The sequence below is a fragment of the Ranitomeya variabilis genome, chromosome 3 (assembly GCF_051348905.1).
Source record: "Ranitomeya variabilis isolate aRanVar5 chromosome 3, aRanVar5.hap1, whole genome shotgun sequence".
NCBI classification, from domain to species: domain Eukaryota; kingdom Metazoa; phylum Chordata; class Amphibia; order Anura; family Dendrobatidae; genus Ranitomeya; species Ranitomeya variabilis.
In genome coordinates this window covers 379,705,036-379,777,124 of record NC_135234.1, presented here as the reverse complement: position 1 = coordinate 379,777,124, position 72,089 = coordinate 379,705,036, and the positions used below count along the sequence as shown (strand labels likewise).

At 43.9% G+C, this 72,089-nt stretch overlaps 2 protein-coding genes across 5 annotated transcripts; both read right to left on the bottom strand.

Annotated features, from left to right (window-relative positions):
• Positions 1 to 19,597: 19,597 nt before the first annotated feature.
• Positions 19,598 to 61,601, bottom strand: KHDRBS1 (KH RNA binding domain containing, signal transduction associated 1). Of its 4 annotated transcripts, none has more exons than XR_013223880.1 (11): positions 61,338 to 61,534; positions 48,580 to 48,707; positions 47,617 to 47,733; positions 47,324 to 47,470; positions 45,262 to 45,401; positions 40,687 to 40,882; positions 40,465 to 40,532; positions 38,908 to 38,966; positions 38,467 to 38,638; positions 31,325 to 31,359; positions 19,598 to 19,917 (listed from the first exon to the last, which is right to left on the bottom strand). XR_013223880.1 is itself a non-coding variant. In XM_077296024.1 (9 exons), the coding sequence occupies exons 1-9, from the start codon at positions 61,429 to 61,431 to the stop codon at positions 38,538 to 38,540; spliced, it is 1,026 nt and encodes a 341-aa protein (XP_077152139.1). In that variant the 5' UTR covers positions 61,432 to 61,601; the 3' UTR covers positions 38,028 to 38,537. The 4 variants fall into 4 exon arrangements, 2 of the variants coding, with proteins under 2 accessions (XP_077152139.1, XP_077152137.1); XR_013223881.1 differs by having other exon boundaries at positions 45,262 to 45,377; positions 61,338 to 61,533; XM_077296024.1 differs by lacking the exons at positions 19,598 to 19,917; positions 31,325 to 31,359 and having other exon boundaries at positions 38,028 to 38,638; positions 45,262 to 45,377; positions 61,338 to 61,601.
• LOC143816067 (uncharacterized) lies at positions 24,354 to 27,334 on the bottom strand. The gene is made up of 2 exons (XM_077296021.1): positions 26,882 to 27,334; positions 24,354 to 26,668 (listed from the first exon to the last, which is right to left on the bottom strand). Exons 1-2 carry the CDS (start codon positions 26,883 to 26,885, stop codon positions 24,459 to 24,461), a joined length of 2,214 nt encoding a protein of 737 aa, XP_077152136.1. The 5' UTR covers positions 26,886 to 27,334; the 3' UTR covers positions 24,354 to 24,458.
• Positions 61,602 to 72,089: the final 10,488 nt, after the last annotated feature.

Genomic DNA, 72,089 nt, shown 5'->3' with positions numbered 1-72,089 from the left:
TCATATGCAGGTATGGAGTTCCTGAAGTCATTGAAAGCGATCGAGGTTCCCATTTTACTGCAGAGATCATGTCAGAGGTAATGGCAGCACTGGGGGTAAGTGAAGCATTGCATACTCCATCCACAGAGCAGTGGAAGAGTGGAGAGACTAAATGGAACTCTTAAGCTTAAAATCCAGAAGGCAATGGCAGAGACTGGTAAACCATGGACAGAATGCCTTCCTCTGGCTTTGTTTTCAGTAAGATATACCCCAAACAGGAAGACAGGACTGTCACCGTATGAGATTCTGTTTGGCAGGAGCCCCAATCTTGAATGTTTCTTTCCACAACAGTTGCAGCCCAAGTACCAGGACTTGACTAGCTATGTGCAGGCCTTACATGGACACCTTGCCAAAGTGCATCTGTCTTCAGTTCTCTTCCAGACCCAGACAAGGTTCCTGGACACCATCCCTTTGTGCCAGGAGATCTGGTGTATGTGAAAAAGTTTGTGCTGCTGCGCCAGACAAGATTTGAAGGACCTCACACAGTGATTCTGGTCACCCCCACTGCAGTAAAACTTGAAGGAAAGAGCACCTGGATCCACGCCTTATATTGTAAAAGAGATCGAATCAGTGTTTAGTCGCAGTAGTGACTGAAGGGAAATGTTGCTGTTGTTTTTGGCTGGGGGCCATCCTTTAGGCCATATACAGCTCCAGGATATTAGCTTCAGACCAACCAAGGCCCCTGTTACCAGTACAGCTAAAACAGGCCCAGGTGAGCGTTTGCAAAATGTAGTTAATGAAGTGATACCCATTCCAGGTCTCAGTTGGCAAGAGGTTTTCTCCATAGAAACACAAACAGCCCCAAGGAAAAAACCTATGGTTAGAATGGGTGAGATACAATGTAAGAGTCCAGAATATCTCTGTAGGATGTATTGCTTGTGCTGCTGCGAATACACACCTATACACACATGCATTGCTTTTTCCTGATGACAACACCACTGCCTGTGTCATGAATCTGTTGAAAGGTTTGAAGCCCACTGATTGCCCAGATTACGTCCCACTAATTCATAAGGAACCCAGACTAAAGGTCCCAGGAGAAGTAACCATATTAGCTGACAATTACACCTGCTATAATTCCCACGACACCACAGGTACACCAGTAGAGATCTCCGAGACAGGTTTCTGCAAAGAGAACAGTCCTCTAGATACTGATTTGCTAATCAAACATACACAATATATGTACGATATTTATTGGTTATGTGGAGACGGTAAGCTCCGTCCTAGGTTGCCTAATGCCTGGACAGGTCAATGCACCCTTGTTAAATTAGCCATGCAGTTCAAGATTTTACCTTGGGATCCAGAGGTACCTGATGAACCTACCAGAAAGAGGAGAAGTCTCGATCAGCTCCACATGAGTTATGAAGAAGATCCACTGATATATATTGATGCCATTGGAGTGCCAAGGGGGGTGCCTGACCAGTTTAAAGCCCAGAACCAGATTTATGCCGGCTTTGCTTCTATAGTACCACAGATGCAGATTAATAAAAATGTTGAATGGATCAATAATATATATATTACAGAGAACAAAGATTTGTTAATTATAGCTGTGATATAGTTGAGGACTTGGGCCCTAACGCTTGTATGACCCGTGCTGCAACCCGACCTAAAAGAATTACACTGAATCCTGTCCAGACAAGATCACATGTAGTGACATAAGAAGCTGACACAGGATTGTGGTTGGTGGATAGTGGGGACATTAACTTTTAGGAGTAGGCTGACAGTAATCCTTTTGGGAAGGAGCTGTAGACCAGCATGTCATGTCACGCCCCCACCACCAGAGAACCAACCACATCAGGTAGGGTAAGACAGATACAGGAGTATTATCCCTGGAGGCCCTCTGACTAGCTAGCTACGCAAAACAATTGGCTGACCCTGAGAACCAACCTTTCTCATTTTACAGACAAATAATGATCATATGACGGACGTATAAGTGCACCTGGGCAGGCCTAGGTAGTTAGTGAGCACAAAAACAGGTGACGTGCTAGGACGCAAATTAAGATTTTCTACAGATGTGACAAAGGAGAGAGTGTAGAGCTATACTTTGGACGGTTACAGCTGAAATGGGAAGACATGGAGTACAGTCCCATAAACCCACTTGATGTTAGAGTATTGGTAAATACATTCATTGACGGTATGACCAAAGACTTACGAGACAAAATATAGACAGCCAGACCTGAATGGCGAAATGTAGATCCGAAAGACCTGAAGGTTTCTAAAGAAGTTGAACAAATTAGGACAATAAGACGACGTGTCATGTATGCTGGAGCAGACACATCTTTCTTCTCCAGTTGGTTAGGTGGGATCAAGGGATTCCTTCAATAAGTTTGTTTAGCACTGATTGCCCTCCTTATAATTGAATCGATAATCCTCTGTTGTGTTATTCCCTTGTATAAAAAGGTTATTGCCAAAGCAACTCCAACTGGCACCTTCCTCAATCAAGAAATAGATCCACCAGAGTACGATGGTACTGATCCAGGGGAGATCCCGAAGTATATTCCTCTCAAGAGAGTAGACAAAACCCCCCATTCTCAGATGATAAGAGATTTAGTTTAGGGACAGTGGGAGAACTCCATGTGAGGTTAGTGAAGGGTTCAGCTGCCTGGAGGCCTCTCGCTAGGGGAGAGTTTCTGAGGTGTCTGGATGAAGAAATCCACCTCCCCTTTTCCCATCACATGGACAGTCTCAAAGGATCTTTCTTTAAGGGAAAAACTTAGTGTTTAGGGGGGATTGTCAAGGTGAAAATATACTTTCTTATATACCTTTTGTACTTTTATATATCTTATACTGTGAAACAATAAGTTTTCCCTTGCTAATGCAAATGTAACTGTATTAAAGATGGCTGCCAGTGTTCATTCTTCACTTTAGGTTAGAGTTTGAAGGGTTAAGTTTCATTTCTTTTGAAATCGAAACTTAAGGAATGTGAAGAAAAGGAGGATCCACCAGAAGATGTCAGAACAAATCAGAAAGACTGAATGCTAGCTTAAACCCCGCCTAATGCACGCCTTCCCCTAACACTCAATATAGTATTGTGTATTCTAAAATAAAGTTCAGTTGCTGTGACCGTTACACACATGTGTGTGGATGCACGAGCATGCACTGAGATTGAACCAGCTACCTGTCTGACTCATTCTTACCCGGTACCACATGCTTATAGTTTAATTTGGAATGACTGGTGAATGAGGGTATATTGTCGTTACGACCTCGACAGTAGTAATGATCATGAGTTTTTCCTTGAATCAAAAGTTCTGAAAAGAAGATTCGCGGCTAAAGGATATCCCAGAAGATTGCTCAATGATGCCTTTAATAGAAATAGGGCATTGACCCAAGCAGATTGTATTGAAAAAATCCATTCTACATCTTGAAAGAACGGGATGATGTGGCAAAAAATTTGAGTCTTGTAACAACTTTTAGTCAGTCGCGGCAGACGCTCCAAAGGTTGATGAAAAAGTATTGGTTCATCCTGAGGAATGACCCAGTTTTGTCAAAAAGCCTACCCACTAAACCAAGGATTATTTATAGGCGTAGCCGAAATCTTAGAAATTTAGTAGCTCTTAGCAGCATATTGCAAGTCTCTGAGGAAAAAGGGGATAATCTTGAAAGCAAGCTAGGTTGTTTTCGGTGTAATGCTCCTAAATGTCTATGCTGCCCTATTATTGTTAATGGGGCCAGAACTTTTTTATCTCGCACTATGGGAGAAACTTTTCAAATTAAATGTAATGTTTCATGTCATTCGTCCTATGTTGTGTACTTGATGGAATGTACTTGCGGGCTACGTATTGCAGGCCGCACGTACATTCCATCAAGTACACAACATAGGACGAATACAGACCATGCAGGCCAGACTTATTAAACAGACACAACATTAGGACAAGTTAACTTCTTCACAGTCTTTCTAAACATTTTCTATTGGAACATTCAAAAAAACCCTAGGGACATGAGGCTGACCATTATTGACCATATATCCGTGTCCTGTGCAAATAGATACAGGAGACTTATTAATAAGCATTAATAAGGAGAATTACTGGATCTTCAAACTTGGTATTGTCCCCTGAGGGCCTCAATTTATCATTGGAAAAGGTGATGTTCTCCTATTGTTTTTATTTATCCCTTGTTTATATATTTATTTAGAGAATCTTTTTATTTTTACATTTATTTTATTTTCATTATTGTTTTTCCTTTTAATGAGGATATTATTGTCATTTCACTTTTTAATCATGTTTTTGATCTTCAGGTTGAGGTGGGGTTAATGGATTTCAGATCACTTCCTGTTCAGTTGTTATATACACTCACCGGCCACTTTATTAGGTACACCATGCTAGTAACGGGTTGGACCCCCTTTTGCCTTCAGAACTGCCTCAATTCTTCGTGGCATAGATTCAACAAGGTGCTGGAAGCATTCCTCAGAGATTTTGGTCCATATTGACATGATGGCATCACACAGTTGCCGCAGATTTGTCGGCTGCACATCCCAAAGATGCTCCATACAAGGCAGGATGGATCCATGCTTTCATGTTGTTTACGCCAAATTCTGACCCTACCATCCGAATGTCGCAGCAGAAATTGAGACTCATCAGACCAAGCAACGTTTTTCCAATCTTCTACTGTCCAATTTCGATGAGCTTGTACAAATTGTAGCCTCAGTTTCCTGTTATTAGCTGAAAGGAGTGGTACCCGGTGTGGTCTTCTGCTGCTGTAGCCCATCTGCCTCAAAGTTCGACGCACTGTGCGTTCAGAGATGCTCTTAGGCCTACCTTGGTTGTAACGGGTGGCGATTTGAGTCACTGTTGCCTTTCTATCAGCTCGAACCAGTCTGCCCATTCTCCTCTGACCTCTGGCATCAACAAGGCATTTCCGCCCACAGAACTGCCGCTCACTGGATTTTTTTTCTTTTTCGGACCATTCTCTGTAAACCCTAGAGATGGTTGTGCGTGAAAATCCCAGTAGATCAGCAGTTTCTGAAATACTCAGACCAGCCCTTCTGGCACCAACAACCATGCCACGTTCAAAGGCACTGAAATCACCTTTCTTCCCCATACTGATGCTCGGTTTGAACTGCAGGAGATTGTCTTGACCATGTCTACATGCCTAAATGCACTGAGTTGCCGCCATGTGATTGGCTGATTAGAAATTAAGTGTTAACAAGAAGTTGGACAGGTGTACCTAATAAAGTGGCCGGTGAGTGTATATGCTACATGCTTGTAATGTTCTTCCATAACCTGATGAAGGCGGCATTCAGCCCCCGAAACGCAGCATTTTCATAAAGGTTTGTACATTTTATAACCTTCTGTCCTTATCTATATGCCCAGTGCTCTGCCTAACCGCATATTCTTTCCTTCAAAAAAAAAAAAAAGAGAAAGATACACTAAGCTAGCCATGCCAAGGCATTGAGTACCTGCTCTGTATTTGAACAATCCCTTTGTGCTGAAAGACTCTCTTTAAGAAATTGGGCAATATCTGATGATACATTCGTTAGGGTACCGTCACACATTGAAATTTACATCGCTGCGACGGCACGATTCGTGACGTCGCAGCGTCGTATGAATATCGCTCCAGCGTCGTAGACTGCGGTCACACGTTGCAATCACGGCGCTGGAGCGATGCCGAAGTCCCCGGGTAACCAGGGTAAACATCGGGTAACTAAGCGCAGGGCCGCGCTTAGTAACCTGATGTTTACCCTGGTTACCAGCGTAAAAGTAAAAAAACAAACAGTACATACTCACTCGTCGGTGTCCTTCAGGTCCCTTGCCGTCTGCTTCCTGCTCTGAGTGCAGCCGTACAGTGAGAGCAGATCGCAGCACCGCTGCGCTCTGCTCTCACTTTCCGGCCGGCACTCAGAGCAGGAAGCAGACGGCAAGGGACCTGAAGGACACCGACGGGTGAGTATGCACGGTTTGTTTTTTTACGTTTACGCTTGTAACCAGGGTAAACATCGGGTTACTAAGTGCGGCCCTGCGCTTAGTTACCCGATGTTTACCCTGGTTACAAGCGAAGACATCGCTGGATCGCTGTCACACACAACGATCCAGCGATGTCAGCGGGTGATCAAGCGACGAAAGAAAGTTCCAAACGATCTGCTACGACGTACGATTCTCAGCAGGGTGTCTGATCGCAGTAGCGTGTCAGACACAGCGATATCGTAACGATATCGCTAGAACGTCACGAATCGTAACGTCGTAGCGATGGAAATTTCAATGTGTGACGGTACCCTTAGTCACATTCGAGATTGGATCTCTGCATTAGGCCTCATTTACACATCAGTATTTGCAGCAATGTTTGTATACCAAAGCCAGGAGTGGAATTTAGAGATTAACTAAGATTGACACTTGTTCTGTGATATGGAGACACTCCTGGTTTTGGCATATAAATACTGATGACATACTGATCAAAAATACTGATGTGTGAATTAGGCCTTAAAGGGAGTTTTAACACCACAAAATTACTGTTTAAACTAAATACAGGCTCTCGGGTGCACACTGGGGTGGCCAAATCCTTCAGTGCATCTTTACACCTTTTTTTTTCCATCCTCCTTTAGCTCCTGTGAAGCCAGACCTGGCCATCAATGAGGAATGGGGCAGAAAGAGATGCAAAACAAGCAAACACACTATTTATATGTGCATATAGCTAATAAATAATAATTTTATTTATATAGCACCAACATATTCCGCAGCCCTTTACAACCCGAGCGAGGACATGTATAGACAAAGACATTTCAAAGAAACACAAAGTTGAATGGTTACGGCGGGAGAGGGAGTAGGTGTTTCTCTTTCAAAGACAAGTCCAGCAACACCTTAAGGCTGGAGTCACACACAATGAATAAAAAATCTGTCCGATTTTGTCTGCCGAGAATCGCATAAATGTTCTCCGTATGGTGATCCGTATGTCATCCGTGTGCAATGCCAGGATGCGTTTTTTTTCTCAAAAAAGTATCCGTGTGTCATCTGTATGGTGAGATTTTCTCACACACTTGCAAAATGAGCAAATAATGGCTGAGCCAATTTCCTGTCACCTGCCCAATGCCTGAGAATTTCTCGCAATTCACACGCATGGTCCATGTGCTGTGTGATTTTTTTCTCGCACCCATAGACTTGCATTGGCGTTTCTCAGCAGAGATACGCGGACAATCACAGCATGCTGCGATTTCACTCGCAAGTATAATACGGACGAGAAAAAAACGGATGATGGGAGCTGCCCCATAGATTAACATTGGTCCGAGTGCTATGCGATTTTTTTATCGCTTAGCACTCGTCTGTATTACTCTGTAGTGTGACTCCGGCCTAACCTAAACAGTCCATTCTTCTGTAATGGAGAAATCAGAGTTTGAATTGATATGCAAATGAAGATATACATTTGAAGCCCATGTCATTTCAGCTCTATTCCCCACCCAGTGCTGCCTCCTCCTGCTTGATTGAGGGCTCCTTTTCCTGAAGTCACACAGAAAGACAAGCAAGAGGTGGCTTTAAAATGACTGTGAGCACAGAATGACCGTGTTAAATTTTAATTATTAACTGAATTATTCTTATTCTCAATTCTGTACTGAGCACATTGCCTCTCGCTGACATTACAAAAGTTATTCCTGTATATATAGCTCAGAGTAAGTTAACACCATATAGAGAGAACACATGCTCTGTGGGACATATATAAAATCACGTCTCTTAGGAGGTGGAGGGGGCTGTCACCTCCTGCCTGCTTCTCCATCATCCTCCATGGACTTCAGACTACTCACAGAAGGAATGAACAACTGGTAGCCATGATGAATTCTACTCCATGACAGACAGACGCTTTTAACCATCTCGGGTAAAATGAGGAACAAATGGACAATCTGTTCGTAACTATTTCACCTATTTTATGTTTTGCTGCAATGTGGTTTTTCTGTGGACAATCCAATAAACCACTACATTTTTAATGAAAATATCATTACATTTTTTCTTTAAGAGCAACGCATCTGGTAAAGAGTCCTGATTAAATAAATGTGGAAAATAAGCATATTTAACAGACCGTTCAAAGCAAGTACAGGTGCTCGGTGCATCATGGCGGGGCCCAGCATTTAACTACACCTTCCCACCTGCTTGTTTTCCCTTTATCTAAACCCCCCTGTTCTTTGATTGACAGCTCTGGCTTCATAGACCCAGAGAAGGGAGGATATAGATGGAATACAAGCAGGTGGTGGTAATATGTATATACAGTTGTGGCCAAAAGTATTGACACCCCTGCAATTCTGTCAGATAATACTCCGTTTCTTCCTGAAAATGATTGCAATCACAAATTCTTTGGTATTATTATCTTCATTTAATTTGTCTTAAATGAAAAAAACACAAAAGAGAATGAAGCAAAAAGCAAAACATTGATCATTTCACTCAAAACTCCAAAAATGGGCCAGACAAAAGTATTGGCACCCTCAGCCTAATACTTGGTTGCACAACCTTTAGCCAAAATAACTGCGACCAACCGCTTCTGGTAACCATCAAAGAGTGTCTTACAATGCTCTGCTGGAATTTTAGACCATTCTTCTTTGGCAAACTTCTCCAGGTCCCTGATATTTGAAGGGTGCCTTCTCCAAACTGCCATTTTTAGATCTCTCCACAGGTGTTCTATGGGATTCAGGTCTGGACTCATTGCTGGCCACCTTAGAAGTCTCCAGTGCTTTCTCTCAAACCATTTTCTAGTGCTTTTTGAAGTGTGTTTTGGGTCATTGTCCTGCTGGAAGACCCATGACCTCTGAGGGAGACCCAGCTTTCTCACACTGGGCCCTACATTATGCTACAAAATTTGTTGGTAGTCTTCAGACTTCATAATGCCATGCACACGGTCAAGCAGTCCAGTGCCAGAGGCAGCAAAGCAACCCCAAAACATCAGGGAACCTCCACCATGTTTGACTGTAGGGACCGTGTTCTTTTCTTTGAATGCCTCTTTTTTACTCCTGTAAACTCTATGTTGATGCCTTTGCCCAAAAAGCTCTACTTTTGTCTCATCTGACCAGAGAACATTCTTCCAAAACGTTTTAGGCTTTTTCAGGTAAGTTTTTGCAAACTCCAGCCTGGCTTTTTTATGTCTCAGGGTAAGAAGTGGGGTGTCTTCATGGGTCTCCTACCATACAGTCCCTTTTCATTCAGACGCCGACGGATTGTACGGGCTGACACTGTTGTACCCTCGGACTGCAGGGCAGCTTGAACTTGTTTGGATGTTAGTCGAGGTTCTTTATCCAACATCCGCACAATCTTGCGTTGAAATCTCTTGTCAATTTTTCTTTTCCGTCCACATCTAGGGAGGTTAGCCACAGTGCCATGGGCTTTAAACTTCTTAATGACACTGCGCACGGTAGACACCGGAACATTCAGGTCTTTGGAGATGGACTTGTAGCCTTGAGATTGCTCATGCTTCCACACAATTTGGTTTCTCAAGTCCTCAGACAGTTCTTTGGTCTTCTTTCTTTTCTCCATGCTCAATGTGGTACACACAAGGACACAGGTTAAGTCAACTTTAATCCATGTCATCTGGCTGCAAGTGTGATTTAGTTATTGCCAACACCTGTTAGGTGCCACAGGTAAGTTACAGGTGCTGTTAATTACACAAATTAGAGAAGCATCACATGATTTTTCGAACAGTGCCAATACTTTTGTCCACCCCCTTTTTTATGTTTGGCGTGGAATTATATCCAATTTGGCTTTAGGACAATTCTTTTTGTGTTTTTTCATTTAAGACAAATTAAATGAAGATAATAATAACAAAGAATTTGTGTTTGCAATCATTTTCAGGAAGAAACTGAGTATTATCTGACAGAATTGCAGAGGTGTCAATACTTTTGGCCACAACTGTAAGTGTTTGGCCCCGCTGTGATGCAGCAAGCACCTGTACCTGGTTTGAACAATCATTCTGTGTTGACAGAGACTCTAATTATTTCGCCACATCAAGCATGTGCCGAATGCCTGTACTGGGTTTGAACAGAATTTTGTGCTGATAGACTCCCTTCAATAAACCATTTTTGGGAGTTAACAGAAATCCAGCATTTTTTGTTTATACGTAATTTGATTGGTTTTATGATAAAATTGTGAGTGTAGGTCGCGGAGTGTGGAGCAGGGTCAGGAGCTAAGCCTACTCCATTCATGGCAGGTGCTGGCTCAATTAAATAGTTGGCATCTGTGTCTAACAGCTGCAACTGAAGCGGCTAAGCTCTGGTCATAGCTGTCAACCATTAAACACCGAGGTTAATCTCTGAAAGTGGCATACAAGTGGAACAGGCGTCAGTTCTCGTGTGTCTGGGCTTCCAACAGTTCATTTAAAAAAAAAGTTACTGTGAGACAAATTTTTTGTATGCCCCCGTAATTGCCATCTTGGTATTTCTATGAAGCTCAGCCATAAAGCTAGATAGTCGTAACCAAAAGTTTTGAGACTGCAACCAAATTTTGTTTTCAGAGTTTGCTGCTTCAGTGATTTTAGATGTTTCTACATTTACTGAATAATAATAAACATTTTGTAAGTTTTTAAACTTTTATTCACAAATATGTCAAGTTTATACAAAATACTATTTACTGTGTTGTGCCTTACTTAGGGAAAACTTTGGGCATACCTACCTAAAATAAAAAAAATCAGTCAGAGGCGATCAAAACATCATATCTGCCCCAAAATGATATCAATAAAAATATCTGTTCGTTAAACACACACAAAAGTGTCTTTACATATTTCCATCGACAGAAAATTAGAACAGCTATGGGTCTCAGACAATAACAAAATAAACAAAAACACTTTGTTTTGTTTGTTAAAAACTTCTGAATTTTCTTTCACCTCTTCAGTAAAAAAAAGAAAACTATACCAGTTTGGTATCACCATAATCCTACTGATCTGGAGAATCATGTTTCCATAACATTTTTATCAGTCAATGAACACCATAAAACAGATCCCAAAATTCAATTATAGATTATTTTTTTCATAATTTCATCTCACTTTTCAGTACATTGTATGGTAGCATAAAAGATATACCATATTTTTTGGACTATAAGACGCACCTTTTTCCTCCAAAATTTTGGCGAAAAATGGAGGGTGCATTTTATAGTCCAGATGTATCTGCTGTGGATGGGGTGGGTGGGGAAGCAGCAGTGGCGGAAGAGCGGGTTACAGTAGCCAGGAGACTGCAGATAAGGCTGGAGTCACACTAAACGTATATTAAAAAAAAAATTGGTCCAATTCTCACTGAGAAGAGTTAAGGTACCGTCACACTAAACGATATCGCTAGCGATCCGTGACGTTGCAGCGTCCTGGCTAGCGATATCGTTGTGTTTGACACGCAGCAGCGATCAGGATCCTGCTGTGATATCGTTGGTTGTTGGTTAAAGTTCAGAACTTTATTTGGTCGTCAGATCGCCGTGTATTGTTGTGTTTGACAGCAAAAGCAACGATACCAGCGATGTTTTACAATGGTAACCAGGGTAAATATCGGGTTACTAAGCGCAGGGCCGCGCTTAGTAACCCGATGTTTACCCTGGTTACCAGTGTAAAATGTAAAAAAACAAACAGTACATACTCACCCTCTGATGTCTGTCACACGTCCCTCGCCGTCCGCTTTCTGCACTGACTGAGCTCCGGCCGGCCGCAAAGTGAAACCACAGCACAGCGGTGACGTCACCGCTCTGCTGTTAGGGCCGGCACTCAGTCAGTGCAGGAAGCGGACGGTGGGGGACGCGAAGGTGAGTATGTAGTGTTTGTTTTTTTACATTTTACACTGGTAACCAGGGTAAACATCGGGTTACTAAGCGCGGCCCTGCGCTTAGCAACCCGATGTTTACCCTGGTTACCCGGGGACCTCGGCATCGTTGGTCGCTGGAGAGCTGTCTGTGTGACAGCTCTCCAGCGACCAAACAGCGACACTGCAGCGATCGGCATTGTCTGTATCACTGCAGCGTCGCTTAGTGTGACGGTACCTTTACACAAGTGCAATTCAAATGTTATGCGATTTTTTTCACACCAAGCATCTGATTTACAACCGAATGCAGGGAGATTGCTATCCAATTGCAATGCAATTTCAACATGAGCTTTTACATAGAGCAATTCTGACACTTACACATTGTTTTCTAAGGAAATAATCTTCTAAACACATATATTAGATAGAATAAAAGTCAGCAATTCAGCAGCCGGGTACAGTAAATACAGCAGGAACTGACAGGATAAAATAGATGGCTGGGGGCTGATGTTTATACCCTGGCAAGGGGGTAATACCCATGGAGCTTCCCAGGCTATTAATACCAGCTCACAGCTGTATACTTAAGACTTTACTGGCTAATAAAATGGGGGACCAACCAGCAAAGGTTATGCAGACAGCTCAGTGCTATTATTATACATTTATATAGTGCCATTTATTCCATGGCGCTTCACATGTGAAAGGGGCAAATATAGACAAGCACAATAAACATGAGCAAAACAAGGCGCACACACATGTACAGAAGGAGAGAGGACCCTGCCCACAAAGCCTCACAGTCTACAGGGGATGGGAGAGGATACACTAGGAGAGGGTAGAGCTGGTCGTGTGGCAGTTCAGCAGACTAAGGATCACTGCAGGTTGTAGACTTGTTGGAAGAGGTGGGTCTTCAGGTTCTTTTTGAAGGTTTCTGTGGTAGGCGAGAGTCTGATGTGTTGGGGTAGAGAGTTCCAGAGTATGGGGGAAGCACGGGAAAAGTCTTGTATGTGGTTGTGGGAAGAAGAGATAAGAGGGGAGTAGAGAAAGATCTTGAGAGGACCGAAGGTTGCGTGTGGGTTTATTCCCGGGAGACTATGTAACAGATGTATGGAGGAGATAAGTTGTGGATCGCTTTGTATGTCATAGCTGGGGTTTTGAACTGGAGAATCTGGACAATAGGAAGCCAGTGAAGGGCTTGGCAGAGAGGAGAGGCTGGGGAATAACGTGGAGACCGGTAGATTAGTCAGGCAGCAGAGCGTAGGATGGATTGGAGTGGTGCCAGAGAGTAGGAGGTTGCAGTAATCAATGCAGGATAAGGGCGTGCACTAGCGTTTTTGTGGTTTCATGGTCAAGGAATGCACGGATCCGGAAAATATTTTTGCATTTGAGTCGGCAGGAGGAGGCAAGGGCTTGGATATGAGGCTTGAAAGAGAGGGCAGAGTCGAGGATCAGCCTGAGGCACAGGGCATGCGGGACTGGGGAAAGTGAGCAGCCACTGACATTGATGGATAGGTCTTGTGGAGGGGCAGAGTGAGATGGGGGAAAGATGATGAATTCGGTTTTGTCCATGTTCAGTTTTAGAAAGCGAGCAGATTTTGGTCAGTAAGGACATGTCAGGTCCAGATAGGTAGATCTGCGTGTCATCAGCGTAGAGGTGATACTGCAAACCGTGGGATTCTATGAGCTGTCCCAGGCCTAATGTGTAAATAATGAAGAGCAGGGGCTCTAGGACTGAGCCTTGGAGAACACCAACAGACGGGGCGAGGTGAGGAGGTGGTGTGGGAGAGGAAGCCACTGAATGTTCGGTCTGTTCGATACGACGAGATCCAGGATAGGGACAAGTCTGTGATGCCAAGAGATGACAGAATCTGTAGCAGGAGGGATCGGTCGACAGTGTCAAAGGCAGAAGACAGGTCCAGGAGGAGGACAGAGTAGTGTCGCTTGCGCTTGGCGGTTAGTAGGTCGTTGGTGACTTTAGATAGGGCAGTTGAGTAATGCGGTCAGAAGCCAGAATGAAACCGGTCATAGAGGGAGCAGGAGGACAGTTCAAGATGGACATGCTGTTGCAGTAGTTTTGAGGCATAAGGGAGAAGAGATATTGGGCGATAGCTAGACAGAGGATGGGTCGAGGGAGGGCTTTTTGAGGATGGGTGTGATCGAGGCATGCTTGAAGGATGAGGGGAAGACACCATTTGTGAGTGAGAGGTTGAAAAGGTGTGTTAGGGCTGGGATGAAGACTGTGGCGAGGTTAGGGATTAGGTGGGACGGGAGCGGGTCACGCGTGCAAGTGGTGAGATGTGATCTTGAGAGAAGGGCGGAGAGCTGATCTTCTGTCATGGTGGAGAAGCTGGTTTTGGAGGAACAGGGAAAATCACCTATGAAAGCAATGCATGCTGGCGGCCAAACACAGGAGGTGGAGGAGAGGACACCCAACGAGTATCGCTGGTACCGGGACAGCTTCATCAGGGGATGCGAGTGTGAGGCTGCCAATATCATGTATAAATACCTGTTGCTGTCCCGGTAACAGCAATATGCGTTGGGTGTCCTCTCCTCCACCTCCTGTTTGGCCGCCAGCATGCATTGCTTTCATAGGTGATTTGTTCTGTCTCCAGCAGCACCGTTACTGACCTGACAGGTTGGACCTTGCACCTACACCTTACATTCATCTTTCTAAAGTGTTTTACCATATCCCTTTTGTATACTGTTTGATGTTCATTTGACTGAAGGTTTTTGTTTACACTCTTTTGCCTTGGTGCTTTGTACCATCCACTTGATCAGTGTTCGGTCTGGCATATCAGTATCTGCATACTATTATATGTCTTTATGTACATATTTCTTCTGGTCACCATTAACTTTTCTAGTTTGCATAACTATGTATTGCTATTGTTTACACAGGAACGAGATTGGTGTGGAGTGTTGCATTGGTTTTAACTGTTTTTAATATTGTGGCTATAAAGGTTTCCTGTTTTATATTAGAGTATCTTGGGTGGTGTGCCTACTGTAGTGACTTTTTTCTTCCCTTTTGCATTGTATTAGGACAGGCAGTTTTACAGACATGAGGCCTTGTGTGCTCCTGCCTTTTGTCCGGGTCTAAATAGGCCACTGGACCTGATCGACCCAGCGATTATTGTTTGACCTCTGGATGCCATGACTATCATTGGCTTCACAATCATAGCATGGAGGTACTTTTTCTCCAATCCCATCTGAATGCAGCAGTCGCTGTTAACCAGAGCATCTACATGGTCCAACAGCCATGATTTGGGCAATCACTGACCTAACTGATGAGCTGTTGCCACAGCAGCCAAGCTTAGATCTCTGGGTGATCATGCCACAGATCTAGTGCCCACTAATCACTACTGAAGCTCTGGAGAGGGACAGATGCAAATGCAAAGTAGGGTAATACAGTCTGGTAAAGGATGGGTATAAGCAATGGAAACCCTCAACTAAAGGTGTCTGCAGGAAGAACACCTATAAAAGGCGTGGAAAGGCTGTGCTGTCCCATGGCTGGAGGAAATGGTTCTTCCAGATGTATAATGGCAAAATGGAAGCTACAGATTAATAGGGAGGAGGGGGTATAAAGTTTGTGAATATATAACTTGTCTTGTATTAAATACAAAATTAATCATATTTTAAGTATCACTCGCTCAGATAAGGGTGTATATTGGACCACTGCTGCATAAGCGTTACAGTAGCATCCCTAGCAGACAAGAGAAATCACTGTATCCCCTCAGGCTTATAACCATTACAATGCCAGTGAGTGTTGAGCTCAGACACCCATTCTATTATGGCCTCAAATGTCTAGTTTTGGTTATAATCAACCAAAATTCTAATTAACCACCCTTTCTCTACAAGTCATTACATTTATATTACCCTTACTATTAATTTTTTGCTACAACAAAGACCTGACTTTTTACTTATAACGGACATTGGCCAGGAACCCATTGATTTACCTTGATTTATATACTTACAACTTGGCATAACAGGCAGGACTTTAGTGGGTCACAGCGGTTTAATTTATACAGCAGCGATCCAATATACCCTTGGTGGATGATTCTTTAATTTTCTTAATATATACTTACCTTGTAATGTCTACACATCCTGTTCCGTCCAGATGTGTCTGGATCCCAGAATTCCAAGCGGCGGAAGCTCTCCAACCGCCATATTGGGACACCCAAATGATGGGTGTCTCAATATGGAAACTACTGGTAGTACCAGCCTCTTGCGCAGTACCACCAGCAGAACACAGTCGCGAACACACCGCCGCTAGGATCAGCCGAATGATTCACTGACCGCTGCCATCTTTGTACAGGAAGAGTGCATGCGCAGTTTTAATGTGCCCGCCGCTATCTGTCTGCACAAAGATGCCGGCGGTCTGATTTACTGCGCCTGTATGAATTCCGTGTCTACAGGCAGAGGAAGCCTGTTACATTAAAGGGGTTATCCCACAAATGAAAGTTCATTTTAAAAATGGTCTGCCTGACCGTGTACGGAGCACACCACATCTCCTGGGCAGGGGAGGAAGCAAAAGACAATACTGACATTACAGCAGGGGATCAGAAAGGATTCATTTTGTCAGGTTTAAAAATCAGGCAGTGAAATATTTTACAATACTTTACCTCACAAAATGTATGATCTGCGATCTCCTGCTGTAATGTCAGTATTACACAGGTCAAAGAAGAGATGACATGAGAGGAGAAGACAGCGGATGGGGAAGAGAGAAAGTGCACAGGGGGGAGAACAGCACAGGAAGGAGAAAGACAGCAGACAAGGGGGATAGTACATGGGGTAGGCAGGTCAAAGAAGAGAGCACAGACGGGAGAAGTCAGCACATGGGGGGAGAGATGCTCAACGCTGCAAAGCCTGCCCCCATAGTGACATTACCGCTATCGCATAAGGCCTCCATCTAGTAGATTTATAATCATTTTATTCAAGTTATATTTTATTTACGAACTTAATTCATCCCCTCCCACCTCTTAATCTATAGTCTTATAGTGGTGTACACTAATGTGAATAAATGTCCGATGACCTTTGACAAACATTGCAAAAATGGAAGCTGGCACGTTTTGGCGGGATGTGCTGTGGGAATTATGAATAAGTTTTGGATTTCTAAGGCTCTTACCAATGAATAAAATTAACAGTTTAGAATCCCAAGGCTTTTCATTCCCACACAGCATCCCACCCAAATGTGCCAGTTTCCATTTTTGCCATTGCACGATCACTACGACATACTGGTACTTTTTTCTAAAGGTAATACTGCAAGTATAAGGCCGGCGTCACACATGCGTGTTTTACGGACGTAAGAGCGCAGAAACTATGTGCGTAAAACTCGCATTACATACGGCACAATGATTCTCAATGGGTCTCGTCCTATCAGCCGTATATTACGGACCCGTAATATACGGCGTTCTACGGCCATACAAAAATCGCAGCATGCTGCGTTTGTCAGCGTAATGCGCAAAAAAAAAAATCGCCTATGAAAGTCTATGGGGTGAGAAAAATACGGATTCCACACGGACCAGCAGTGACTTGCGAGAAATACGCAGCGGTGTTAGTGAAAAGTCAGTAATTCAATTGCCGGCTTTTCATTTCTCCTGCCTAAACCCGACAGGATATGAGACATGGTTTACATACAGTAAACCATCTCATATCCCCATTTTTTTTTTGCATATTCCACACTACTACTAATGTTAGTAGTGTGTGTATGCAAAATTTGGGCGCTGTAGCTGCTAAAATAAAGGGTTAAATGGCGGAATAAATTGGCGTGGGCTCCCGTGCAATTTTCTCCGCCAGAGTGGTAAAGCCAGTGACTGAGGGCAGATAATAGCCAGGAGAGGGTCCATGGTTATTGGGCCCCCCCGTGGCTAAAAACATCTGCACCCCAGAGAAGGCACATCTGGAAGATGCACCTATTCTGGCACTTGGCCACTCTTCCCACTCCCGTGTAGCGGTGGGATATGGGGTAATGAAGGGTTAATGCCACCTTGCTATTGTAAGGTGACATTAAGCCAGATTAATAATGGAGAGGCGTCAATTATGACACCTATCCATTATTAATCCAATTGTCTGAAAGGGTTAAAAAACACATGAACAAAAAGTATTTTAATGAAAGAAACAAACAGGTTGTTTTAGTATTTTATTGCTCTCTCAATCCATCAGGAACACCCTCGCTTGGCAAAATAATAAACACACAAGATACATACCTTCTGATGTCCTATCACGTCCCACGAGGTAATCCATCTGAAGGGGTTAACTAATATTACAGGCAGGAGCTGCGATAAACCACTCGCTCGTGCCTGTAATCCCCGGGTGCTGAAAGGAAAGCAGTGATCTATACTTACATTGAGTCGCGGTGATGCACCCTCTGATGGATGTCCTCATGAACTGCAGCCTGGGAACTTTTTCCCACGCTCCAGGTCATATGAGGACATCCAGTAGAGGGCGCATCACCGTGACTCAATGTAAGTATAGATCACTGCTTTCCTTTCAGCACCCGGGGATTACAGGCACGAGCGAGTGGTTTATCGCAGCTCCTGCCTGTAATATTAGTTAACCCCTTCAGATGGATTACCTCGTGGGACGTGATAGGACATCAGAAGGTATGTATCTTGTGTTTATTATTTTGCCAAGCGAGGGTGTTCCTGATGGATTGAGAGAGCAATAAAATACTAAAACAACCTGTTTGTTTCTTTCATTAAAATACTTTTTGTTCATGTGTGTTTAACCCTTTCAGACAATTGGATTAATAATGGATAGGTGTCATAATTGACGCCTCTCCATTATTAATCTGGCTTAATGTCACCTTACAATAGCAAGGTGGCATTAACCCTTCATTACCCCATATCCCACCGCTACACGGGAGTGGGAAGAGAGTGGCCAAGTGCCAGAATAGGTGCATCTTCCAGATGTGCCTTTTCTGGGGTGGCTGGGGGCAGATGTTTTTAGCCACGGGGGGGCCAATAACCATGGACCCTCTCCTGGCTATTAATATCTGCCCTCAGTCACTGGCTTTACCACTCTGGTGGAGAAAATTGCGCGGGAGCCCACACCAATTTTTTCCACCATGTAACCCTTTATTTTAGCAGCTACAGCGCTGAAATTTTGCACATACACACTACTAACATTAGTAGTGTGGAATATGCCAAAAAAAAAAAGGATATGAAATGTTTACTGTATGAAAACCATGTCTCATATCATGTCGGGTTTAGGCAGGCGAAATGAGAAGCCGGCAATTGAATTACCGGCTTTTCACAGATATCGCGCTGAATGAAATATAAATACAGAATATACACACAGTATATATGTTTTCCCGAACATTTGAGCACATAAATCCATTAGATGTCGGTTTTGCAAGCCTGCGAGAAAATATCGCAGTACGGATGCCATACGGATTACATACGGAGGATGCCATGCGCGAAATACGCTGACACACCTAAGCAACGCATTAACTACGGAAGTCGATTACGGAGACATTTTGGCGTATTGAACGCGTAGTACGGACGTATAATACGTGGCGTATTGTCTTACGCCAAGTGTGACGCCGGCCTAAGACGTAGCAGTATATTCAATGATTGACCATGGTTAACAAATCCCTTGAACACTTTCAATCCTTTTTAATAGAAAGGTGTCTTAGACAAATGAGGTGTATGCTACCAGGACACAAGCAATCCTAAAATATGTATCATTTTCCTAAAGCCTACCAAGGCTTCACAGTGCCTACTGAAGTCAGTGGGCAGACAATATAATGCAGACATACTGGGTCTTTGGGAGCGAGTTGATCTTACCTGAATATTTGCATAAAACCAACAGAACTCCCCCCACCACCATTTGCGGGCCACGTTTTTTTTTTCAATATTCGGTTTACATTTCCGATACATAAATGACTTCAGACAAAGCGCTGATGTATATTTTTATTTCAGCATTCTAGATTGTTGACATACAAAATATAAAAAAAAGCTTTGAAAGCCATATTTCTGTAGATTCATGCAATATGAAACATTAAGCACAGTATGACATGGCTATAGTTTGACAACATAAAAAAGGAGAGGAATTAGAAAGTGGCCATGAAGTGATATTCGTATTAAATCTGCACAATCATTTTAGAAGCCATCTGTGTTTAGTGAATGTCTCTTAAAAATTATGCAAGTTGCAGGTTTCCTCAAGGCTCCAAAGACAAAAGGAGGGAAATACTTCTGTTGGTGTCCACCTTGTCGCACCTAAAGAGAAAGCAAACTTCTATCAGCAGAGGCTATGGAGTGACAATACAATATGGCAAATCACTTACAATTCTTCAGCATAATACAGTGCACAGCATCGTTCCCACTTGCACATTAATTCTGTGAGTGCATCACACTCACACCAATGTTATTCAGAGTCAGTTCTCATCTGGGATTTTTTTTCCTCAGCAGAAATCGTACTGAGAAGAAATATTGCAACATTCTGCAAGTGGCTGTACATCAGACGAGACGCACCAATGCAAGTCAATGGGTGCGAACACAAAAAAACAGGACGGAACATGCAGGGCCGTGGAATTGGAGTTGGGAGCTGGTGTCAAATTGAGGAATCGGAAGTTTGGCTTACCAACTCCACAGCCCTGGGAACATGTACCATCAATAAGCTATTCGATTTTTATGGATACATTACGATTCTGTAGCATAGAACACTGTAAATGTAGAATAATAAATGCGAGAAAAAAAAACAAAACACGTTATATGGATGTCATGTGAAAAAGATTGCATTGTACTCGTCCTATTTTTCTGGATCAACATCAGAGCGATGTTGTATACGCTAGTAGGAGCGAGGCCCAAGTAATCTCCGCAGTCTCTATGGCAACAATTACTAGTTATCTGTATTCCCAGTAATGCATAAAGACTATCATTTTGTATGGAAATTTACAGCAAATGTTTCTAGGGTCATGCATACATATACCCCGTCTTTATCTGATAGATTGTATTCATCGACAGCAATTCCCTGCCACTGACCAGATCCAAACTCTAGGCGCTAATTCTCTTTATTTTACATTTATAAAAATTGACTCTTATCCGCCATAGATGCCCAAACACGCAGTTTGTCCAAGTCAGTAACTTATGAACATATTCCATAGACTGCCCCATGCTATATACTGTATATACTTGAGTATAAGCCGACCCGAGTATAAGCCGACCCCCCTAATTTTGCCACAAAAAAACTGGGAAAACTTAATGACTCGAGTATAAGCCTAGGGTGGAAAATGCAGCAGCTAGCAGCAAATTTCAAAAATAAAAATTGATACCAAAAAAAGTTAAATTAATTGAGATCTCAGTAGGTTACGTGTTTTTGAATATCCATATTGAATCAGGAACCCCATATAATGCTCCATAAAGTTTATGATGGGCCCCATAAGATGCTCTATTAAAATATGCCCCATATAATGCTGCACAAAAGGTTTATGATAGCCCCTTAAGATGCTCCATAGAATATTATGCCACATATAATGCTGCACAAAGGTTGATGGCCCCATAAGATGCTCCATAGATTAAGCCCCATAAATTGCTGCACAAAAGTTGATGGCCCCATAAGATGCTCCATAGAAACGTTTGCCCCATAGCTGGCTGCTGCAATAAAAAAAAAAATAAAAAAAAAAATCACAAACTCACCTCTTGTCCTGAGCAGGCCCCCGGCACTTGCAATATTCACCTGTCGGCGTTCCACCGCTGGGCGCCGCTTTGTCTTCCGCAGTGACTGTTCAGGCAGAGGGCGGCGCACACTAATCACGTCATCGCACCCTCTGACCTGAACGTCACAGGCAGAGGATGCAGAAGAGAGTGGCGCCCAGCAGTGGAAAGCGGACAGGTGAATATCGTGCAGTACTCACCTTCCAATCCCCATTATACTTACCTGCTCCTGGCGCAGTCCCTGGCAGCTTCTCACTTTGTCCATATTCATTACTTCAGTGGTCACGTGGTACCGCTCATTAAACACAGGAAGAAGCTGTGGGCGCCGGAGAAGCAGGAACAGGAGCAGGTAAGTGATTTGACAGCTTCCACTCCCCCCTCCCTGGGACAAAGACTTGAGTATAAGCCGAGAGGGGCACTTTCAGCCCAAAAAAAGGGCGGAAAATCTCGGCTTATACTTGAGTATATACGGTAGTTTGACATCTGCAAAAAATAGAAACACCATCCAGTCGTCTATATCATTAGTACACAAGTTGAACAGCAGTGCACCAAACACTGAACCTTGGGATACACCACAGCCATTCAGAGGAGCAGTCAACCACCACAACTCTGGGCACAGTCTGAACAAGTTTTTGATCTAATCACTAACCTTATTTTTAATCTACGAACCTTTTCGTGTTGTCCACTACACTTCCAATTACTTCTCAATCCCTAGGTTTTCCTTTAGTAAAAACAACATGTATACTCCCCCTTTGGTGCCATTCCAGCAGTGTCTGCACTGGCTCTCCCAGGGCTCGGGTGCCATTTTTACACGATCCCTACAGTCAATCAGCCTTGGCTTCACGTTCCGGTCCTTCAACCGTGTGTATTAATAACCTACTCCCGCCTTCTCCAGGACCCATCACTGTTCTGCCCCTTAGTGACATCACCGCTCTTTGAACTCTGCTGTTACACTGCGCTCTGTATGACCCAGAAGTAGCTATTACAATATAAGCTCATGGAGGGTCAGAGCAAGGCTCTGGTGTACATTGTAAAAGACTTGCAGCTCACGAATAGAGCACTGAAGGAGCCAAGTTCTAGAACCAGCTTCTTAGGGAAATTTGTCTGGCCCAACTTTATATATTAAGAAAAATGTTGATTCTTGGGATTGAGACATCAGATCTCAGATATCAAGGTATTAATTTATTCTACCTTTTATGACCTACATGCCCATATAGACTACTTAGGATGGTTGATCATACTGACAAATGATCTTACAACTGTATGGTTTAGTCCTTTAATGACAAAAGTAGTATTCCAGGGACTACCTTTACGACCCTTATTTTCACCTTGCAGCCCATATGGCTTTCAAAGTATTTTTAAGAATCCTCCACCTACAAATTATTCTGTCATTGGTTCTCACGTGTACCCAACCATTCAGTTGCGGGGTCTAGGCAACAAGTTGTTCTACTATAGAATCTCCTATCACCACCAACTGGCTACGAGCTGGCCTGTTCTCCCTGCTGCATGCAGTGTCCAATAAGGTTGCCATTTCTGAGACTGAGCCCATTGCAGCCTAATCACCCAATTTGGCTATTTTGCTTGAAAGTACAGAAACAGGTGAGCTATCCATTTCTTAGCATACTAACCCAGCTTATTGGGTGCGCATACTGACCCCCACTTCACCCTCCTTGCCCAGCATGAACCATACTTTATCAAGATTGTCAATTGCCCAGTGTTGCAGTTTCCTTCTCTCAATGTCCAATACTAGCTTCCATTGACACATCTGCCACAGTAGTATTCACCCTGGAAGTCATGCTCCAGTTTTGTATACAAAGGGTAGCAAGTGCACTAATTTAAAACTTCAATCCTGCTATCTATTGTGTCCAAAAAAAAAAAAAAAAATACCGTATTTTCCTCTTTGTAAGACGCACTTTTTCCCCCAAATTTGTGGGGGAAATGGGGGTGCGTCTTACAAAGCAGATATACCGCTTACCGTTACAGGCTGGGATGAGGGGGTGTCCGCTGCCACCCACCACCGCTGCTGCTGCCTCCCGCCACTGCTGTTGTCCGCTGCTGCCCCGGGTGATGCTGGAAACTCCGGTGCTGCGGGGGGCTCTGGCGACATTTTGTGAAAGACCAGAGCCCCCCATCCCCCATGCGTTCCTTCCTGTATGACTGACTCCGGGAAAAATGGCCGCCGGAATTTCGGGAGATGAGATTTCAGCGCCGAGATCTCATCTCTCGAGATTCCGGCGGCCATTTTCCCGGAGTCAGTCATACAGGAACACATGGACGAACTGCCGGGGGGCCTCTGGCCTTTCACAATATGTCGGCAGAGCCCCCGCAGCCCAGGAGACAGCCCCGCAGCCCGCCTCATCCCAGCCTGCAGCACAGGAGCCCCCCTGCAGACCACCTCATCCCAGCCTGCAGCACAGGAGCCCCCCTGCAGACCACCTCATCCCAGCCTGCTGCACAGGAGCTCCCCCTGCAGACACCCTCATCCCAGCCTGCTGCACAGGAGCCCCCCTGCAGACACCCTCATCCCAGCCTGCAGCAATGATCCACTCCTGCCTCCAGCAACGACCCTGGTCCACTGCAGCCACAACCCCTGGTAAGTAATAAGACGCATGGATTAGAAGACGCCCCACCAATTTATTAAAAAAGTCTTCCTATTTTTCTCCTCAAAATTTGGGGTGCGTCTTATAAAGCGAAATATAAATAAAAAAAAAAAATACCGGTTTTTACGTACCGGTAATAGGATTTTACAGAGTCCACGACAGCACCCACAACGAGAGAGGGGATCCGCCCACCTTCCGGACAGGAACCTACAGGTTAAAAAGGGGCGGTCCCCCTCGCCCTCCAGTTTGTGTTCCAGAGTACAAGGGATACCGCCAATGAATCAGTACATGAAAACATTATCTTAAACACTACTAAATGCCACCACCTCTATAGAGTGATCTCTAAAGCACACCCTCAAACAGAGTGCAGGAATAAGTAACTAATTACAGGGGGGGGAATGTATGGGTGCTGTCGTGGACTCTGTAAAATCCTATTACCGGTACGTAAAAACCGGTTTTCCTATCGCCACGACAGCACCCACAACGAGAGACTTTCAAAGACTATTAACTGGGAGGGACTACAGCACTAAGCACTGAACGGCCAAATTGTAAGCTAGCGTTAGCTGATAGATCAAGGCGATAGTGTTTATAAAAGGTTGAAGGTGATGACCACGTTGCCGCCTTACATATCATTTCAATAGGGACATCTGCCTTCTCCGCCCAGGATGTAGCCATGGCCCGAGTGGAGTGCGCCCTGATGCCTTCTGGTGGTGTTACTCCCTTGGCTGAATAGGCAAGCCATATAGCTTCTCTAATCCATCTGGCGATAGAGCTCTTCGTGACACCAGAACCCTTTTTCTGATTCTGGAAAGAAATAAACAGAGCCCTACTCTGTCTCCAGCTTTGTGTCCTATCCAGATATTCTAATATTGCCCTCTTAACATCTAGGGAATGATATTTCCTCTCCTCTTCTGAAGCTGGATTTTCATAGAAAGATGGTAAATAAATCTCCTGAGTTCTATGAAATTTAGTTGCTACCTTCGGCAAGTATGCAGGATCAGGCTTTAAGACAATCTTATCCTGGAGAATCATTAGGTAAGGAGGATCTACAGATAGAGCATGTATATCACTGACTCTCCTGGCTGATGTTAATGCTAAGAGTAGTGCTGTTTTCAAAGTTAGGTTCTTTATTGAAATAGAGTCTAGAGGCTCGAAGGGAGGTTCGGTCAATGCGTCAAGCACTAAATTTAGATCCCAAGGGGGAATTCTTACAATATGGATTGGGTTAGAACGCTGACATGCCCTAATAAATCTAGCAACCCATCTATTACCAGCTATATCACTGTTATATAGAGCTCCCAAGGCTGAAACATGAACTCTTAGAGTGTTCACTGCTAAACCTAATTCCCAGCCCTTCTGGAGAAACTCTAAAATAGCTGAAATTGGAGCCTTATCTCCTAACGGTTGCTGATGAAACATAAGAAATTTTTTCCATATCTTTGTATAGATTTTTGTAGTGACCTCCTTCCTGCTTTTTAATAAGGTAGCTATTAAGGCACTAGAGAACCCCCTCTCCCTTAGAAGCTCCCTCTCAAGTTCCAAGCCGTTAAGTGAAGAGTCTCCAAATTTGGATGACGAAATGGACCCTGAGAAAGGAGTTCCGGAACCACTGGCAACACCCAGGGATCGGTCACCGACATTGTTTTTAGGAGAGAAAACCAAGGCCTCCTGGGCCAGAAGGGAGCAATTAAAATTACTCTGGCTCCTTCCTCCCGGATCTTCCTGAGAACTATCGGAAGTAGACACATAGGGGGAAAGGCATACGCCAGCTGGAAGTCCCAACGGACGCGAAGGGAATCCAGTATGAATGGTTGGTCTGCCATCTGTAGTGATGCAAACCTCCTGATTTTTCTGTTCTCTCTGGTAGCAAATAGATCTATTGTTGGTAGACCCCACAGATTGACTATGTGACCGAATATGTGTTGGTCTAAGGCCCATTCTCCCTGACGAAGGGAATGGCGACTGAGGTAGTCCGCCTGTATATTGAACTCTCCTCTTATATGAACTGCCGACAGGGATCGTAGATGATTCTCGGCCAGACTCAATATCTGAGCTGTAGTAATCATCAGGGATCGTGATCTTGTCCCTCCCTGATGATTGATGTAGGACACCACAGTCATATTGTCTGTCTGTATTTGTACATGCGAGTTCCTCAGGGATGGTAGGAAGCAAAGAAGAGCTTGCCTGACTGCAGTAAGCTCTCTTAGGTTTGAGGATCTCTGGGATTCTTGAGTCGACCACCGTCCTTGGGTCAGACTGTCTCCCGTATGGGCTCCCCAACCGAATGGACTGGCATCCGTCGTAACTACGTTGTCCGGAGTGATCTTCCAGAGAACTCCTTCTGACAAATGCGCCAGGTTGAGCCACCATGTCAGATCGTGAAGAGTGGCGGTTGATAGACTGAACTTTTTGCTTAGCGCACCGTGAAGATCTCTTTCTGCTTGAAGAACTTCGTATTGGAGCATCCGGGTATGAGCTTGAGCCCATCTTACTGCTGATATACATGCCGTCAAAGATCCCAGCAGAGACATTGCGTGTCTTAAACTTAAGTTTGGAGCTTTCTTTACGGCCGTGACCCTTTGGATGATCTTCAGCTTCTTGTCTTCTGGTAGGAAGGATGTCTGATTTTCCGAGTTTAGAAGAACTCCTAGGAACACCTGATGTCTTGTGGGTTCCAGTTTTGATTTTTCCCAGTTGACTATCCATCCGAGTGCCTGCAGGGACGATATTATGGCATTTACCCTAGACGTACACTGAGCAATTGAATTTCCAACTATTAAAAAATCGTCTAAATAGGGCACCACAAGGGTTTCTTTTTCCCTAATATGGGCCATTACTTCAGAAACCATCTTAGTAAAAATTCTAGGGGCCATGGACAGGCCAAAGGGCATTGCTAAATATTGGAAGTGTTTAAGCTGATGGTTTACCCATACTGCCATCCTGAGAAATTGCTGGTGATTTCTGTGAACTGGAAGATGGTAGTACGCATCTTTTAGGTCCAAAACCGCCATGTAGCACCTAGGAAACAAAAGCTTAGCTGTAGATTTGATGGATTCCATCTTAAAGGCGCGGTATTGAAGATATTCGTTTAATTTACGCAAATTTATGATAGTCCTAAAGGACCCATCAGGTTTAGAGATTAGGAACAGGGGAGAATAAAAACCCGTCTTTTCCTGATGCTTTGGTACTTCTTCAATAACCCGCTTTGCGAGCAATTGTTGAATCTCTAACTCCAAGGCCTGTTGTTGGGCCTGAGTATCCAGTGATGTAATAATAAAATGATTTGGGGGAGTTCTCAAAAATTCTAATTTTAATCCTGACTCGACTACCCCCATTATCCAGGCACTAGATGTTATCTTTCTCCATTCCGCTGTGAAGAACTTTAGTCTTCCTCCTACTGGTAGACTTGTTCTATCTGTAATTACGTCTACGTCTCGAAAAGGATGGAGGATTTTTATAGTATCCACCTTTTTTCTTGTGTTCCGACGTCTCCCAGTCCCGATTATATCCCTGTTGGTCTGACTGGAATTTCCTGAAGGGTATGCGTCTCCTGAAGGCATTCCTAAAAGTGGGATTAAATATTTTAGGAAATCCCTTTTTCCTGTCTTCTGCCTTTGCAAGGATGTCATCCAGCACTGGGCCGAATAGGTACTCACCCCTACATGGAATGGAGCATAATTTGGCTTTTGCCTGAGCATCACCTTTCCAGGTCTTTAGCCAAAGGGCCCGTCGAGCTGCATTTGAGAGCCCCGCCGATCTTGCAGCCAATTTTAGAGAGTCAATCGATGCGTCTGCTAGATAAGCTGCTCCTTCTCTGACCTGAGACAGGGAGCTTAACAATTTATCTCTGGGTACTTTAGCCTTAAGCTGTTCTTCCATCTGAGTAACCCAGACCATAACCGATCTTGCCATACAGGTGCCTGCTATCGCAGGCTTAAAGGCTCCAGATGATGCTTCCCACACCTTTTTAAGAAGCATGTCCGCCTTCCTGTCTGAAGGATCTTTAAGGAGACCCACATCCTCCAATGGTAGTGACGCTGTTTTTGAGGTAGAGGCAACTGCCGCATCTACTTTTGGGATTTTCAACCACTGGGATAAGGTGTCATCCTCAAAGGGGTACCTTCTTTTTGCGGCCGAAGGTAAAAACCCCTTATCTAGTTTGTCCCATTCCCGTCTGACCAGATCCTTGACAGTATCAACCACTGGGAAAGCTTTGCGACTTTTCTGGCTCAGACCAGCGAACATAATTTCCTGGGTTGTTTTCGGCTCCTTACTGTCTGCCATACCCATAGTTGTACGGACAGCTTTAATCAAAGTCTCCATATTTTCGATAGAAAAGCAAGGCCTTCCTTCCTCATCTGAGGAGGATGGCAATGGACTCTCTGAGCATTCGCCCTCTTGTAACGAAGGGGTGGAGTCAGACTCTATTTCTCCACTGTCTTTTTCACGTCGTCTAGATTTAAGGGATGATTTAATTTCTTCCCTAATAACTTCTCTCAAATCTGATACGCGGAGGGGGGCCTCTTCCTCTAGCGTCTGGCATATACACTTCTGACATAACTTCTTTACATAAGCGTCAGGTAGTGGCTCTGTGCATAATGCGCACTGTTTATGTTTTGTCTTTGAGACCTTTTTGCCCTATAACAAAACATAATATAGAAGACAGCAGTATCAGCAAATGGTTTCAGATATTAACTCACCACGGCTGAAGAACTTTAGAGTACCGGTCTCTGAGGGGGTGAGGTGTGACGTGACGTGCCAGGGTCCTGCTGCCCGCGTGTCACTTCTCCACCATGAGATCTGCTGCTGCTCCTTTCTCCTGATTGTCGGTGTTCGGCGTCTCCTGTGGAAGACATGTTGCCGCACACACTCACCAAGCGCTGCTTCTTTTTAAAAGTCCCGCGCTCCTCCTCCCGGCCTCCTCCGGAAGTCCTCAAATCACTTCCGGGTTATAAGCGCCGACCTGCTCCCGCAGCGTCGCGCGCGTGTGGACGATCCAGGGCGGCGTGCCTTCCCCCAGAAACGCCACGGTCCGGCCCTGCCGTCCCTGCCAGACGAGGGGGGAAGCTGAAAACAGGACTTCCCCCGACGCTGCTTCCGGGCCCCCGACTCTGCCGTTCCCTTCGGACACCGCACAGAGGCTTGGCGGACCCGGGTAAGCGATAACCTGTAGGCTCCCGCCGTCCGGACAGGAACCCAAACTGGAGGGCGAGGGGGACCGCCCCTTTTTAACCTGTAGGTTCCTGTCCGGAAGGTGGGCGGATCCCCTCTCTCGTTGTGGGTGCTGTCGTGGCGATAGGAAAATATATATATATATATATATATATATATATATATATATACATACATATACACACATATATGCACACATACATATACAGCATCGTGATTGCTCGCTAATCCCACACCCTGCACAGTAGCTCCGCCCCCACCCCATCACCATACAATCCCACCCCCCACCTTATCACCGCACATAATCCCGCCCCCCACCACATTACCACATATATTCTCTCCCCCCCACCACATTATGACACACAATCCCGTCCCCACACATTAAATTGTACCTGGTAGAAGTCAAGGAAAGATCTTTGAAAATGACGAAAATGACTATACACTTAATTGTGTTTACAGAGAAATTTTTACTTAATTTATGTTTCGTTATGAAATTTATTTAGATGATGGAATGAATAAAAAACGCACATCTTACTGAATCCAGTTTGTTTTTGATTTTACACTGAATAAAATGTATTTTTAGTATTATTCAGATTTTTAATGATTGTTATTAACTTCATTTTAAATTAAATTACCACCTGCGTAAGCGCTATTAAATGTTGTCATTATTTACTTTAATCACCAGCAGCGTTAGATAGCAATGAGCGTGTCGAGCATTAGCTGGCTGGAAACATCTAGTGTGTGTATGTGTGTAATATATATTTTACACATATATACATATTTAATATTGAACACATACATACACTTTTTCTGGGTACTAACAAGCCTTGAACTCCCTTTTCCAACTCCTGTTTAACTCCTTTGTCTAAGCCTTGTTCAGTAGCTTGTGAACAAATCCTTTGATTTAATTCAAGCAACCGAGAACAATAAACTTATTTAAGCCAGAAGGAGAAAAGAAAAAACCCACATTGAATGAACCTGTGCAGTGTAGTTTTTTTCCATGTGTTTATATTCACCTGTTGAAGCCGCTGGTCAGTTGGGGGGTGGGGTGAGGTGCCAGTTGTAATCAAACTGAGGTTACCAACAAATCAATATATTGTGGCGCAAACCAAGTGGGTCCGCAGATATATTGCTGTGAATTGCAGATGCAGATAGAAGTAGAGCAGGACAGCAAATTAATTAGACAGAGCCAGGTTAAGCTCCGGCCGGCAGCTTTTCCCTGTATGTCTGTGAAAGTCACTTCCCTGAGGAAGAAGGCAGCTCTGCCTTTGAGACATGGTGGTCAGTTTCCTGGCTCTTGTGCTGCCCAGTAGTTAGTGTGATGTCACATGCTCAGGGAGCTTGCTGGTTTTACTTTCACCATCACAGACATCCAGTGAAAAGCTGCCTGCCTGAGCTTAACCTGGCTCTGTCCGATTAAAGGGAACCTATCACCCCGTTTTTTAAAGATTAGATAAAAATAGTGTGAAATAGGGGCAGAGCTGGGCTTTACATTAGTGCCTTTTTGGTGCCTTTACACCCCCGTTAGGCTGCCGAAATACCTTTGTGAAGTGGCCGTTTTGTCCTGTCACTCAAGTTGGTCAGGTCGGATGGGCGTGGTCACAGCGCTGTTTCTCCCCCAGAATCCTGCTCATCATTACGTTGGTGGCGTAGTGGTGTGCGCATGTCCAAAGAGAAGATCCACTGCCCAGGAGATTCAAAACAGCGCGGTCTTCGCTATTCGCCATTTACCGGTGGGCGCGGCCATCTTTCCTGTGGCCGCGCGTGCGCAGATGGAGCTCTCTGCTGCCCGGAGCTTCAGGAAAATGGCCGCGGGATTCCTGTTCAAATTGAACAGGAAGAGGAAGCGAGAGCAGCCACAGCCTGGACTACTTCATGTTCAATTCGTATGAATGTGGGGATTGGATAGTGACACCCTGGGACCACAAGTGCTGACACCACTGGAATGGTACCAGCACAGGAGGGAGTATAAGCTTTATTTTATTGGTGGCCAAATATTTTGATCAAGAATGGGTTGTCCTAGTAGTGGACAACACCCTTTAAATTACTGTCTCATACCCCCGAAACCCTGTATCTCTAAAATTTTAAGGAATAAAATATTTCCTACATCACATTTAATCAATATTAGTTTTGCATGAAATACTTTGCTATATTGCCTCAGTCTGAGCTCTCAAAAACAGAGTTTCAGATATACTTACTGGTAAACTGAACCTTTCACATTTTCAACCACGATCTGTAAAGCAAGATAGAGAAGTCAGATTTGCCAGCTTTAAAGGACAATTCATGTAAATCAACAAAACAAAAAAAAACACCTCCCCCCAAAAAAAATTAAAGTCCCACAACACACAAGCAACAACTATAGGAGCAAGGGGGGTGAGTTTTGGTGGCATTTTTTTTAAATAACTGAGCAGATTATTAAAAAGGTAGCAGATTTAAAGGCTATTGGCATTAAAGGCAACTTGGAAACCTTTTTAGGTCAACTTCTATTAAATGTAAAAAAAAATAGCTACAGTTTTTGATTTACATGGCTTTTAAAGCTTTTTGATATTTTTGTACATAAAGTTCAATCTGCTTTCAGTTTATATGGGTATTAACACGAAATATTTACAACCTGTACACTTTAACCAGCAGCGCCATAGTCAAGAGTTTGATACAATCGCCTTCTTAGGCAGTTTCCCAGTTACAATGCACAGGACGTTTGTTTTGATACATTCACGTGCGGAGAGCAGTATTAGGGAATTCTGTTACCTGGTTTGCGAAGCATGATTTACACATCCTGAGTCTCTTGCAGGATTTTTCTTTTCTTTAAAAAGGTTAAGGAACCTTGGCATTTGTACGATGTCCACAGCCCATGGGAACTGTCCAGTCTTTTTTCCGTTAGACTACAAATACAAGTTTATTTTGTCTCTCTATCATTTTGTGTGTATGTACAAGGCTTGCACCATGCACCCAAACATCAACCCTGCCATAGGAATTAGCACTCCTTGGAAGGATAGAACGGACCTCAAAAAACGGGAAAACCATTTATATGTAAAACCTTCAAAAATAAGTTCATTACAACTAAGTATTGTTTTGTATATTTTCATTACAACTAAGTATTGTTTTGTATATTTTACTAAAAGCTGATTAATGGAAAGTGACATTCCTTAAAGGGGACCAGTCACTAAATCTAAGAGGTATTCCAGTAGCCATAAGTTATGGACCCACCATGGGAATTCATTCTAATTGAAAATACAGCACCTTTCTACATCCATGGCAACAAGGATACAAAGAGCTGAGTACAGAGATTGACTCACTGATATAGTCAACTGCTCTTGCCAGGGCTTGCAGCAAGGGTCAGCATTGACAAACGGGGGAGTCCAGGCAGTGGGACCACACTCAGCCAAAATGTATCACCTTTCCAGTGCATAGGCAAGTTATGGAGACCACAATACCCCTTCAAGAGCAGCATTTTACAAGTGTCTCTGGGGCCAGATATCAACACTATGTAGTTTTTATATCAAGAGTAAGAATACAAAAAGAAAAAAAATTATGGCCTTTTTCTACTCAAGAGTTACAGTACTGTATAAGGCATGTGGTTTAGCAGTCGAACACAGCGCTTTTCATATGGAAAAATGCCATTTTCTGGTGATATCTGGTACCACAGACCATGTACCGCTACATATAGTATGCAGCCAACAACTAGAACAGTTATGGATAGTGACATCCATTTTAAGTCTGGTATTTTTACATTTTAACTGTCCACCAGCAACAATTAGTCAAATTTTATAGTTTCAAGACTAAATGGCAAAAAAACTTATAATATAGGATTTTAATTTTTATGTGCAAAGTATGAGAAGTCATGGGTCTCTTTCTAGATAAGGGGAGCCTGTTTGACAGCAGTATCCATCTTTTTAGGTTTAAACATTATTACCACCGGGATCCAGTCTTTTTTAAGTCACTAAAACTAAGAACAAGGTCAGTTTATTGTAACGCAATACATATTTCCACAGAATCATTTAGTCTCTAAGAAGATCTAAAAGAGGAGATTAAGAACCATGTGTTATAGAAAGCACAATAAAGGTTTTTTGCAAAACTACTAAAGCCATATGCCCGATTAGGTTATATATTCAATGTTGTATCCAGATCTCACATGCACCAGCAGCTTTGTTTGTGGTCAGTCATGCACAGCACTTTGCCCATCTTATGTACATTAACAAAAAGGGTTTCAAGTTTAATACATTGTCTACCGAGGCCATCAGGTGGAAAAGAATTGTAAAAATAAACAGCTTTTTCTTGAGCCGCAGAGGACAGACTTTCAGTTACGCACATTTTTAATTGTACATATCACCCGCAGTTATTTATAAAAGGGCATAGACTGAAAGCAACATTATTCAAAGGTCTCAAATTCCATTTAAACCTCAATTGACCCCATAAAAAGGGAATAACCTCAGCTTTGTCAGGTTTCCCCATCTGAAGGCAGCATGAGGACACTTACATCAGTATCTATGAGCCAAAACCAGGAGTGGAACAATCAGAGGGATAAAGTATAATACAGAAGTGGTGACTTGTTTCTATCACCCACTCCTGGTTTAGGACCAAATACTGAGCATGCGACTGTGGCCTTACAACGAATTTCCTTCATCTCACAATTATATTAGAAAATTGATATCTTAAAAGGGAAGGTTTTTGGTATCTAATCTTTGAACAGCATTACATAGGGGCAGAGACCCTGATTCCAGTGGTGTGTCTGTTATAGGGCAGCTTAGTGTAGTTTTTATATAAATTCCTTTTTTATCAGGAGATATCCCCATCACAAGAGGATAACCTGGCCTGCTGTCAAAGTCAGACTTACTGTGCAGAAGCAGAAAACTGACAATTAGTGGTGTGGGCGAGGTTATACAGAGCTCAGCATTCTGGAACTGGAAGATATGCCCCAGAGAAAACCGTATTTAATCAAAACTGCAGTATCCAGTAATGTGATACATTGCTTGAATCGGAGTCTTCCCCTACAGCATGCTGTTTTTGGATTGGGTTGCAAAAATCTGGTGACAAATTCCCTTTAAAATGGTTCTTAATCTAAGGCCTCGTTCAGACATCCATGTTGGACGTTTTTTTCCCAGGGGTCCAACACCTACTCATTAGAATCTATGGTGCTATTCACATTTCTGCCTTTTCATTGACATGTCAATGTTTTCCAGTATCAGATGAAAAAAGGTCTATGGGACCATGAAAACCACATACTGGACACAGATGGTTTTAAAAGGAACAGTCAGCACAGAATGACTGTTCACACCAAGTACCGCAGCTTGGTGCACATAGATGTGGCCAATAATTTAACTATACCGACCCACCATCTCCAACCCCTTCCTCTGAGAGACAGCTCTGGCATGTGGGAAGAGGTATTTAAACAATTGGCCCCACCATGAAGCACAGTGCACCTACCTTTCGTTTGAAGACTCATTCTGTGCTGAAAGACATTTTAAAGCAATCCCATTCATCTTTTTTTTAACTGTATGTGCATGTTATGTAGTGCGAGAATTCTACTCATATACCACTGCTCTACTCCGCTTCTCCGTGAAGTCACCACAATTCAGACTAGCCAGCTCGCCATGCATGAGCCAGAAGTCTTTTACAATGGAAGTTTATGGAGCAGAGTTATGATGCTCCATAGACTTTCATAATGTAAGTCTTGTGGCTTTTATAATTTAAGTTTCTGAAAAAGGAGTGATCACAGAAGAGGAGCAGAACGGCATAGGATAGCAGCAGTCGGGAGTATATTAATAAACCTAGTACCGTATATACTCGAGTATAAGCCGAGATTTTCAGCCCAAATTTTTGGGCTGAAAGTGCCCCCTCGGCTGATACTCGAGTCATGATCGGTGGTGGGGTCGGCGGGTGAGCACTGTTATATACTCACCTGCTTCCGGGGCTCCTGGCGCTCCCCCTGCACGTCCCACTGTCTTCGGTGCCGCAGCCTCTTCCCCTGAGCGGTCACGTGGGACCGCTCATTAGAGAAATGAATAGGCTGCTCCACCTCCCATAGGGGCGGAGCCGCCTATTCATTTCTCTAATGAAGCGGTGCCGGTGACCGCTGACAGAGAAAGAGGCTGCGGCACCGAAGACAGGCAGGGGGAAGGAGCGGGACGCCGGGAGCAGGTAAGTATCGCATATTCACCTGTCCTCGTTCCACACGCCGGGCGCTGTCTCCATCTTCCCGGCGTCTCTCTCTCCACACTGACTGTTCAGGCAGAGGGCGCGATGACGCATATAGTGTGCGCGCCGCCCTCTGCCTGATCAGTCAGTGCGGAGAGACGCCGGGAAGATGGCGCCGAGGAGCTGCAAGAGAGGTGAGTATGTGTTTGTTTTTTTTTATTGCAGCAGCAGCTATGGGGCAATAATGGACGGTGCAGAGCACTATATGGCACAGCTATGGGGCAATGGTGCAGAGCATTATATGGCACAGCTATGGGGCAACAGCGCAGAGCACTATATGGCACAGCTATGGGGCAACAGCGCAGAGCATTATATGGCACAGCTATGGGGCAACAGCGCAGAGCACTATATGGCACAGCTATGGGGCAACAGCGCAGAGCACTATATGGCACAGCTATGGGGCAACGGTGCAGAGCACTATATGGCACAGCTATGGGGCAACGGTGCAGAGCACTATATGGCACAGCTATGGGGCAACGGTGCAGAGCACTATATGGCACAGCTATGGGGCAATGGTGCAGAGCACTATATGGCACAGCTATGGGGCAATGGTGCAGAGCACTATATGGCAGAGCTATGGGGCAACGGTGCAGAGCATTATATATGGCACAGCTATGGGGCAACGGTGCAGAGCATTATATATATGGCACAGCTATGGGGCAATGGTGCAGAGCACTATATGGCAGAGCTATGGGGCAACGGTGCAGAGCATTATATATGGCACAGCTATGGGGCAATGGTGCAGAGCACTATATGGCAGAGCTATGGGGCAACGGTGCAGAGCACTATATGGCACAGCTATGGGGCAATGGTGCAGAGCACTATATGGCACAGCTATGGGGCAACGGTGCAGAGCATTATATATATATGGCACAGCTATGGGGCAACGGTGCAGAGCACTATATGGCACAGCTATGGGGCAACGGTGCAGAGCACTATATGGCAGAGCTATGGGGCAATGGTGCAGAGCACTATATGGCACAGCTATGGGGCAACGGTGCAGAGCACTATATGGCACAGCTATGGGGCAACAGCGCAGAGCACTATATGGCACAGCTATGGGGCAACAGCGCAGAGCATTATATGGCACAGCTATGGGGCAACAGCGCAGAGCACTATATGGCACAGCTATGGGGCAACAGCGCAGAGCACTATATGGCACAGCTATGGGGCAACGGTGCAGAGCACTATATGGCACAGCTATGGGGCAACGGTGCAGAGCACTATATGGCACAGCTATGGGGCAACGGTGCAGAGCACTATATGGCACAGCTATGGGGCAACGGTGCAGAGCACTATATGGCACAGCTATGGGGCAATGGTGCAGAGCACTATATGGCAGAGCTATGGGGCAACGGTGCAGAGCATTATATATGGCACAGCTATGGGGCAACGGTGCAGAGCATTATATATATGGCACAGCTATGGGGCAATGGTGCAGAGCACTATATGGCAGAGCTATGGGGCAACGGTGCAGAGCACTATATGGCAGAGCTATGGGGCAATGGTGCAGAGCACTATATGGCACAGCTATGGGGCAACGGTGCAGAGCATTATATATATATATGGCACAGCTATGGGGCAACGGTGCAGAGCATTATATATATGGCACAGCTTTATGTGGAGCATCTATGGGGCCATAATGAACGGTGAAGAGCATTATATATGGCACAGCTTTATGTGGAGCATCTATGGGGCCATAATGAATGGTATGGAGTATATTTCTAATTTTGAAATTCACCGGTACCTGCCGCATTTTCCACCCTAGGCTTATACTCGAGTCAATAAGTTTTCCCAGTTTTTTGTGGCAAAATTAGGGGGGTCGGCTTATACTCGGGTCGGCTTATACTCGAGTATATACGGTATATAACATGCACATATACACAAAAAAAAAAAAAAATGGGAATGCTTCTTCAAACAAATGCGTGAATAAGGTCTAAAGCGTATTTGACATTGCTGCACCAGGATAATTCTGTTCAAAAGTTTGTATGCCCGAAACGCTACTCCAGTCAATTGCTAGAGTATAATTTCTGGCACAGCACTCCAAATTCATTAGTGTGCACCTCTTATTGAGTTTGGCAAGACTAGCATAGCACGAGTGTGTGATACACCACTCATGATGAATCAGCCCAAGGATGTCCATTTAAGCCATGGCAGCAAGGCTCAATCCAAGTTTAGTTATAAACAATCTATAAAACACTTCATTTTAGTTCTTTACAGTCCCATCTGAGAAAAATCCATAAAAAGTCATTAGATTTTGCGGGGGATCAGGACTGTTAAATGCCACTTGGCTGAAGGTAATTTAAAAGTAATTTATTCCTCCAAAAATGGTATTAAATTTACTGTGACTAAAGGTAAAATTTCTCTTTTATACATAAAGGTAAGTGCTACAGCATGAATCTGACTATTCATTGAAAACAGGTAATGGGTCTTCCTACACAAAGTTGTTTTTTTAATGAAATTTTTTTTTTTTTATTTAGTGTAAACAGATGACCAATAATTCTCATATTAGTCCCTGAGAAGTTTTGGAATTAGGGAAGTTGCACCAGCTTCATAAAGAAAAAACAAACAATGGTTAAAACACTGAAGCGTTCATAAGGCTAGACAACGTTGGTCAAAGCCATGATCCACGGTTTATTTATTTTTTTCAAAATCAATATTTTACACCCTATTTGAGTAAAAGTGAATTAAGACAAAACTAACAAGTGGATTTGTCCATAAGGTTTAATAACATAAAAGTGGAGTATAATTACAAAGTCAACTGCTTGGATTTTTTTTTTTTTTAAACAGCAAACAATATTACAGCTAGGTACGGTTTAGCTAAAATAAAAAAAGGGAATATTGAAATGCAGCTTAGTTCAGGACAGAATCTACAGCTAACACTAAACTTGTTAGAAACCTTCATTTTCAAAACACTTACACTATTTAACTCCTGTTACATGAAAAGCATTTACGTTTTAAAGGTTTTTTTTTTTTTTATTCTTTTGTGTTTTTGTTAACAATGAAAATAAAATGGGTCTAAGTATCCTTAAATGGATATTTGGTTTTCACCAATTTTAAAAGCAGATCTATGAAAGGGAGATCAGGTTAGATTAAGGATCTATGAAGGGGAGAGGAAAGGAGTCACAGAGCACAGAGAATTTACTTGTGTTGTGGGATAAGGAACAGGAAGTCCTTGGACACAAGATATCAGCAATAAATGGATGATTAGCAGCCTTAGAAGCGTCGGTATGGGTGGTCTCTGTAGGCACTGCCTTTTGCGGCATGAGAAGATGGGACTTTCAGAGAGGGTCGAGAACCATTCCAATTATCTTGTCCTACAATAAATAGATTTGGCATAATTTTACGAAAACGTTACAGAAACACATTTCAATTTAATTTTTACACCTGGAGACAAGAAAAAAATAAAACCTCCTCCCCAGAAGTCAGCTGACTTGAGTCCTTAAAAAAGTTATCCCATTTCTCTGGACAAAACTACAATCAACATGGAAAAACCAAGCGACAATAAAGGTTTGTATTTTTGCGTTTTTTTATTATTTACCTTTTTAATAGAAGATTCATCTTTGAAACAAGGGACCAGACTTACCATAGGATTCATAAGACTCCAGGCTCTCTCCGTGCCCATAGTCATAATACTCTGTATCCCTAAATAGAAAGACAAGATATTTGATATATTAAGGGATTGATGCACTTTCCAACTCTACAGAGAGGGGGGGGAACGCAACACCTAGATTTATAAAATCACTTTTATCAGCCGATTACTAGAAGACTACTTGACTTTTGCCATGTAATCTTATCACACACACACACTGTGGCAGCTTTCTGCCTACGCACAGTGCACACAAAGCTGCCAATCAGTGGTGTGGGAGGGGTTATACAGAGGAAAAACAGCTTTAAATCAAAATTGCAGAAACAAGTGATACACTGCGATGGCATTAGGGTCTCTGCTCCTACATCATGCTGTTCTGAGACAGTGGGTAGCAAAAACCCAGTGGCATTGTTTCTCAATCTCAGATATGGTGTTGCACATGTTTTAGCTTTTTTTTACTGGTACAACATATATTTATTATACTAATCACATGTCGGCTTGTTCATGGACTGTCTGTGCAATACTCATGGAGCTACGTCCTTTTTCCCCCCCCAGTTAACACTGATGAAATAGGGTGAATACAAGTCCTCGGGCCCGAGAAAAACCCATACAGCACACAGAGTTTAAAGCGAACCTGTCACCCCCAAAATCGATGGCGAGGTAAGCTCACCGGCATCAGGGGCTTATCTACAGCATTATGTAATGCTGTAGATAAGCCGCCGATGTTACCTGAAAGAAGAAAAAGACGTTAGATTATACTCACCCAGGGGCGGTCCCGCTCCGATAGGCATCTCCGGTCCGCTCCGGCGCCTCCTATCTTCATTCCATGACGTCCTCTTCTGGTCTTCGCGCCGCTACTCCGGAGCAGGCGTACTTTGTCTGCCCTGTTGAGGGCAGAGCAAAGTACTGCAGTGCGCAGGCGCCGGTAAGGTCAGAGAGGCCTGACGCCTGCGCACTGCAGTACTTTGCTCTGCCCTCAACACGACAAAGTACGCCTGCGCCGGAGCCGGGGCGTAAAGACCCGAAGAGGACGTCATGGAATGAAGATGGGAGGCGCCGGAGCGGACCCGAGACACCCATTTGACCACGGACCAGCAGCACGACCGCCCAGGTGAGTATATTATAACCTCATTTTTCCTCTTTCAGGTAACATCGGGGGCTTATCTACAGCATTACAGAATGCTGTAGATAAGCCCCTGATGCCGGTGAGCTTACCTCACCATCGATTTTGGGGGTGACCGGTTCCCTTTAAAAGGAACTCTGCACAGAACAACTATTCAAACCAAGTACCACTGCTTGGTGCACGAAAGGTGTACCTAAATGACTGGTCACACCGTCTTACCCTCTCCACCCCCTCTGACAGCTCTGGCTTCATGGAGAAGGGTGAAGATAGATTTAAGACAAGCAGGTGGGAAGGAGTAGTAGAAGAATTTTCGTTAAACATACCAAAATTTTACTTAATCTTCATTTTAAACAGGTCTTGTAATAAGGAATGATAACATTTAATACATAAATATGATCAAAGTGTCATTGGCTTGTAATAAACTTAATTACCCTGGGCTTTGACTGTAGTAACTGTCATAAGCATCATAGCTTTGCTCTGCATAAAGATCATCGTAGCCCTGCAAAAGAAGGTAGCAGATATAAGATGGTACGAAGACTAGTACGTGGTACAAAGTTCCATGTTTTCCCCCCTCTACAAAATGGTTTTAAAAGAAGCCACTGTTACATAATGCATAAATGCCACAATTGGTGCCAGTTCAGTCATCTACTTACATAATCATCATAAGATTCAGCTACAGGTGGTGGCAGAGAAATCCTCTGAATTGAGGCAGCTCGAGCCCTAGCAGAAGATGCTCCCCTGGTTGCAGCTGAAGGTGCTACACTTCGGCTGACACTGGCACCACGTGCAATGGCTCCTCTACCTGGAACCCCTCGTGGAACGAGAGGACGTATTGCACCAGCTCTGCCCCTAAAATGATATAAAAAAAACCCAAACATTTAATTAAAACAAAATCAAATTCATTACAAATGCTTCCTGTTTTGGAGGCTACATGTTTAGTGGACATGCCCAAGGATGATATAGCTTTGCTTTTATGCACGGTTTTAACAAAGCAATTTCTCTATCCCTATCACTTTGGTTAATCCTCAGATTTTGTATGAGTTTTAGCTGTTTTCAGTGCGAAAGTCTTTGCTGGTCATAACCAGTGAATCCATTATTTTACTAGAAGGTCTGTAACAAAGTAATACATTCCTGCCCAAGCAAGCTTACGGACGACCAAAATGTTAAAGTTAGGTGTCCCTGTGGAAATAACTTTGGAATGATTCCACATATCACAAGGTTTCAGACATTGTACTAAATGTTTGTGATGAATTTAGGTTGATATATTTTGGCACTAATGAAAATTAAAAAGTCACAGGTTACAAATGGTTTTAAAAGGGCATAAATAAAAATCAGGCATACAACACAAAATAGTTAAAAAGGCTTGTACAGTCTTAGTACAAGTCTACTTGTAGTAATCCTCACATGGTGCACAGTGGCAGATTCTCTGATACCAGGAGAGGATGGGACGTGAGTGCAATTGCAAACAGTCACGTGAAGACTTGACTATGTATTTAGAGAGGCCAGACATACTTGCAGTCACATGACTGCTCGCTGCCGGGCGAATCCCCGCAGCATGGTGTTGCCTGATGTGAGGAGTCACAACATATGTAAGTATTTGGGCACCCCTGGTCAAAATTACTGTGAACAGAAGCCAGTTGAAGATTAAATGATCTCTAAAAGGCATGAAGGTAAAAGGATGGGTGTGTGCACCATCGTTACAAAGAGGCCAGGTGATGCAAATTTCCCAGCTTTATAAAAACCCAGTCTTCTGTGATATTAAAAACAGCAGCCATGGATTCTTATATTCTTATAAGCAGCTGCCTAACATTCAAAATGAAAATGGTGGATGCTCACAAAGCAGGAGAAGCATAAGAAGATAAAGCATTTTCAAGTTCAAAATGTTAAGACATGGCAGTTAACAGGAACAGCGGAGGCAAAGAAGGTCTCGAAGACCAAGCAAAATTTCAATGAGAGCTGCTCGTAGGATTGCTAGAGGGGCAAATCAGAACCCCTACTTGAATGCAAAGGACATTCAGAAAGATTTTGCAGACTGCAATTGTGGTACATTGTTCTACTGTAGAGACATCTGCAGAAATATGGCCTTCATGGAAGAACGTCATAAGAAAACCTCTCCTGTGTCCTCACCATAAAACTCAAGCTTCAGAAGTATGGAAACAAGCCCTGTGAACTGATGAGGTTAAAATAGAGCTCTTTGGCCACAACGATCAAAGGTTGTAGAGCAGCCAATGGCTATAAGAATATTTCACAGGTAGAGGAAAGAATGGATTCAATTAAATTTTAACAAATTCTTGATGCAAACACCATTTGTAAAAATTCTGACGTTATAAAGAGGATGGCTTCTACAAATGGATAATGATCCTAAACATGTCAAAATTCACAATAGACTACTTAAAAAAAATGCAAGCTGAAGGTTTTACAAAGCCCTCAGTCTCCTGATCTGAACATGATGTGAACATCATTGAAATTATGTTGATAGACCTCAAAGTAGAGCATGAAAGACATCCCACGAATCTCACTGAACTGGAAGAGTTTTTCAAGGAAGAATGGATGAAAATCCCTCACAAAAAAACAAACAAAAAAAAACAAGCATTCAAATACGCTTGGCTGGCTACAAAAATAATTTGCAAGCTGATATTTGAAATAGGGGCTGATACTAGGTTCTAACCATGAAGGGGGCTTAAACTATTTACCTGCTTTTTTTGTAATTTTTAAAATGTAAAAAGATAAAGAATATATATATATATATATATATATATATATATATATATATATATATATATATATATATATATATATATACATACATACATACATATATATTTCTAGCTTAACCCCTTCACCCCCAGAGCTTTTTCCGTTTTTCGCTCCCCACCTTCCCAGAGCCATAACTTTTTTATTTTTCCGTCAATTTGGCCATGTGAGGGCTTATTTTTTGCGTGCCGAGACGGCGTTTTTAATGATACCATTTCGGTGCAGATATGTTCTTTTGATCGCCCGTTATTGCATTTTAATGCAATGTCGCGGCGACCAAAAAAAACCCCATAATTCTGGTGTTTCGATTTTTCTCGTTACGCCGTTCAGCAATCAGGTTAATGCTTTTCTTTTTATTGATAGATCGGGCGATTCTGAACGCGGCAATACCAAATATATGTAGATTTGATTTTTTTTTTTTTTTATTGATTTATTTTGATTGGGTCGAAAGGGGGGTGATTTAAACTTTTATTTTTTTCACATTTTTGTAAACTTTTTTTCTTCACTTTTGCCATGCTTCGGTAGCCTCCATGGGAGGCTAGAAGCAGGCACAACGCGATCGGCTCTGCTATATAGCAGCGATCATAAGATCGCTGCTACACAGCAGAATTGCAGGTGTGCTGTGAGCGCCGACCACAGGGGGCGCTCACAGCAGGCCGGCATCAGTAAACATAGAGGTCTCAAGGACCTCTATGGTTACCCTCCTGATGCATCGCCGACCCCCGATCATGTGACGGGGGTCGGCACAGACGTCATTTCTGGATGCGGTAGTTAAATGCCGCTGTCTGCGTTTGACAGCGGCATTTATATAGTTAAGAGGTGCGGGCAGATCGTGATTCTGCCCGCGCCTATTGCGGGCACATGTCAGCTGTTCAAAACAGCTGACATGTCCCGGCTTTGATGCGGGCTCACCGCGGAGCCCTGCATCAAAGCAGGGGAGCCGACATCGGACGGAATAGTACGTCCGATGTCGGTAAGGGGTTAAAGTACAAAGGAAGTGCGTCAACTTTAACGTTAAGCCTTTTAGTGATCATTTAATCTTCAACTTGCTTAACTCTTCACAAGTGCCAAAACAGCAGAATCCCCCAAAAGTAGCCCCATTTTAAAACTAAAGCCCTTAAAGGGAATTTACCACCAGCATGAGGTAGGAGTAGGGACAATGGTTCCAGAAAGGCTTACTGGGCTCATTACTGCAGTTTTATCTGCTGCAGATCTATCCGTTCTTTCCAAACAAAGAATTGACAGCTTTGCATGTACTGTGCATTGGCAGAAAGTTGCCAGTTGTGGAGGCATGTTCTACAGCGCTTACGAAGGTGGATTTCTACATAGCAGCAGGTTTACTAATACGCTAGTGCCTTCAAAATAAATACATTTGGGCCCAGCCTGAAGGACTATACTTTCCTCAGAACATGGGCCACTCAGTTTAGTAACAAAAGCGGTAAGAGTAATCAAAACCAGATTAAACAAAAAAGCAACCAGGACAACATGACCTGAACCTGGGAAAGAACATCTTAGGCTACAGGCATTGCAACCTGATCCCTGGGTGGGAACACCCAACGACAGGGTGGGAGCAGTTTCCTGCAATGTGTGGGAGGACCATCACAGATTTAAACGTCTCTGCAAACAGGCGGTCCACACCATTGCCCTATAATGCCCTGATAACGCTGCTGGTGTGGGTTCACTTGTGATCTTTTCGGTTAAACACTGATTGCTTTAGAAACTAAACTACATTTATACATCAGCTGGTAGGCTAATATGAATATGATTATAGCCACTTTAATAGTGCAGCATTTTCCACATACCAACTATCAATATATCAATTTGTATTGCCAATTTTAATACAGCATAGTGACTTATTCAAACCGAACCAGTGGAGTACAAGAACAAGCCACCCAAAATATAGATCAAATTTATTAATTCACATAGAACACATTAAAATGACAAAAAAGATATACAAATCCAGAAGTATGCATGGAAACATATGGAGACGTGGAGGTAGTAAAGGGTTAATACAAAGTGCCTATCTGCTTACCCATAGTGGATTCACAGCTGCGGTCACCCGCTCCGCGGCCCCTGATTAGCGTTTCACGTACCTGCTTTATCGAAGGGGTGATTCACCATAGGTAAGCAGATAGGCACTTTGCATTAACCCTTGACTATTTGATGCACATAATGCGCACTATGCACTTTACTGCTGCTATTTCTAAACTGTCGGGTCTTTATTTTTATTACGTCCTCTGATTTGCTTCCTGGATTTGATTAGACACTAGGTGCTGCCTTGTCTTTCTGGTTATACTGATTTTTTCCTAACTTTACAGAAATCTGCTGGTTGTAGAACAAACATTTTCATGGCGACAGGTTCTCTAACAAGAAGGTTAGTTACATTGTCGTCGCACTGTATGGAGTGGGTAATCAAAAGAAAGGCATTGGTAAAAAGCTGCATCAAGGCACAAAGTAAATTCATTATACATTACCTTGCTGTAGCAGATGCAGCCGATGGTAATCCTCTACCACGCGATGGTCCTCCCCTTCCTCCACGTGCTGTCTCTGGTGGGGCTCCATTCAGATATGACAACTCCAAGAACTGCTCCTGACAAACATCATCCATCATATCCTGTGAGCAAACGTGAACATACTTGGGGTTCGACGATTAAACTAAGGTACTTTTAAGAAAGGATTAATCAGAGCCGTTCTCATTTTCATTATCTGCTCCACTGTAGGAAATTTGCAGTTTCAGTTCTGGAATGAACACTTGTTTATACAGATCATAACTTTCCAAAGCAAAAAGTATCGAGGACTGTCCAATATACTTAAAGCGAACCCATGATAAATGTCCAGAAACCACCACATTTATCTGAGTAACACAAACACTATACACATGGGGGAGGGAAGTCAAGCAACATAGCTACACTGTGGCAGAATTATTAGGCAAGTTGTATTTGGATCACATGACATTTTTATACATGTTGTCCTACTCCAAGCCTTTCAGGCTTGAGAGCCAACTACCAATTAAGTAAATCAGGTGATGTGCATCTCTGTAATGAGGAGGGGTGTTGTCTAATGACATCAAAACCCTATATAAAAGTGTGCTTAATTATTAAGCAACCTCCTTTCCTTTGGCAAAATGGGTCAGAAGAGAGATTTGACGGGCTCTGAAAAGTCCATAATTGTGAGATGTCTTGCACAGGGATGCAGCAGTCTTGTAATTACCAAACTTTTGAAGCGTGATTACCGAACAATCAAGCGTTTCATGGCAAATAGCCAACAGGGTTGCAAGAAGCATGTTGGGCAAAAAAAAGGTGCAAAATAACTGGCCATGAATTGAGGAAAATCAAGCGTGAAGCTGCCAAGATGCCATTTGCCACCAGTTTTGCCATATTTCAGAGCTGCAACGTTACTGGAGTAACAAAAAGCACAAGGTGTGCGATACTCAGGGACATGGCCAAGGTAAGGAAGGCTGAAAAACGACCTTTGAACAAGAAACAGATAAAACCTCAAGACTGGGCCAAGAAATATCTTAAGACTGACTTTTCAAAGGTTTTATGGACTGATGAAATGAGAGTGACTCTTGATGGGCCAGAGGCTGGATCAGTAAAGGGCAGAGAGCTCCACTCCGACTCAGACGCCAGCAAGGTGGAGGTGGAGTACTGGTACGGGCTGGTATCAAAGATGAATTTGTGGGACCTTTTAGAGTTGAGGATGAGTGAAGCTCAACTCCCAGACCTACTGCCAATTTCTGGAAGACAACTTCTTCAAGCAGTGGTACAGGAAGAAGTCAGTATTGTTCAAGAAAAACATGATTTTCATGCAGGACACTGCTCCATCACATGCCTCCAACTACTCCACAGCGTGGCTGGCCAGTAAAGGTCTCAAGGAAGAAGAAATAATGACATGGCCCCCTTGTTCACCTGATCTGAACCCCATAGAGAACCTGTGGTCCCTCATAAAAGGTGAGATCTACAGGGAGGGAAAACAGTACACCTCTCGGAACAGTGTCTGGGAGGCTGTGGTGGCTGCTGCTCGCAATGTTGATCATAAACAGATAAAGCAACTGACAATCTATGGATGGAAGGATGCTGAGTGTCAAAGAAAGGTGGCTATATTGGTCACTAATTTTTTGGGGTTTTGTTTTTGCATGTCAGAAATGTTTATTTCTAAATTTTGTCCAGTTATATTGGTTTACCTGGTGAAAACAAACAAGTGAGATGGGAATATATTTGGTTTTTATTAAGTTGCCTAAATTCTGCATAGTAATAGTCACCTGCACAAACTGATATCCTCCTAAGAGCCAAATCTAAAAAAAAAAAAAAACACTCCAACTTCAAAAAATATTAAGCATTGCCTAATAATCCTGCACACAGTGTAATGAACACATTTAAAAACCCTTAAGAAATTAAGATGGACTACAAGAATGGCTTGTATTAAAAAGATACGTTTTAGAAAGCTTGCAATAGCTTTGTCATTGAACGCAGCTTGTCTTATTACATTATCAGGAATGATCACTGGCTACAAAAGGCAGCAATAAATTCTACATACCGGGACCAAGAACTTCTTGACCTCTTCCATAGCATGTGCCATTCGGTTATATGCTTCACAAGGTGGGCCAAAAACCTCAATGAAGACATGAAGGTCCATGTTTAAATGATTATATTTTGGGTCTCCTCCTTTCCGCAGTTCTTCCTCCTAAAAAAAAAATGAGTTAATTTGACAAAAAAAAAAAAAAAGAAAATTAAACTCGAGGCCGACCAATGATGTCCCATCAACAGATTAACTTTTGATCATGACTAGCATTTATAACAAAAAAAAAAAAAAAAAAAAAGAAAAATTACCTTGGCCTTATCTCTCATCGAGCCTTTGCCTAGAACAGAAATTTTAGCTCCAGTCTCTTCCTGCAGCCTCTTGATGGTATTACCTTGTGGACCCAAAATCTTCCCAACAAAGTTAAACTGAGAACAGAAAAACAGTCAATATAAATCATTATCACAGTAAGGTAATGAAAACAAAATAATGCAGCAGCTACAGATGAAATGTGAAGTTGTATTAGAGCAGAAATGCCCACGTGCTGTCTACAGCCTTGGAGCCATTCCACAAAGACCTTTAAAAGGGAACCGGTCATCAACCTTTTTATAGTTTGCACTAGTGCCGCGGGCAGCCCTTGAACACATTTGCCTCCAAGTGATCTTCAGCAAAATGGCCGTGCATGCGCAGATTGCTGTATCGGCTGGTCATTAAGATGGTCTGAATCTGCGCATGCACAGCCATCGATGTCATTTTGCTGAAGACCGCCAGGAGATAAAATGTGTGCAAGGGTGGCACAAACTTTAAAAAACAGGACACTCATACAAACAGAAGGGCTGTGGCAGAGACGAAAAATGTAGCTACTGTCATGCCCCTATGCACAAAATATTGCACCAAAACGTCCAACATTAATTAAAGAGGCACCAGGCCGCAGATTTCTTCCCTACAGGAAGCTTTTAAATCAGTATAACAGCACCAATATAGCCATACCTTTACTTGAACATGCTAAGTCTCGATGACAGATTCTCTGAGAGAATGCTTAACTGAAAGTTGCTGCCACCCAACTCCTCCACTGAGAAGTCATGGTCAGCAGGAGATGGAGCCTCCAATTAAACAAAAACCGGCACTGCAGGAGCAGCCTCAAGGATGGGCTGTAACCACTACTAGGAATCGCTCATTATGCATTAGTGATATGTATAGAAATTATTTGTGAATAAATACATTTAAAAAGACTAATCCTTGTAAAGCAAAATCCAAGACGCCCCATCACTCACTTTGGGGTATAATTTGACAGGAATCAAAATCCGCTCCTTCAGTTTCATATTCTTGTGTGAAAACAAATCCAGATAGGCGTCATCTTCATCCTTTTTTCCATCACCTCCTTTCTTCAGCCTTTCAATTTCTGCAAGTAAAAACAATTCTTAACTACCAACTACAGGAAAAAAAAAAAAAAAAAGTGCAGACATCCTACCTCCTAAAAGATTTAAACCACCTCATTATGAACAGAAAGTTAACGCAATGGACAACTGCAAGACAGACAACAGCCTAAAATAGTACCTATGTCCTATCTGGGGCAGCTCCATTAAAAAGGAGTCAGCAAGACTTCACCACCCAGACTGTGCATAGAGCCCCTTCAAAGACAAGGACAGTCTGTTCCTCGGTTTACTGGGAAACCAGTGTTTGCATTTATATGCAAATGAGGCTGTAGATCTGAAGCCTCTGTCACTCCAGCTCTATTCCGTGCCCAGTGCTGCCGCCTCCTGCTTGGCTGATAGCCAGTCTACATACTACAGCATAGAGGCCATGTAACAGATGTTGTAGCCATTTCAAAGAAAAGTACAACATGGACATCCAAATAGTTTTGTAAGCAAAATCCTGCTGATAAGATTGCTACCGAAGCCCAGTGGTTTTAATAATTAGCAGCAAAAGGGATGACATTTTTATAATGACCCCAAAAGGTCCCAACAGTGATGGATCCAACACTAAGGGTATGTGTCCACGGGCCGGATTACATCCGGATTAGCTGCGGATTGAACGCTGCGTACAACCCGCAGCGTCCAGATGTTACAGCATAGTGGAGGGCATTTTATGAAATCCCTTCTCCACTATGCGTGGGAACACACCCTGCATTTATGGACATGCGGCGTGTTTTTTTAGAAAGCATGTCTGTTTACCATGCGGCGACGCAAGGTAAATCACAGGGCCCTATGTATGAGGTGCAGAGATTCCAGATGTGTGCAATGAACACATCCGGAATCACCGCGCATACAGAAGGGGACGGCGCTTTGGGCGGAGCGAGTTTTCCGCTCCGTCCAAAGCGCCTTCATTACGGAACGTGGACACGCACCCTTGGGGGCTCTTAATAAAAACAGTGAGATTTCTCCATCGCTTCACTGGGGGGACACAGGAAACCATGGGTGTATGCTTTTGTCACTAGGAGGCTGACACTATGCACAAAAAGTTAGCTCCTCCTCCGCAGCGTACACCCCACCGACCGGCACAAGGATATTCAGTTTAGCTTAGTGTCAGTAGGGGGTGGACACGTCTTTTACTAGACCCATATCTACCTCAGTTTTCGGCGTTTTCCTGTAAAGTCAAATTTATTTTTTTTAGATATCCTTTACCTCTGGAGGAGGGATACAGAATGAACAGTCACAACTGTACTACCACGTAGAGTGAGTATGGCGTGAACTGCCACCCTGTATCCTCATGTCTAGCTGGCAGGACCCCAAACCCTAACACGAGTGTTTAGGTGATCCGAACATTGGTCCTGGTCCCCGTCTCCTACCCACTGTGCTTCAAAAGACATGGACATCCCACATCCTAGAGGCTCGGATGTCCAATGAAGGTCTCGCGTCCGGATGGAGAGGTACACCTCCCTGTCAGGTTCCAGTCCAGAAGTGTCAGAGGAGAAGATTAGGAGAAAGAAGAAAAACAAAGGATGAAGATAATGAAGAGATGGATGAAGATGGAAGATGACAGAAGGGGATGGATGAGTTTACTGCCCTATCCCGTAATTTTTATTTAGGGTTTGTTAGACTGTTTAGGTGTATATGGGGCCTATTTCCTCCTTCATTCTGGCGATTGGTGGCACAGGGTTACCCGACACGCAGTCTGGGCATCCACACCACCTTCCCCTGTCTCTGGGACCTCTGCTACTTAAAGGGAACCAGTCACCCCCCCACCCCCCAGGCGTTTTTAACTAAAAGCCACCTTGTGCAGCAGTAATGCGGCATTCTGACAAGGTGGCTCTTTTAGTTCTGGGTGCTGTAATTGCCGAAATAATCAGTTTTGTTATTTGTCCAAAATACCCTTCTTCAGTCCTGGAGGCAGGCCTTTTCCCCCTGCTTCTGACGCCGCACAGCCGTCAGTCATGTCTTCTTGGCGCCGGCTCCTCACCGCTGTATTGAAATCTGCCGGCGCCTGCGCTCTTTACTTCTGCTTTGGGCAGGCGCAGTGAGCGCTGCCCGTCTTTCCTCATATGCAGTCTAGCTGACTGCGCCTGTGCGGCCGCCCCTGCCTGTGAATCCCAGCCCCGCAATGTGAATAAATCATAAGTCACTGCGGGGCTGAGATTTACAAGCAGGGTGGCCGCACAGGTGCAGTCAGCTAGACTGCATATGAGGAAAGACGGGCAGCGCTCACTGCGCCTGCCCAAAGCAGAAGAAAAGAGCGCAGGCGCCGGCAGATTTCAAAACAGTGGTGAGGCAGCGCCCGGCGCCAAGACATGACTGACGGCTGTGCGGCGTCTGAAGCAGGGGTGAAAGGCCTGCCTCCTTGACTGAAGACAAGGTATTTTGGACAAACAACAAAACTGATTTCAGCAATTACAGCACCCAGAACTAAAAGCCACCTTGTCAGAATGCAGCATTACTGCTGCACATGGTGGCTTTTAGTTAATGCCTGGGGGGGGGGCCGGGTTGACAGGTTCCCTTTAATTTAGGCACCGGCTTCAGGGCTGCCCAATCCTGCAGTTAGCTCCGCCCCCTTCTATGCATCTTCAGGCAGACTTTCGCCCACCCATCAGTGGCACGCATCCACTTACTGTTTCCGGTGGTTAGCTCAACCCCCTCATCTCAGATGTGTCTGGCTCCTGTCCATAGCTGTCATTATCCCTCCTTAGTTCCGGTGGTTAGCTTTGCCCACTTCCAGCCTCACCGAACAGGCTTTTGCAGTAACGCCCCCTCTCTGCACACGCGTTCTCACCTATGCGGGTCCTCCTCTTCCTCCCTGTGGACGTCATTTACCAGAATCTGGACCTGGAAGGTGGCATCTCTCTTCAGGGAACTCCATCTCTTCCATGATCACCCTGCAGCCTTGGTTGTCTTCTGCAGCCTGGAAGCAGACCTCAGGACCTGCATCTTCTGTGATTAAGCTCTGCAGACTGACTCAGCGAGGATCTTTGTCCCCTAACCTTCTGGAATTAGTGGGTCTGCTCTTTATCATGCCTAATCCTAAAAAGGAGAGAACGTTCCCCTCCTGCTTCTTCCTCCTCTGCTCTTGTCAGGCACTTTGTTCCACATGTAATTGCTAACTCCCTTCAGGTCAGTCCTTTTGCTTCTGTCAGGGCTCCAGCAGCCCCCTCCCCTCACCTGCCCGAAGAAGAATGGCGCCCCTAACCCAGTGTGGGCTACCTCTGTCACAGTCTGTGGCGGACATCACCAGGGTGTCGCAAACCCTGTGTCCGTTCTTGATAGATTGCTAGTTCTGCCCTCCGCCATTACTAGTCTTTTCGCCACCTGACAGTTCAGACGTTTGTCGGCAGAGAAATCTTCGCCGCCAATCAACATACTCAAGACAAGGGCCATTCTTTTGTCCCCCCGCCATTGGTAAAGACTTCTCAGGGGTCTGCCAACTCGAGTTCAGTAAGAATGCCACGGCGGTGGCATATATCAATCACCAGGGAGGAACCCTGAGTCTTTTGGCTATGGCCTAGGTTTCCACAATTATCCTCTAGACAGGTAACAGGCCTGGCGATATCTGCAGCGCATATCTCTGGCGTGGACAATTGGGCCACCGACTTTCTCAGCCACTAGGGTCTCGTGGCGGGAGAGTGGTCTCTGCATCAGGAAGTCCTCCATCAGATTTGACTTCGATGGGTCGCTCTGGATGTAGACTTCATGGCATCACACCTGAACATGAAGGTTCCACAGTTCGTTTCCAGGTACTGCAATCCTCTCGCGGTGGGCACCAACGCTCTGGCAACACCATGGTCACAGTTTGTTCTTCCCTATCCGTTTCTTCCTCCTCCTTCCCAGGATGTTGAAGATCAAGGCGGAAGGGGTGCTGGTCACTGATAGCACCGGAGTGGCCAAGGAGGTCGTGGTTTGCAGAGATAATCAGTCTTCTCACAGACACCCCCTTGAGGCTCCCACACATACCAGATCTTCTGTCCAAAGGGCCTTTCTGCCACTAGAATTCTCGGTCACTTGATTTAACGGTGTGACTGTTGAAAACCCAGTTGCTGTTAGAACTGCAGTTTAAAGTTAAGTGATTCAGACCACGATTCCGGTTAGGAAGCAGTCATCTTCCTGGGTTTATTATGGAAATTGGAAAGCCTATTCCAGCTGGTTTGACTAATCACATTCCGCCTATGTCCTTTGCTCTCCCTTCCATTCTGGCGTTTCTCCAGGCAGGACTTGACACTGGCCTTGCTCTTTGTTTGCCAAAGGGCCAGGTGTCAGCCTTTTTTTTTTTTTTTTTTTTACAGAAAAACTTATCCTCCCCTTCTCCAGTCAGAACTGTTCTTTAAAGGAGTAGTGCATGCCATGCACCCCCGGACACCCATGGACCACTGGGACCTCAACCTAGTCCTGGAGGCCCTTAGGAGTTCTCCCTTTGAACCAATGCAAGAAGCCTTTCTATTTTGTCTTGGAAGGAGGCATTTGTGGCCATCACCTCCATTAGGCACATTTTGGAAGTGGCAGCTCTTTCCTGTTTCTCCCCCCCCCCCCCCCCCACCCCCCACCACCTCCTTTCTGGTTCTTCACCAGGACAAGGTGGTTTTGTGGCTTCTACCTTCCTTCCTTCACAAGATGGTGTCCACATTACACCTAATTGAGGATATTGTCCTTCCTTCCTTTGCTAGGCTTAGACTCATCCTCTGGAGTGTTCATTGGTTACAACTGGTCAGGGCAGTGTGGGTCTCTCTGACTAGGACTACCCCCTTTAGGAAGGCAGACTGTCATTCCGGAGAGTGCACGTAGAGGCATTCCAGCCTCCATGGCTACAATTGCTTGCTGGATGCAGACAGCAGTTTTGGAGGCATATCAATTTTGGAGGCATACGGTGTCTCCCCCTGGTATTAAGGCACACTACTTTATCCACATGGTCGCCATGGACCCAAGTTTTACAGAGTCCATAACCTACGCTTCAGTGGACACCAGCCTAGATAGAAGGATATTGCAGGCGGCAGTGGTGACTTTTCCAACCTGAACGAATTTCTGCTGTTCCCTCCCCAAGGATGCCCCATGGTTTCCTGTGTCCACCAAGGAAACAATAGACTTTCTCAGAGCCTTCATTGGGTGGACACAGCACCCTCCCATGTTTAACAGCTCTAATTACTGTGTTATATTGCTACAGTGAGTTGTGTGTTTGTTTTTTTACCTGTTGCTCATACAGCTTTCTCACTAACTGATTAATCTAGTGCCAGTTGGGTTGGGTGTACACTGAATTCTAGGAAGAGTTAATTTTTTGTGCATAGTGTCAGCAGCATAAACCCATGGTTTCTCATGTCCCCCAATGAACGCTGCAAGAAACAGATTTTAAGGTGAGTAACCAAAAATCCTGTTTTTGCATTAATCCAGAGCTGCTGCAGTATTCACTAAGCCAACATAATTACTGTGGTTACGGCTTAGTAAGGCTCAGCAGTGCTGGATTAATACGAAGACGAAGATATCACTTTCACTGCAAGAGCACCACAGAGCATTGTTGGATTAAATCACCCAGACGTTTGGGCTTATCACTGAATGAGGCTGTCAGACTTACACAGCTTGTGACAGTTACCTCTGACTTCTGGTCAGTCAGAAGTTGGTCACAAGATGGCGGCACAGAATACAGCACTGGCAACAGCTGAAGACAGCAGGTGGCAAGTATAAATTAGAGTCAGGGAACTTACAGTAGCGGCATCACTTTAGTGCTTAAAGAGAAACAAAAAATGCTGGAGTGGTTCTTTAAGAAGCACCAGGAAAGCATCAATAGAAGTGTGGGAGGCACATTTAGCTCCTTCTGTTACAAAGCTGCCCAAAAAAGAAAATCACTGGTTTTATTCTTACCTAAACTTGTAGCAGCAGGTCAAAATTAGTTGAGTTTCTCAACACACCACCCTTTTGCCCAATACAAACAAAAACGTTAAAAACCCTAAGGCGGTTAGTGTTTATACATAGTACAGAAAAATGCTGTGAAAAATCAACCGTGGAGCCTAGACAATTATGGAATAGACAAGAGCAAAGTTTACCATAACATAAGGGACTAATTGAACAGCAAATATTAAAAGTCAACAGCATATGTAATACTGTAATAATGCTGAAAAATCAAACAATTCCACATTTAAAACTAATACCCCAAGGTAACATTGTTGCTCAGCAACAAAGCAACATGGTGCTAATTTATTACTGGAGCCCTTGGTCGCATATTCCATCCCCATCAGCACAATGTAAAGATGACAACCTGGAACCCATCAGGTTATTCATAGTAGATGAACCATCGGCAACATGAATCAGACACTGGCTGTGTCAGAACAGGTAAGATGTAGCGGCACCAGGAAACCTGCGGTATTTGAATTTGTTATGCGACCAGGTATTAAAGCCGAGCGGTGTATTGAATGGTAACAGATGTTACGCAAAAAAAAAAGACTTTAAATGTACAGCAAAAGCATAAAGAGGCAGCACTCACCAATATGATAAAATATTAAATAGTCCTTTATTCCATACTATGGGACATGGACAGGCTGTGCACCATTGCGAGAAATGCAGGGAGAAAGGAACAGGACTGCTGTTTTGCACTAGTACAATGCAGGTTATTGCAGCCATGCAAGTCTCACTCTTGAAAACCTATAGCAGCCAAGGATAGAGAGTCAGATGATGCAGGCAGCTTCTCCCTGACCCACAAGCCTCTTCGTATGTGTATAAGGAAAGACCTGTCAATTTGACCGCTGATCAGGACAGCCACCAGGGACCTGCCTTGGACTAGTCATCTGAGCTGCATAATCCTTGGCTGGCATGCCATAGCAGTCCAAGGAAAGCATACAAGGCTATAATAAAGCCAGTGTCATTGTTCATGCTGCTCATGGTTCAGGAAGCATCAGTTGACAGATTCCCTTGAAAAGTCCATCAGCATTCAGAGCAGTGGACTAGTTTTGTGTTTGTTTTATTGCTGTGGCAGTGGAAAGATCTAGAGGGAATGTACACTTAATTTAATCTTTATGCTTTGGGTTATTTTTGCATCTTTTATTTTGAAAAACATGGTAAATGGTTGTCATGTCAACTACTTGGCAAGCATCCAGCCTGTACTTCAAAAAAGGTAAGCACAACGTTTGAAAGCACATTCAGCTTAATGCAGTTCAGTGCAGACTGTGCCAAAATCCAAATCCAACAAAATTCAAATCATCTTTCCATAAGCTTCCCATCCATTTTATTGTGAAAACAGCTATAATGCACTTGATTATTTTTGCGTGAATTTTAACACATGGTAGCAAGTCATGTAAATTATTTGGTGCCAATTAAAACAGCCTGTTACACCCCATTAATTTGAACCACAAAAATCTACATCACAACTAAGTGAACACACCCTAAGGGTTGTCTACAAGCCCATTGCAGTCACTGAATATCCTAAAGCAGATGACCCTACAGTGCAAGGATTAAGTGAAATTACACATTTGGCTCTGCAGATTTAATACAGTGAGATCTGACATTTGGTAAATACCATGATATATTTAATGTCAAATTATAGCTAGGCCTCCTTTTTTATTACAGCTTTTATAAGGTTATTTGTCACCAGCCAATCCCACGGTGTAACCAGAATATGTTATGGAACGAGATAAGCCCCGGGAGCGTCCCCTTGCTCAGCAGCACAGCGCACACATCGCCCCTGGCAGCGGCACCGCTCAGCGCTTCTCGTATTGCGAGTGTTCTCGCCTTGCTACACGCGCCATATACTGCTCTCCAGCACCTCAGGCGCCCTGCGCTCCCACTCCCTGCCTCCATACTCAGTGTGTGACCTATACACACACTACCCATGGTCTCCAGGTAGCCCACCGTGCACCTTAGTCATATATCCCCATACTTACTTGTGGAGGATATTCCACTTCCTGTATCCTTCACCTGAGACAGTGCTTCTTTTGCAATGTTAGACCCACTACGAGGTCACATCTCCAGTGTTCTATGGTTGACTTTCCATTGTATTTGCTTACTTTGTCATTTTTCACCTCAGTATAACCTTGACACGTGTACACTCTCCAGCAATTCCTGAACAAGTTTCACGTCTCACGCAGGTCTAGAACGGATTCACCCATTCTGCCACCTGTACTGCACGCCATTTCCCGCAATCGTATGCAGACTGTTTTGTCATATGATATGGATTTCATGTTTATTTATTTATTTTTGTATTATTGTGCAACAGTATTCTCATTGCTTACAGCATCTCCTTTTTGTTTTTTGTATATACACTGCAGCGTTGACAACTATATCTGATGAAGGTCTCATTTGTCGAGACCGAAAACGTTTATATGTTGAACTGGATGCACCAAAATAAAAATCTACTTTTGAACCTTGCAACAAAAATTCTCCTGAGTGCCAAGTATTTTCTCAACTCAGAATATGTTATGCCAACAGTGATCAAAACGTTTCTCAAATAATTTCATGCAATTTGCTAGGCATACACCCATCTGCAATACAGTATAGAGCAAGTAAGAGTAAATCTATATAATATATACACACAAATTCCTCTGAGGCATGAAACCAGGCTACACATGCTCGCAGACCTCAGACAAAGAACAGCTGCTCCAGGGAGGAGGGGGATCACAGAGGCTCAAGCAGCTTTCTCACACAAAGCAGCCCTGTGTGCAGAGCGGCCATTCACAGACTAGAGATGTGGGCTGGTAGGAGCTAAATCAACACTAAAACCACAACTGGAGACAGATGTGCACTGGGTACTTGTGACACCATGAACATGGCACAGAAGGACCGGGCTAAGGCTGCCGTCACACTAGCAGTATTTGGTCAGTATTTTACATCATTATTTAATATTTGTAAGCCAAAACCAGGAGTGGAACAATTAGAGGAAAAGTATAATAGAAACATATGCAACACTTCTGTATTTATCACCCACTCCTGGTTTTGGCTTACAAATACTGAGGTAAAATACTGACCAAATACTGATAGTGTGACGGCAGCCTAAAAAGCCCCTGATCTGATCAGTTTAGATACAGTAAAGGTAACAGATACTCCATCTTTTCTAAATGTCAGAACCACATAGCCAACCTAAGCCGAAACGGTTACCAAGATTTATGCTTACATGACTGTTCATTACTGAAGAACTGGGTCAATAGATGAGGGACCTTCCTGGACCCACCATTAAATTAAGTACTTCATTTTGTATAACCTAAGGCTAGTTTCACATTTCCGTCGGGCCGACGTACCAACGGACATTGTGAAATTACTGCAAGACGTGGGCAGCGGATGCAGTTTTTCAACGCATCTGCTGCCCATTCTGCAGTCTGGGGAGGAGGGGCGGAGTTTCGGCTGCACATGCGCGATCGAAAATGGCGGACAAAAAAGTTACATTGAACTTTTTTGTGACGACGGTCCGCCAAAACACAACAGATCCGTCGCATGACGGATACGACGTGTGGCTATCCGTCGCTAATAAAAGTATGGGCAAAAAACGCATCCTGTGAGCACATATGCAGGATCCGTTTTTTGCCCAAAACGGCGGATTGCAACGGAGGCCCCACGACGGAAGTGTGAAAGTAGCCTAAGATTCACACTATCCCCCCACGCCCATGTATGCCATGGCTAAGATGGCACAACGATCAGATGCCACTATGTGCTGCTGCGCTCCTCCTTCCCTCAGACAAGCCAAAATATCAAGAGCGCAGCAGCCCAATAGTGGCCGCTGATTCGCTGCAGGGCTCACATGACAAATACCCAGCACCAACGTGTCTGGAACAGCGTAGGAGGAGAGGATCTGGTAAGTTTAACAAGCAGTGAATTAGCTATCCAGCCATATTACTGACTTGCTAATTGGAAAAAGTAAAAGTCAACAGCAAGGTCCCTCATTCACCAGTGTACTAGCCAGATAATCCTCATAGGAGCTTTTAATCAGGGCCTCAGGGGCCAGTTAGCCCAGGTCCAGAGAATCATGCCCAGAACAGGCAACACTGGCCATAAGTGACAGTCATGTAAGTGCACCTTACACTTGTATGCTTCCTAAAGGAGCTCACATTTTTAGGTCCTTGAGTCAGCATTCAGAGCAGAAATGCATGATTTAGGGCGTTGTGCAGAACTTCTAAAGTGTGCTTAAGGCACAGAATCTTGTCTCTCACAGGCAAGAGAAAAACTGATGGGATCACATTGCCCCTGAGGAAGCCAGCTCGCTGGCGATACGCGTTGGGCATCTGTGCCCGGTGCCACCTGCGTTATTTATCTGCCTGATTTACCATCTTCTATTGCCCTGATCTACCAATGGGGATGCTACCTTGGAAGCCTGCTATATTTTGTCAGGTAGTATAGGACGCTCTATGGTTTGGCTATTTGTAGCCACGTGGGGATTTGTCATTATGGTTCCTTAGGTAGCCTGGTGGGTGGCACGGTGGTTTTGATCATATTATTGGTACAGTTTATATCAACTTTTTGCTATGTCTTTGCAAATTTTAAGTGTTTTTAACTGTGGTGTGTAGTGTTTCAACAATGTGGTTTAATAAAAATTGATATTTTTTGGTAAAGTTATTGTCCTGGTGATCCCTTTTGCTTGCATGCTACCCTTTCTCTTTTTGATTATTGTCTAGAGCAGAAGAAGCACTACAATTAGGATTTTAGACTGATCAGTGCAGAAGAAAACTGATGTGGGCAAAAAATCATTTTAGTTTCTTATTTTAACTTGTGCTATCAGTTTGTAAATAAAAAGTGAAATAAATATTTCAATATTTAGTTACTATCAAAGGTTACTGGGGGAATAAAATAAATAAAAATAAGAGACACAACATAATAGATTGAGCCCTTCTCTCTATGGCACTTTCAATAGAGGTGGACCCTGGCCAATAAAGTTTGTAGATCTAGGCCCAAGAGGAGACTTAATTTAGGTTACCATCCAAAAGGGTCACCCTGACACTGGCAGTTGGGCTCACACTATTTGATCAAAATGACAAAACTCATCGTATAGCCAATATAGCAGTAATGCATGATGCATTTTCAATGTTCAGTGATAAGACACCGAGTGCTGCTGCATTTGTTTGTCTGCTACACATAGATCACAGATAGGAAACTGAAAATTGTAGTCAGCGGCCAACCCAAGCGACGTGCAGGTCAGTACTCCATAGCCCAGGTTGTTGCCGGGTGACCAATATATTTCACTTGAATGATACAGCGCAGTACTCCGCCACTAAGCAGCGGGCAGGCTCCTGTGTTCTGCCCCACACAATTTAGCTCATGGTGCTGCAGTTTTTAGCCGATTTGTAGAGGTGCTGGGTGTCACGCCACCAACTAGCTCATATGGGTGAGCAATCATACAGCTGGGTCAATATTTCACTGATATCACCTTCAAGGACACTTTGTACATTAATAAGCAGACATGTTCCATTTAGCCAAGTCTACCTCTACCCAATAACTAGCACAGATCGACTACATACACAAGTTGATCGATGAGGTTTAATTACCTCTTTACAAGAACAGAACAAATGTTCTGTCACTTCCCCCGTACAGCGTCATGTTGTGACACTACATTTGATCACCCGATGAACCAACGTTTTGCTCCTCAACACTGGCTGATAATTGGGAATCCTGAGAGTTCCTACAAACGCTTATTCACAGTCTTGTACCATTTGTCATAAATACTGTGGGCATATTGGCATAATGGGGTACTTTAACAACTGGATCAGACTCAACCGTGACCCTATGACTAGCAGATTCTCAGCCTCGCATGAAACAAACATTGTTATGGCCAAAACATAACGCATCACCCTAACTAGGCATGTGCAGATGGGGAAGGTCTTACTAAACCCAACGTGACAGAACAGCTTGGACTGGTTAGTCACTCAGCCACATCTGGGTCCCATAACTACAGCAGCGAGCCTACAACTCCGGGAGCTCAGAATGCAACGGCATCAAAGCCCCCCACTGGACAAGCCATCCCAGGTGGTGAGGAGCTAACCGTGGGGTCCTGCAAATTAGAGACCACCCGTGCAATCAGTAGGAAAAGGGATGGAGGATTTCCCCATCTACTAAATGGCCCTTTCTTGTAAGACGTGAGGTCACGTGATCCTCGACTCTCTGGCTGTAAGAAGAGGGCCGAGAGTGGGGGAAGGGGTCAATACCTATAGCAGTGATCAACTGAAGGCAAGTCTAAGGAAAATCAGCCCAACCGTGGAACGTTAAAGGGTTAAAAAAAAGGTACATACATACAATTCGGGTTTAATTAGAAGTTCGTTTAGCAGTTGCTTTCTTATAGCCAACTACTGATTTTGGACTACAGACATTAACACTTAATAAAAAGACAGACAAGAAAAAAAAAAAAATCTAATTATATATATATATATATATATATATATATATATATATACCAAATATAAAAAAAAAAATCCCCTCGTCGGAAAAAAAAAAAAAAAAAAAAAAAAAAAAAAAAAAAGAGTGGCCGAGCCCTTACAGGTCGGTGCCTCCTAGCGAGCCCAGCATGGCCGAGGTGGTCTGACCACCGTGCCGAGAACCCCCCACATGCCGCAGGGCGCCCTCCCGGCCGGGCCCCACCACAGGCCGCGCTCTCCCGCAGTGTTCCCGCCGGCCGCACTCACTGCGCAGCCACGTCCTCCCGGGATACTAACCGCTCGCCAGGAGACTCATGGCGTGTGTGAATGACGGGTCTAGGCTGTCCTTCTCCGCCATCAGCTCGGGCAGGTACTTGGCCTCGGACTCCATGGTTCTCTTCTGTCTGACCACACACGAATCTATTTGTGAAACAGGCCGAGCGCTCCCTTCTCTCCAGATAAAAGCAGCGAGGGTGAACCGCCCAGCGGAAGTGACGTCAGGAAACGCCTAGGCGAGAGGAGGGAGAGCGTTACTAGCGTCCACTCAGAGGCCGAACGCTCGTGTCTCCAGTGCAGGCGCCATTATGTGTGGGACAGCCGCACCAGCTTTCGTGATGCTTGAACGCATTTGGTCTCCAGATTATTGCTACGGCGCAATGGAGACAATTTCTGCACCACATGTACAGGAGGTAGTCCCCTAGCGTCACAGAAAAGAGCTGCTTCCGCTCCAGTAGATGGTCGCTCGCTGCAGGAGACCCTGTACCACGTGCTACGGCATTGTCTGAAGTGGAGCCTGCGCTGTTTCTGTATTGAGGCCCTGCTGCATCAAATGCCGCAATCGCATGACCTATAGGAGGACTGTTAAGGCCATGTTCACACGTTCAGTATGTGGTATTTTACCTTGGTAGTTCTAAGCCAAAACCAGAAGTGGTAACGTGTTTCTATTATACTTTTCTCTGTTCCACTCCTGGTCTGTGGCTTACAGATACTGAGGTAAAATACTGACCAAATACTGAATGTGTGAATGTGGCCTTATATGTATTCACTCATCAATAAAACATACCGTGCCTGCAAGTCACACCCTGTGTGAGGGACACTTTCTTACACCATATGTCACCTCATATTTCGCATATAAACTGTGGCCACCGCCATTAGGGGCTTATCTACAACATTCTGTAATGCTGTAGATAAGCCCCCAATGTAACCTGAAAGGTAAGAAAAGCAAGTTAGATTATACTCACCCAGGGGCGATCCTGCTGCGGTCCGGTCCGATGGGCGTCGCGGTCCGGGGCCTCCCATCTTCTTACGATGACGTCCTCTTCTTGTCTTCACGCTGTGGCTCCGTGCAGGCGTTCTTTGTCTGTCCTGTTGAGGGAAGAGCAAAGTACTGCAGTGCACAGGTGCTGGGCCTCTCTGACCTTTCCTGGTGCCTGTGCACTGCAGTACTTAGCTCTGCCCTCAACAGGACAGACAAAGAACGCCTGCACGGAGCCACAGCGTGAAGACAAGAAGAGGACGTCATCGTAAGAAGATGGGAGGCCCCGGACCGCAACGCCCATCGGACCAGACCGCAGCAGTGAGTATAATCTAACCTGTTTTCTTATCTTTCAGGATACATCGGGGGGCTTATCTACAGCATTACAGAATGCTGTAGATAAGCCCCTGATGCCGGTGGCCAAAGCTTATAGGGCCAAAATGATGTGACAGATTCCCTTTAAGGTGGTTTTGACAGTTTTCTGTTGTAAAATACCTTGAAATGTCAGAATTATTTGCGCAACTCCTAGTGACAACTTATGGCGTTTTTACACTAGTTTCGGCTAGCTTTACCGAAGAGTGTGGACCTGGGGCAGGATGTGGCGAGGCACTCCAGTCTGCATCAAAAGTTACACCACTTTATCAGCATAATTTATGCCAGAAATGTACTGAAGTAACACAGAGGAGGCGCACACCAATTGTAAGATGCATCTCGTTCATTAAAAGAGAAGCACGTCTTGATGGATTCTGTGCATCCTACTCCAGCAATGTATTCTTTAAGACTGGAGTACACAACCATGTCAGGCTTAATTAATCGGGCCCATAGCTTTTAACTCCCTTTCTTCCCGAGCCAGTTTTCACCTTCCCGACCATGCCAAGTTTTACAATTCTGACCAGTGTCAGTTTAAGGCCGGGGTCACACTTGCGAGTTCAATGCAAGAAATTCGCACCAATACCTGGCACTGCCGCTGGCACTCGGGACCGGAGCAGGTGGCTGCATAGAAATATATGCAGCCACACACTCCGGTCCCGAGTGTCGGCGGCAGTGCCAGGTATTGATGCAAGAGACTCACATTGAACTCGCAAGTGTGACCCCGGCCTTAGAAGTAATAACTCTAGAACGCTTCAATGGATACCCCTGATTCTGAGCACTTCACCTTCATATTAAACTGTGTAATTGTTTTAGCAGTGCAGGGGTTAATAACCTCCGTTAAGATCTCCTGGAATCTTTCCTGCATTAAGGCTCTCAGCTGTGCACTATTAGCCACTCCATCTCCTATATAAACTGGGTGCTGGCTAGCACTCACTGTCGAGTAGCTTATGCTGCATGGATGGGGATTATTGGTGCTTGTTATTGGTGATGGTGTTTGATGGATTTATCTGTCATTGTTGCTAAGTTTTGAGTGTGTGATAATTCCCTTTCTTCTCCTACTTTAACACCATCCTCCATTCCCCGGTGTATTCCTCTGTTGTTTGTGTGAGTATATTTGTATGTTTTGTTTTTTTCGTTATCCCTGTTTGTATTACCTTGTTAGTTTGGTTAGTGTATTATGGTACACTACTCCCCTCTTCCCTTGGTGGGTGAAGAGTACAGACTCCACTCCCCGCTGTATTCCTCTGTTGTCTGTGTGAGTATATTTGTATGTTTGGTATTTTTCGTTATCCTTGTTAGTCTGGTTGGTGTATTACAGTACACTACTACTCCCCTCTTCCCTTTGTGGGTGAAGGGTACAGACTGAGGGCAGATTCAAGAGCTAAAGCAAGGTATGTGGCCTGGCCTCTTCACCATCAGAAGTAATCCGGGGAACAGGGTGAGCTAGGGCACCCCTAGTGTTAGGGACATGGAAACAGCCCCTGGTCCCGGGACACTCGACAACAGAGTTGTTCTTTTAGGGACCACAATACATTTGAAGTGACTTTGGGGGTCCTACTACAAAATACCCAAAAGTGACAACATTCTAAAGACTGCACCCCTTAACCCCTTAGTGACTGAGCCAAATTTTTAAAATGTGACCAGTGTCACTTTGTGGTAATAACTCTGGAACGCTTCAACAAATCCCAGTAATTTTGAGATTTTTTTTCATGACGCATTATACTTTATGATAATGGTAAATTTAGGTCGATATGTTTTGTGTTTATAAAAAAAAAATATCAGAAATTTGAGAAAAATGTTACAAAATTATCAATTTTTAAACTTTGAATGATTGTCCTTTTAATCCAGATAGTCATAGCATAGCATTAACAAATAACATTTCCCACATGTCTGCTTTACATCAGCACCATTAATAAAATGTTCTTATATTTTATTTTGTTAGGAGGTTTAAAAATGTAGCAGCAATTTTTCATTTTTTCAAGGAAATTTACAAAAATTATTTTTTTAGTTACCTATCCATGTTTGCAGTGCCTTTAGGTGTCCCATATAATTGGGGAACCCCCAAAAGTTATACCATTTTAAAAACAGCACCCCCTGACATATTGAAAACTGCAGTCAGGTAGTTTATTAACCCTTCAGGTGCTTTTCAGGAATTAATGCAAAGTGGCATGACAGAAATGAAAATGTGCATTTTTACCACCTAAATGCTGCTAACTTCTGAACAGGTTACAACAGCCGGTAGACTCAAAGGCCACTATTTGGTCGTGAATTGCCATGGCAAACATCAGGACCACACAATCATGATCTGAGGGCACCAATTGGGATAAAGAGGAAGCCCCCACACTCTGTTAACCATTTATATCAGAAGTGTCAAACTGCATTCCTCGAGGGCCGCCAACAGGTCATGTTTTCAGGATTTCCTTAGCATTCCACAAGGTGCTGGAATCATTCTGTGCAGGTGATTAAATTATCACCTGTGCAATACAAGGAAATCCTGAAAACATGACCTGTTGGCGGCCCTTAAGGAATGCAGTTTGACACCTCTGATTTATATGATGTAGTCACTACTGACAGCAGCAGCTAAGGGGTTAAAGAGATATGGATGGTGCAAACACTGATCGTGGCTGATGCAGCAATTTGTCAGCTATAATGTACAGCCAACAGCTGCTGGATAGTCACTTGTATGGGGAGGCTATTCTCTTATATCTCAGGTCAGCTAAAAGACTTATTGGCAGTCATTAAGGGGTTAAAGTCCTCAAAACCACATTTAAGAATTTTGGGGTGGGAGAGTTAAATACCCTTTATACTTGTAGGCTAATGCTGTGTCCCCTTATTAGTTTTGTTATAGGACAGGCCTACAAAAGTACTGACTAAAACAAAGAATAAAGAATATGCAGTTTGTAGAGCCAAATTGCTGCCATCTTTTTAAAAGTTGTGCCAACTTTGTATTGAGAAGAAACTGGCAGAGGAACCTTCATCCCTTAAGAAGAACATAAAAGCGATCGTGAAAACAGAGGTCAGGAATTCACTTAAAGACTTAAAATAAAGACCCCTTATGTTCCTGCTGAGAAGCTGGATGCAAGCTCTGACAAGAACTTGGAAGATGGGGAATTAGAAGGGTTTTATACAGATGTCTCATCTTCATCCTCCTCCTCAGATGATAATGATGGTCGTCCTTGTTTCCTGGAAGAGTACACAGACAAATTAGTTAAGACTAGTATTGAGCGATACCTTCCGATATTGGGAAATATCGGATCGGATTGGATCGGACCGATACCCAAAAAATATCGGGTATCGCCGATTCCGATACCGGAAACCAATGCAAGTCAATGGGACACAAATATCGGAATGAAAATAAACCCTTTCTTTCCTTGCACATCCAGTTTGGGAGGTGGGGAAGAGTGTAGGAGGTGCGTGGGCGGAGACTGTGCGTGTCTGTGTGTGCGGGCGGGGTCTGTACGGGCCTCTCGGTGGTCTGTGCAGGCCTGCCGGGGGTCGGTACGGGCCTCTCGGGGGTCTGTGCGGGCCTGCCGGGGGTCTTTGTGTCTATGTGCAGGCATCGTCCGATGGGACTACAAGTTCCAGTGACAATGACAGTGATTGACACATTAGCCAATGATGGGACAGTAGTATTTCCCATCATCCGGCTAATGTGTTGAATGTAAAAAAAAACCCACAAACATACATACAACATACATACTACATACATACAACATACCTACTACATACATACAACATACATACTACATGCATACATACATACATACAACATACTACATACATACAACATACCACATACATACTACATACATACCTACATACAACATACTATATACTACATACATACTACATACATACAACATACATACATACTACATACAATACATACATATAGACATACAGTACATGTAACATAGAGTACATACTCACCATCACTTGTCACTTTGATCCCCGAAGCCAGTGTCATCTGTAAAAAATATTAAAATAACAAACAAACAATATACTCCCTGATCCGCAGAAATCCACGAGTGTCCCACGACAGGGGGCTCCAGGAATACAATGACGGGAGGAAGGCATCTTTCCGCACTGTATTCCTCCGCCACTGTAAAAAATAGTCCCTAGTCTCACTTTTGGCATTGCTGTGTGAGAAAGTTCCCACGCTGCAATTGCCATAAAGTGAGACCAGTGAACTAGAGTAACCTCTCAGTGATGCACTGCAGGAGCCATTGTCTCCTGTCAGTGTGTCACTGGAGGTCCTATAAAGCAGTGACATCACCCGATGTCACTGTTCTATAGGGGAGATCGTCGTGGGACACTCGTTATTAATTGGACTGCGTTGGACAGGTAGTATACGGTTTATTATTTTACGTTTTTTGCAGGCGCTGACGTATGGTAAGTATGGGTAAATATATTTTTATTAAAGAGAAGAGAATTTTACAAGAAAAACAGTAGTTGAAAACTACGACAATGATCAAAGTACTTTTTCTTATAATATACAATTCGAGAAGAGTAACACAAAAAAACACTCGTTCACAAACCTTGCATAAATCTTACATAAAAGAAAGAAAAAAAAAGGTAACTTTAACATATAAGCAATAACTCCTTGCCCCCGCAACAGGCGAGGACTTTCATTACCCTGAATAAAAGAAAGCATACCTAAAATCAGTTCGCCCATGTCCCCTAGAGCGAGACATGCACGCAAATAGTAACATTATAAAAGTAACTGGTAAATCATGGTACAGACCTATCACACCGAGCTGGTGGAAGGTGAACAGCTCACCCAGGGGGGAGATAGAAAGAGGAGGAAATAGAGGGGGGAGCCCACGTAGGTGGGGCTCAAGAAAAGAAATATAAAATGAGAACACGAAAAGAAAAGAAGAGTAGCTTAATAATCGACTGTAGAATAGACAGGTGTATTCAGGTAAACAGGTCAGGGAAACGAGCAGAATCTTTAAATAGAATCCATTCAGTCCAGATACCTAAAAAGGAGACCCTTGTCTGTGAAAGGTCTGCATCAATTTCCTCCATCCTAAAGATGGTTTCAAATTCTGAAAACCACTCCACAACATCAGGGGGAACCCGGTCTCGCCATCGGCGGGGGATCACCGTCCTAGCTGAAGTATGGTAAGTATGGTTAAATTAAGAATATTTTTTCTGGCTGTATCTTTATTTTGTTTTTAACTCTTTCACTACTCTAGGATTAATAATGGATAGGCGTCTTACAGATGCGCCATTTCTGGGGCGGCTGGGGGCTGGTATTTGTAGCCGGGGGGGGGGGCAATATCCATGGCCCCTCTCTAGGCTATGAATATCAGCCCGCAGCTGTCTGCGTAGCCTTTCTGGCTATAAAATATAGGGGGACCCCACGTAATTTTTTTTTGGGGGGTCCCCCTATTTTAATAGCCAGTAAAGGCTACGCAGACAGCTGCGGGCTGATATTCATAGCCTGGGAGGGGCCATGGGTATTAACCCCTTCCCAGGCTACAATTATTAGCCCCGGGCTGTCGGCTTTCCCCCTCTGGCACAGAAAATTGCGTGGGAGCCCACTCGATTTTTTTTCCCGCTTTTTTCTTTATGTTCATTAATCAACATCGGCCTATCTATGGATATATTTATCTATAGATATATCTATAGATAGATATATGGATAGAAACATCTATGTATCTGGCTAATTTCACACATCTGGTTTTTGCTGTCAGGTCCGGCGAGTTTTGAAAAAAAACGATCCGGTTTTTTTTCTGCTGGATCCGTTTTTTCTCATAGAGTTGTATTAGCGCCGGATTGCACCTGATGGCCACACGTTTCATCCGTTTTTTGCCAGATCCGTCAAAAAAGCTGTTTCCGCTGTTATGATCCTTAGTGGTTGAGGATCACAAATTACTCCAGCTAAGTAACAAACCTAGGACAAGCTCTAGGGAGGTGGCAAACTGGACTGACCGCAAATCTGAACCTATCCAAACACACTAGAAGTAGCCGGTGAACGTGCCTAAAAATCCTAGACGTCTCGAGCCAGCCTGAGGAACTAACTACCCCTAGAGAGAAAGAAAGACCTCTCTTGCCTCCAGATAAATAATCCCCAAAGATATAGAAGCCCCCAACAGATAATAACGGTGAGGTAAGAGGAAGGCACATACACAGGGGTGAAAGCAGATTCAGCAATTGAGGCCCACTAATACTAGATAGCAGAAAATAGAAAAGAGAATCTATGCGGTCAGTAAAAAACCCTTACAAAATATCCACTCTGAGATTTCAAGAACCCCCACACCAACTAACGGTGTGGGGGGAGAAACTCAGTCCCCTAGAGCAACCAGCAAGCGAGGAAATCACATTTTAGCGAGCTGGACAAAAAAACATCACTGGTCAACAACATTTTTGGTGCCAAAGATATTTCATCGAATTTAGGGTATTTTTGGGGTGCTGATTCTGAATATGTCATCAGTTTTGCCAGATTGGCTCAAGTTTTTGAGATTTTTGGTATCTTATTTATAGCACTTGTTGGTAAATGCGACGCATCATCTCATTAATTTCTTTGGATTAGTACTTGAACTGAGCAGTTCTCAATATAGTTTTGTGTTAATTAGTGTTCTAAAAGTTTGTTCATAGCTTGATTTTTGCACTAACTTTATGTTGTTGTCTGTTTTCCAGTGAAAAGCATGAACTCATCAAGAAGAAGTTGTCTTAACGATCCAGACTCATTCTGTTACATTTGTGGTGAATACACACTGCCAAAACATAGAAGAAACATAACAGACTTCGTAAAAAAAGTGTATTTTGCCTATTTTGGGGTTATGCTTGGGGACCAAGACAAGTTTTGGGCACCACACATAGTGTGCAAAGCATGTATCGAATTATTACGAAAATGGAGCAAAGGACAAAGAAAAAGCTTCAAATTTGGTGTTCCAATGGTGTGGAGAGAGCCAAAAAATCATCATGATGACTGTTATTTATGGTAAACACAGGTACAGGCACATCTTCACAATGAGGGACAGGCCTTCTTGCAGATTCCATGTTACTCCCATTTTCGTTTCTTATGCTTATTGAATCCTTGCACTTGCACTGCACAGAAATAACAGTCATCATGATGATTTTTTGGTTCTCCACACCATTGGAACACCAAATTTGAAGCTTTTTCTTTGTCCTTTGCTCCATTTTCGTAATAATTCGATACATGCTTTGCACACTATGTGTGGTGCCCAAAACTTGTCTTGGTCCCCAAGCATAACCCCAAAATAGGCAAAATACACTTTTTTTACGAAGTCTGTTATGTTTCTTCTATGTTTTGGCAGTGTGTATTCACCACAAATGTAACAGAATGAGTCTGGATCGTTAAGACAACTTCTTCTTGATGAGTTCATGCTTTTCACTGGAAAACAGACAACAACATAAAGTTAGTGCAAAAAATCAAGCTATGAACAAACTTTTAGAACACTAATTAACACAAAACTATATTGAGAACTGCTCAGTTCAAGTACTAATCCAAAGAAATTAATGAGATGATGCGTCGCATTTACCAACAAGTGCTATAAATAAGATACCAAAAATGTCAAAAACTTGAGCCAATCTGGCAAAACTGATAGCATATTCAGAATCAGCACCCCAAAAATACCCCAAATTCATTAAAATATTTTGGACACCAGAAAAAAAATTTTTTTTTGTTGACCTGTGTAATCAAAAAATGATCAAACAAAAACTTAGCTTGTCTTGGAGAGACTGGGAGCAAGGTAGACACAAGGAATCTGAAGAGCACTGAATACATTGATAGCAGGCAAGGAACTGAGTCTCCAGGTGAGCTAAATAGGAAACCAACCAAGGATAACGAACCAGCTGATGCAGCCAACCTGCAGAAAGACAACACTACACAGTACCGCTTGTGACCACTAGAGGGAGCCCAAAAATAGAATTCACAACAGTACCCCCCCACTTGAGGAGGGGTCACCGAACCCTCATCAAGACCCCCAGGGCGATCAGGATGAGCCGCGTGGAAGGCACAAACCAAATCGGCCGCATGAACATCAGAGGCGACAACCCAGAAATTATCCTCCTGACCATAGCCCTTCCACTTAACCAAATACTGAAGTCTCCATCTAGAGATACGAGAATCCAAAATCTTCTCCACCACGTACTCCAATTCACCCTCGACCAGCACCGGAGCAGGAGGCTCAACAGAAGGAACCACAGGCACCACATACCTCCGCAACAAAGACCTATGGAACACATTATGAATGGCAAACGATGCTGGGAGATCCAAACGAAAAGACACCGGGTTAAAGATTTCCAAGATCTTATAAAGACCGATGAAGCGAGGCTTGAATTTAGGAGAGGAAACCTTCATAGGAACATACCGAGAAGACAGCCACACCAAATCCCCAACACGAAGTCGGGGACCCACACCGCGGCGGCGGTTGGCAAAGCGCTGAGCCTTCTCCTGTGACAACCTCAAATTGTCCACCACATGGTTCCAAATCTGCTGCAACCTATCCACCACAGAATCCACCCCAGGACAGTCAGAAGGCTCAACCTGACCCGAGGAAAAACGAGGATGGAAACCAGAATTGCAGAAAAAAGGCGAAACCAAAGTAGCAGAACTAGCCCGATTATTAAGGGCAAACTCGGCCAATGGCAAAAAAGTCACCCAATCATCCTGATCAGCAGAAACAAAACATCTCAAATAAGTTTCCAACGTCTGATTAGTTCGCTCGGTTTGGCCATTAGTCTGAGGATGGAAGGCCGACGAAAAAGACAAATCAATGCCCATCTTAGCACAAAAAGTCCGCCAAAACCTGGACACAAACTGGGATCCTCTATCAGACACAATATTTTCAGGAATGCCGTGCAAGCGAACCACATTCTGAAAAAATAGAGGAACCAAATCGGAGGAAGAAGGCAACTTAGGCAAGGGCACCAAATGGACCATCTTGGAAAAACGATCACACACCACCCAGATGACAGACATTTTCTGAGATACTGGAAGATCCAAAATAAAATCCATGGAAATGTGCGTCCAAGGCCTTTTCGGAACAGGCAAAGGCAAAGCAAACCGCTGGCACGAGAACAGCAAGGCTTAGCCCGAGCACAAATCCCACAAGACTGCACAAAGGAACGCACATCCCGCGACAAGGAAGGCCACCAGAAGGACCTAGCCACCAAATCTCTGGTACCAAAAATCCCAGGATGACCCGCCAACACCGAAGAATGAACCTCGGAAATAACTTTGCTGGTCCATCTATCCGGGACAAAAAGTCTCTCTGGTGGACAACGGTCAGGTCTATCCGCCTGAAATTTCTGCAGCACTCGTCGCAAATCTGGGGAAATGGCAGACAAAATCACTCCCTCTCTGAGAATACCAGCCGGCTCAGAAACTCCCGGAGATTCATGCACAAAACTCCTAGAAAGTGCATCAGCTTTCATGTTCTTCGAACCAG

What these genes read in the sequence shown, in the direction of transcription:
- KHDRBS1 (XM_077296022.1), bottom strand. Translation starts at nt 61,431, where the DNA reads ATGGAGTCCGAGGCCAAGTACCTGCCCGAGCTGATGGCGGAGAAGGAC. An exon ending in CATGAGTCTCCTGGCGAGCG is followed by an intron (nt 48,708 to 61,337) that starts GTTAGTATCCCG and finishes TTTTACTTGCAG; the next exon opens with AAATTGAAAGGCTGAAGAAA. An exon ending in CGATGAGAGATAAGGCCAAG is followed by an intron (nt 47,471 to 47,616) that starts GTAATTTTTCTT and finishes TTTTTTTTTTAG; the next exon opens with GAGGAAGAACTGCGGAAAGG.